We start from the raw sequence: 72,089 nt of genomic DNA on the forward strand, positions 1-72,089 counted from the left end.
ATATCTCAGAGTCCCACTGACATCTGGCCAATATGAGAAAACAAGGGAAGAAAATGTCCCAAACAAACTTAGATACTATATCAATAAAACCCAATGACAACACAGCAGAAGAAATAGTTAAAATCAGAGCCGAAATAATGAAATTGAAACAAAAGAAACAATTGGAAAAATTAACAAAATAAATAGTTGGTTCTTTGAAAAAATAAACAAAATTGATAAACCCTTAGCCACACTAACAAAGAGAAAGAGGGAGAAAACTCAAATTACTAAAATTCGGAATGAACAAGGAAATATCACAACAGACACAAGTGAAATACAAAACATTATTAGAAGCTATTTTGAAAATCTATACTCCAACAAAACAGAAAACCTTGAACACAAAAACAAGTTTCTAGAGACATATGAATTACCTAAACTGAACAAGGAGGACATACACACTTAAATAAACCAATTTCAAGCAATGAAATAGAAGAGGTCATCAAAAGCCTCCCAACAAAGAAAGTCCGGGACCAGATGGGTTCTCAGCCAAGTTCTACAAAACCGTTAAAGAAGAGCTCATTCCAATACTCCTCAAAGTATTCCATGAAATAGAAGAGGAGGGAACCCTCCCAAACTCATTCTATGAATCAAATATCACCCTGATACCTAAACCAGACAGAGACACATCGAGGAAAGAAAATTTCAGACCAATATCCTTAATGAACATCGACGCAAAAATTCTAAACAAAATTTTAGCCAATCTCATACAAAAATATATTAAAAAGATAGTGCACCACGATCAAGTGGGTTTTATCCCAGGGATGCAAGGTTGGTTCAACATCCAGAAACCAATAAATGTCATTCACTATATCAACAGACTTAAAGTTAAGAATCACATAATTATTTCAATAGATGCAGAAAAAGCATTCGATAAAATACAGCATCCCTTCATGCTCAAAACACTAGAAAAAATTCGGGTAGTGGGAACATTCCTTAACATTGTAAAGGCCATCTATGCTAAGCCCATGGCCAATATCATTCTAAATTGTGAAAAACTGAAAGCATTCCCCCTAAAAACTGGATCAAGACAGGGATGCCCTCTTTCACCACTTCTATTCAACATTGTCCTTGAAACTCTAGCCAGAACAATTAGACAAACCAAAGAAATTAAAGGGATACGAATTGGAAAAGAAGAACTGAAACTATCCCTGTTCACTGATGACATGATTATATATTTAGATGAATCTGGAAATTCCACCAGAAAACTTTTAGAACTCATATGTGAATTCAGTAAAGTAGCAGGTTACAAGATCGATGCTCATAAATCCAATGCATTTTTATACATAAGTGATGAATCTTCAGAAAGAGAAATTAGGAAAACTACCCCATTCACAATAGCATCGAAAAAAATAAAATACTTGGGAATCAATCTCACAAAAGTGGTGAAAGAACTCTACAATGAGAACTACAGAACACTAAAGAAAGAAATTAAAGAAAACCTTAGAAGATGGAAAGATCTCCCATGTTCTTGGATAGGCAGAATTAATATTGTTAAAATGGCCATACTACCTAAAGTGCTATACAGATTCAATGCAATTCCAATTAAAATCCCAATGATGTACCTTACAGAAATAGAGCAAGCAATTATGACATTCATCTGGAAGAATAAAAAACCCAGAATAGCTAAAGTAATCCTCAGTAGAAAGAGCAAAACAGGGGGGATTGCATACCAGATCTTCAACTGTATTACAAAGCAATAGTAACAAAAACGGCATGGTATTGGTACCAAAATAGACAGGTAGATCAATGGTACAGAATAGAGGACATGGACACAAACCCAAATAAATACAATTTTCTCATACTAGACAAAGGGACCAAAAATATGCAATGGAGAAAAGATAGCCTCTTCAACAAATGGTGCTGGGAAAACCATATGCAAGAGAATGAAACTAAACCCCTATCTCTCACCCTGCACAAAAATCAACTCACAATGGATCAAGGACCTTGGAATCAGACTGGAGACCCTGCATCTTATAGAAGAAAAAATAGGTCCAAATATTCAACTTGTTGGCTTAGGATCAGACTTCCTTAATAGGACTCCCATAGCACAAGAAATAAAAGCAAGAATCTACAACTAGGATAGATTCAAACTACAAAGCTTTATCTCAGCAAAAGAAACTATCAGTAATATGAAGAGAGAGCCTACAGAGTGGGAGAAAATCTTTGCCATTCATACTTCAGATAGAGCGCTAATTTCCAGAATCTATAAAGAACTCAAAAAACTCTACACGAAGAATACAAATAATTCAATCAACAAATGGGCTAAGGAAATGAACAGACACTTCACAGAAGAAGATGTACAATCAATCAACAGATATATGAAAAAATGTTCAACATCTCTAGTAATAAGAGAAATGCAAATCAAAACTACCCTAAATTTCCATCTCACCCCAATTAGAATGGTGATTATCAAGAACACAAGCAACAATAGGTGTTGGCAAGGATGTGGGGAAAAAGGTACACTCATACATTGCTGGTGGGGCTGCAAATTAGTGCAGCCACTCTGGAAAGCAGTATGGAGATTCCTCAGAACGCTTGGAATGGAACCACCATTTGACCCAGCTATCCCACTCCTTGACCTATACCCAAAGGACTTAAAATCAGCATACTACAGAGATACAGCCACATCAATGTTCATTGCTGCTCAATTCACCATAGCCAGATTGTGGAACCAACCTAGATGTCCTTCAATTGATGAATGGATAAAGAAACTGTGGCATATATATATACAATGTAATATTACTCCGCCATGAAGAATGATAAAATTATGGTATTTGCAGGCAAATGGATGAAATTGGAGAATATCATGTTAAGTGAGACAAGCCAATCTCAAAAAACTAAAGGACGAATGATCTCGCTGATAAGCAGATGAGGATATATAATGAGGGGTGGGAGGGTTTAGTGTTAGGGTTAGGGTTAGGTTTAGGGTTAGGGTTAAGGAGGGTGGTAAGAATGGAGTGAGGAATGACTGTATAGAGGGAAAAGATGGGTGGGAGGGGTGGGGGAAGGGAAAAAATAACAGAATGAATCAAATAACATTAACCTATGTAAATTTATGAATACACAAATGGTATGCTGTTACTCCATGTACAAAGAGAGAAATAACATGTATTCCATTTGTTTACAATAAAAAAATAAAGAAATTGTGGTATATGGGTGAGGCTTTCCCACCAGGGTTGTAGAACCAGAGATCCAGGCTCAGACCAGCCATGCCCTAGCCTGCACTCTAGTTCCCCTTTGGCTGATCATTGATCAACAGTTGGAGGCCCCTCTCCCCACTAGCAGGTCATATACCCCACCTGAAGGCCACCACCCTTAGAGGGACAACTTCCTTGTAGATCACTGCATTATCAAGTTCCTCTAAGATTTCAGGCTTCTGATATCTAGGAGGTGAGTTAATGTAAATCTACAGGGGCAGTATAAGTCAATAGAGGAAATCTGTAATATCTCACAGTTTCACTTCTAGAGGGGTAGATACTTGAGCAATATGAGAAAACAAGGGAAGAAAATGTCCCAAACAAACCTAGATGCTACGTCAATAAAATCCAATGACAACATGGCAGAAGAAATGTCAGAAAGGGAGTTCAGAAAGTACATAATTAAAATGATCAGAGAAGCAAACGATGAGATGAAAGAGCAAATGCAGGTTTTGAATGATTGCACCACTCAACAGTTAAAAGAGCAAATGCAGGAAGCAAAAGATCATTCAATAAAGAGTTAGAGATACTGAAAAAACAAACAGAAAACCTTGAAATGAAGGAAACAATAAACCAAGTTAAAAACTCCATAGAAAGCATAACCAATAGAATAGAACACCTGGAAGACAGAACCTCAGACATTGAACACAAAATATTTAATCTTGAAAACAAAGTGGACCAAACAGAGAAGATGGCAAGAAATCACAAAGAGAATCTACAAGAATTATAGGATATCATGAAAAGGCCAAATTTAAGAATTATTGGGATTGAGGAAGGCACAGAGAAACAAACCAAAGGAAAGAACAATCTATTCAATGAAATAATATCAGAAAGTTTCCCAAATTTGAAGAATGAAATGGAAAACCAAGTACAAAAGGCTTATAGGACTCCAAATATACAAAATTACAACAGACCCACACCTAGGCACATTATAATGAAAATACCTAACATAAAAATAAAGAAAGAATTTTGAAGGCTGCGAGAGAAAAAAATCAAATTACATTCAGGGGGAATCCAATAAGGATATCAGCAGATTATTCAACCTGGACTCTAAAAGCTAGAAGGGCATGGAACGACATTTTTCAAGCTCTGAAAGAAAATGGATGCCAACCAAGAATCTTATACCCAGCAAAACTTACCTTCAGATTTGATGATGAAATAAAATCCTTCCATGATGAACAATAGCTAAAAGAATTTACAAAAAGAAAGCCAGTACTTTCTCAGCAAAATATTCCATGAGAAAGAGATGAAAAACAATGCTGTAAATCAGCAAAGGGAGGAACTAGCCTAAAGGAATAGCCAAATAAAGGAGAAACCAAGCCGTGTCAAAAAACAAAAATGAGCCAAATGACCGGGAATCAAATCATATCTCAATAATAACCCTGAATGTTAATGGCCTGAATTCATCAATCAAAAGACATGGACTGGCAGATTGGACTAAAATGAAAGATCCAACAATATACTGCCTTCAAGAGACTCATCTCATGGAAAAAGTAACCCACAGACTAAAGGTGAAAGGATGGGAAAAACATACCACACACATGGACTCAGTGAAAAAGTGGGGGTTTCAATCCTCATATCTGATAAAGCAAACTTCAAGTCGAAGTTAGTCAGAAAGGATAAAGAAGGACATTTCATACTGCTTAAGTGAAGTATAAATCAGGAAGACATAACAATCATAAATATTTATGCCCCAAACAAGAGTGCATCCATGTACATTAAACAAATCCTTATCAATTCCTGGAACCAAATAGACTACAAAACAATAATAATAGGTGACTTTAGCACACCTCTCTCATAATTGAACAGATATTGCAACAAAAATTGAACAAAGAAACCATAAAACTCAATAACAATCAATAACTTAGACTTAACAGACATACAGAGAACATTCCATCCATCATGAGTGAATACACCTTCTTCTCAGGAGCACTTGAATCCTTCTCTAAAATAGTCCCTATGTTATGCCACAAAGCAACCCTTAGTAAATACAAAAACAAAAAATAGAGATACTACCTTACATTCTATTAGATCATAATGGAACGAAATTAGAGATCAATGATAAAATATAAAACAGAAATTACTCCAATATCTGGAGCCTAAATAATACACTATTGAATGATGCATGGATAACAGAAGGCATCAGGGGAGAGATAAAAAATTCTTAGAGGTAAATGAGAAGAATGATACAACATATCAGAATCTCTGGAATGCAGAAAAACAGCACTAAGAGGAAAATTCATTGCATGGAATGCATTCAGCAAGAGAAGAAAAAGCCAACAAATAAATGACATAACATTACAGCTCAAAGTCCTAGAAAAAGAAGAACAGATTGACAACAAAAGTAATAGAAGACAGGAAATTATTAAAACCAAAGCTGAAATCAAAGAAATTGAAAGAAATGATTCAAAAATTTGACAAAAGAAAAAAGTTGATTCTTTGAAAAACTAAACAAAATTGATAAACCCTTAACCACATTAACAAAGAGGAGAGAGAACTCAAATTGCTAAAATTCCTGATGAGAAAGAAATATCACAACCGACACTATTGAAATACAAAACATAATTAGAAGCTATTTTGAAAATCTATACTTCAACAAAATAGAAAATCTCAAAGACATTGACAGGTTTCTAGAGATTTATGATCCACCCAAGCTAAGTCAGTAGGACATACACAATTTAAATAGATCAATTTCAAGCAATGAAACAGAAGTAGTCATCAAAAGCCTACCAAGGAAGAAAAGTCTGGGACAAAATGCATTCACAGCTGAGTTCTACAAGACCTTCAAAGAAGAACTCATTGTAATACTGCCCAAGATATTCCACTAAATAGAAGAGGAGGGAACCCTTTCAAACTCATTATAAGAAGTGAATATCAAACTGATACCAAAACTAGACAAAGACACATCAAGGAAAGATAACTTCAGACCAATATCCCTGATGAATATCGATGCAAAATTTCTTAATAATTTTTTAGCAAATTGCATACAAACACATATTAAAAAGATAGTGCACCATGATCAAATGGGCTTCAACTCAGGGATGCAAGTTTGGTTTGACATCAAGAAATCAATAAAAGTAATTCACCATTACTACAGGCTTAAAGTTAAGAATCATATGATTATTTCAATAGATGTAGAGAAAGCATTTGATAAAATACAGCACTCCTTCATGCTCAAAACACTAGAGAAAATACGGATAGTAAGAACATACTTCAACAATGTAAAGGCTATCTATGCTAAGCCCATGGCCAACATCATTCTAAATGAAGAAAAACTAAAAGCATTCCCCCTAAAAACTGGACAAGGCAGGAATGTCCTCTTTCACCACTTCTATTCAATGTCATCCTTGAACCTCTAGCCAAATCAATTACAGAGATCAAAGAAAGTAAAGGGATATGAATAGGAAAATGAACTCAAACTATCACTATTTGCTGATGACATGATTCTACATTTAGAGGAGCTGAATAATTCCTCAAGAAATCTTCTAGAATTCAGAGATGAATTCAATAAAGTAGCAGGATATAAAATCAACACTCATATATCTAATGCATTTTTATTCAAAAGTGATGAATCCTCTGAAAGAAAAATTAGGAAAACTACCCCATTCACAAAAACCTCAAAGAAAATATAATACTTGGGAATCAATCTAACAGAAGAGGTGAAAGACCTCTGCTGTTAGAACTATAGAACACTAAAGAGAGAAATTAAGGAAAAACTTAGAAGATGGAAATATCTCCCATATTCTTGGATAGGCAGAATTAATATTGTCAAAATGGCCATACTACCAAAAGTGCTATACAAATTCAATGCAATTCCAGTTAAAATCCCAATGATGTAACTCATAGAAATAGAGAAAGCAATCATGAAATTCATTTAGAAGAATAAGAGTCCCAGAATAGCTAAAGCAATCCTTAGTAGGAAGAGTGAAGCAGGCGGTATCACAATACCAGGCCTTCAACTATACCTAACAGCAATAGTAACAAAAATGGCATGGTACTGGCACTAAAATAGACAGGTAGATCAATGGTATAGAATAGAGGACACAGAGAAAAACTCACATAAATACAGTTATTTCATACTAGATAAAGATGCCAAAAGCATACAATGAAGAAAAGAAAGCCTCTTCCAAAAAATGGAGCTGGGAAAACTGGAAATTCATATCCAGCAAAATGAAGCTAAACCCCTCTCCCTTCTCCTGCACAAAACTCAACTCAAATTGGATCAAGGACTTAGAAAGTAGACCAGAGACCCTGTCCTTAATGGAAGAAAATGTAGGTTCAAATCTTCATCATGTTTGCTTAGGAGGAGACTTCCTTAACATGACTCCAAAAACACAAGAAATGAAAGCAGGAATCAATGATTGGGATAGATTCAATCCAAAAAGCATTTTCTCAGCAAAGGAAACTATCAGCAATGTGAAGAGAGAGCCTAGAGAGTGGGAGAAAACCTTTGCCACACACAATTCAGATAGAGCACCAATCTCCAGAATCTATAAAGAACTCAAAAAACTTTACACCAGGAATACAAATAACCCAATCAATAAATGAACTAAAGAAATGAGCAGACACTTCACAGAAGAAGATCTACAAGCAACCAACAGGTATATGAAAAAATGTTCAACACCTCTAGTAATAAAAGAAATGCAAATCCAAACTACCCTAAGATTTCATCTCACATCAATTAGAATGTCTATTATCAAGAATACAGGCAACAATAGGCGTTAGTGAAGATATGGGGGAAAAGGTACACTCATATATTGCTGGTCGGGTTGCAAACTGGTGTAGCCACTCTAGAAAGCAGTATGGAGATTCCTTAGAAAACTTGGAATGGAACCACCATTTAATCCAGCTATCCCACTCCTTGGCCTATATCCAAAGGACTTAAAATCAGCATACTACAGTGATGCAGCTACATCAATGTTTATAGCAGCTCAATTCACAATAGCTAGATTGTGGAACCAATCTAGATGCCCTTCAATAGATGAATGGATAAAGAAACTGAGATATATATACACAATGGAATGTTATTCAGCTATAAAGAAGAATAAACTTATGGCATTTGCAGGTCAATGGACGGAGTTGAAGAATATCGTGCTAATTGAAATTAGCCAATCCCACGAAACCAAAGGCAGAATGATTTCTCTGCTAAGTGGATGATGATACATAATGGCGTATGGAGGTGGTAAGGGAAGAATGGAGGAAAGATGGATTGTGTAGAGGTCAACGAGGCGTGGGAATAGGGTGAAGGGAAGGAAAGATAGTCAATGAGACACATCATTACCCTATGTACATGTATGAATACGCAAATGGTATGACTCTACTTTGTGTAAAACAGGAGAAAAGATAGTTGTTCCCCATTTGTGTAGAATGAATCTAGATTAAAAAATTTTGGTTTACCCTGTGTGTCTTCATGTAAACACAGTTATGATAGTAATTTATTTACCATCATTTTACTAGAATGTTGATCGCACTGGGTACTGTTGTTTGGAAATGAATCTAGGTGGTTGAAGGAACACATTCTGTTGTAACATGCTAGACCAGTGTATTAGTGAACCAGTTTTGAAAAAATCTAGCCATTACTAAAAACTCAAAAGAGCAAGTAAAAACAAAGCAAAATAAAACAAAAAAACTGCCAAAGGTTTTTCTCAAGCACCACACTTTCATTTTGATAGCAGCCCACTCCTTGTAGTTCCAGTTAATGTTTAGTCACAGTTCCCTAGAGCAGGGGGCTTAAAATGGTGGAATTAGGACTTGAACAATCTAATTGTATTTGTGACACAGTGAGAAAGATTTTTGTCATAAAATACAACTAGTGCATTGCCTAGTGCTCATGTATGTGGAAGGGCATCTGCCTGTTCCTATAACTGCATTTTCCTTCCCTGGTTGGCTGGGCCTCTTGGAATGGGGTCACCTCACAATATAATTTCTTCTACAATGTGCAGCAAGCGGTACTTGCTATGGATGGCCTGGGGCCCAGCTTTGTGCTTTGTCTGGAGAGAAGAGGCTGGAAGCCCCCTGGATCAGAGCAAAATCCTCCTGTTTATTCTGAGAAGCACTCACTGTATGTTTTATTACCATGTCAACCTAGCTAAGCAGGAAATATATCTGAGATTTTCCTTTGTGGAATGTATGGTTCTGGGTTGGCTTCGAGTTGATCACAGGGAGAAGAAATGCATAAAAGTAGTAAGGAAATATAAAATGTCTGCCATTGTTCTGAAATCATCATTCTATGAAGCTGAGAAAAAGAAGCTCAGAGGTGCTGGACTCAGTGTTATGGCCCTTGCCTAGTACATGTGAAGGCCTGGGTTTGATTCCCTGCACTAAAAAAAAAAAAAGAGAGAGAGAGAATAGAGCTTGCCAGTGGTTCATGTGTGTGCTGACCTTTCTCTACTACTTCACATCCTGCTGTCCATGCTGGCCACCAGCCCTGCTGACCAGTGGACACCAGCCACACCAGCATCCCTGAGAACTCATGGAGAAGTGAACACAAGGAACAGCCAATTCACGGGCTCCAGCACAGGCCTCTTTCAGGGTCCATCCAGGGCTTGGGTGAACATCACTTATCCCAAGTTCAGTTTGTCCCCATCACCACAAGAAGTAAGAAGTGGTTTTTTTTTTTTTTTTTTTTAATTATCTTGGACCTTTCCTAATCTAGTTTCTCCCCAAGTGTGTCAGGACTGATTCCTATAATAAATGTTTTATTCCTTCATGCTCATACTGGTTAATTTTTGTGTCACTATTGACACTGCCATACAGAGTATGGATTAACCACAGCCCAAGCCAAATGTGTTCTCAATAGACAGTTTGTTACTCGTCCTCATTTTTAGAGTATTTCAATATCTTTTCATTTCAGAGTACCCTCCATTTTTTATCCATGTGATAAGTTTTCTTGATGTCTGGGGATCTCAGTGTCTCTGAGAACCACTGGGTAAGCAGCCAGATGTTAGAGTCAGAGTTTGGGATCAGAGGGCTGTGGCACAAGAGGAGCCCTGGTTCTGGGGTCTGATGGCACCTAACAGATTCTACATATTTGCCCAGGACATATCTGTTGCCAGGAGCCAAAGGACTTGCAGCCAAGAACAGTGTTCCACAGTGCAGAGGTGAAGGGTCATATATTGTCTTTCTGCTCTAAGCGGGTGCATGCTACACATTTGCTTGAGGATAAAGGCCAGTGCCGATGGTGGCAAACACGGTAGACATGAACATGATGGTAAGCATCCCATGTGGGATGGTGGTGGTTGAGCCACTGTGGTTCTGCTCCTGGTTCTCACTAGGAAGCGCTCCTCATCCTCCATTTTCAAGACCTCAAATACCGTGCAAACCTTTGATGTAATGGGTTATCTTTTTCCTCTTTATGCATAAAACTGAATCAAATTCAACCTGTGAATCATAACATGCAGGCATTGCTTAACAACGCATGTTATTTATCTAAAACTAAACTATGGGCTTTTAAAATAACTCCCCCTCCACAAATAATGATATGCAAGAAAGATGTTATGTGGTTCCCTTGTCCCATCTCTTCACAGGTTACTAGACACATTTTCTTCTCTAATATGAGGATGCTAGTGTATTTTGCTCTTTTTTTCTACTGCATCATGCAGATTTGTTGTCAATGGAGAAATCATCTCTTAGAAATGATTTTTCCAAAGTCCTGCTGTCAGTGTTCCACTTATCTTCTACCTTCTGACAGAACTTTCTAGATTTATCAACCATGTCATCTGAAGACTTCCCTACAGGCTTCCTATGCCTTCTCTCACTCTTGACACCTATGTCATAAACAGTTCAGCAAAATCCTTCTCTAGGTGTGTTTCAGTTACACTCTGTACCTGCACTGAGGGTTTCCTCCTGCATTCTCTGTCTCTTCTGCTCCATCAACAATAAACTGGAAACCTCAGCAGTGGATCCTTCGATAACTCCCGCTGTCTGCTTGCCTCATGATTACTCTTCTTCTTGAGGGTTCAGCATGGTGACAAGACAGTGCTGAATAGTCATAGAGAGTCAGTTACCAAAGGAAACATAGAAATGTACAGTGATGTGTAGATGTCTACAGATGTAACTGTGGGATTACATGTAGATTTATCAAGAATATATGGAAACATGGCAGAGTCAGGCAATGATCCAGTTCTTCAAATATTTGAAGAACTTTCCATGTCAGTTGGTCACTTTATTGACTGAAATTGATCCCTTTTTTCACGATCTGGGAAAAACACCCTAACATTCCACAATTGTCCAAACCCAAATTCTCTGTGTACTCACACACACATGAGTCCTCCCAGAGGTCTCATTCAGAGAAGCTGTGGTTTTCTCTGCCCAAGGCTTCAACCACAAGGCTCCTGGGGTCTGAGGTTGAGTGGGGCAGGCTGCTGCAAGCCTTCTTGCCTAGGTCTCTGACTTCCACCCAGCACTGTGTCACTGGCACCACAGAAGTAGAAGCCACTGTCTTCAGAATGTGCACCAGTAACCATCAGAGATGCAAAAGTGAAGTTTGGGTGACTGACAGAAAATTTGACCTGGGCAAAACCTTTCTCCCAGGTGACATCAGAGCCTTGATTAGAAGTTGCCATGAGCACGAAGCTCTCTTTCGGGAACTGGCGGTACCAATACACATTTATGGCCTGGATGCCCACAGAGCGACACTCGATCTTCACAGAGGTCCCACTCTTACAGATGGCCCTGCTTGGATGTTGAGAGACATGAGCACCAAGCCCAGAGCCTGCTGAAACACAGGGACAGAGGAGGCCAGCAGGACCAGAGTCAGGCAGGACCCAGAACACTCAGCTCTCCCACCACCTTTCTCCCAGCCCCAGGGAAATCCTTTCCTCTTCCCAGGCATCCTCTCAGACTCCCTGGGACCATACTCCCTGCCTCCCCTACCTGCTGCCTCACCCTGTGCACTTCAGACAGCCTGGACACACCCTCTCACTTTCATAGGTACAAACATTCCACAGTGCCTGGCCACCACTTCACTCGCACCAGCACACACACACACTCCCAGGGAGGAGAAGGCTCTTACTGGGCTCCAGAAGCAGCAGAAGCAGCAGCATCTTCAGCATTGGCCTCACACCACCTTCTCTGGAGAGGTCTGACCATGTGTCCCCTCCTTCCTTTCCCCAGCCCTGGAGGATGGGTGCCTGAACACAGGATCCTGGGGTGCTCTCATCTGCCCCCTGCTGGTGGTCCTTGCCAGTGATCCAGGATGCATCCCCATCACATGTATAGAAGGTGCTCTGAGACCTGAACACTGGGGTGATTAATGAGTTTCTTATGTGGAAAAGGACATATATTCGGGTAGCAAGTGCATTTTACTCAGTTCTTAACTTCTTCGTTCTATTTTCAAAGTCATTGTCCCTGGACACCTCAGGGCTGTTAATCACTGGACTGACACTGCCTTGTGAATCCACAGTGCCCAGGGCATCACCTGGGCTGGAGGCCGGCTGCTTCTTTTTAACCAAGGTGAAGGCACTTGTTACCTTCCAAGAGCTCTTTCCCTCATGACCATCTCATGACAATTCCCCTCACATTCAGTGAATTTCATTCTAAAATATTACTGGTTTACCTTTATATCTTCGTGTATGGACAGTTTGATGGTAATTTATTTATCATCATTTTACTGTAATGGAGGTCACACTAGTACTGGTGAATGAAAGTGGATTCTAGGTAGTTTAAGGAACTCTTTCGATTCAAACATGTTTTCCTAGTTGTTTTAATGTTGAGAAAGTTTAGCCATTTTATAAACAAAGCAAAACAAAACAAAACAACAATTGTTAGAGTTGATAGGATTTTCCCACAGCACCAGACTTTCATTTTGAGAACAGCCTACTGGTTGAGCTTCCACTTAATGTTAGTAGCAGTACAGTGGATTGGGCAGTTTAAAAAGGTTGAATTCAGACCTGAACCATCAAATTATATTTGGGACATAAAGAAAAGGATTTTCACTATGGGGATTGAACTCAGGGCACTTGGCCACTGAGCCACATCCCAAGCCCTATTTTGTATTTTATTTAGAGACAGGATCTCACTTCATTACTTAACATCTTGCCTTTGCTGAGTCTGGCATTGAACTCAAGATCCTCCTGCCTCAGCCTCTTGAGCAGCAGGAATTACAGGCATGGGCCACCATGTCTACCTGTGAAAACATTTTTATCATAATAATACAACTATTGCGTTCCATCAGTGTTAATGTACCTGCTAAAGGGCATCTGCATTTTCCTTTCCTCTCCTGGTTGGCTGGGCTTCTTGGAATGGGGCCACCTCACAATGTAACTACTTCTGCAATGAGTTCCTATCAACTACCTGGGAACAAACTTTGTGCTTTGTCTGGGGTGAAGGGGCTGGAAGCCCCCTGGATCAGAGCAAAATCTTCCTGTTCATTTTGAGAAGCACTTGCTGTGGTGATTTGTTACCTTGTCAATCTAGCTAAGCAGGAAATACATTTCTGAGAATTTCCTTCTTGATATGTATGGTTATGGGTTGGCTTAGTGTTGATCACAGGGAGAAAAAATGCATAAAAGTATCAAGGGAAATAAAATGTTTGCCATTTTTCTGAAAACATCATTGATCTGAAACTGTGCAAAAGAAGATCAGAGGTGCTGGACTCGGTGTTATGGCCCTTGCCTAGTACACGTGGAGTCCTGAGTTTGATTTCCAACACTGAGAAAAAGAAAAGCAGAAGAAAACAGAGTGTCAGAGGTTCATGAGTGTGCTGACCTTTCCCTACTCCACATGCTGCTGTCCATGCAGGCCACCAGCATGCTGACAAATGGGACCCTCAACCCCACCAGCCCTCCCTGTAAACTCACAGTCCAGTGGGTACAAAGAGCCAGCCACCTTCCATGGATTCCAGCACTAGCCCCTTTCATGGTCCATGGAATATTTGGGGGTACTTAATTATCCCAAACTTCAGTTGGTATCCCATCGTCAGAACTAGTTAGAATTTTTTTCTAAGTAGTTTTGGACCAATCCTAACCTAGTGTCTCCCCAAGTTGTGTCAGGCCTAATTCCTATCATAAACTTTTTATTCCTTCCTACTCCTACTAATTTTGTGTCATTATTGACACTGTCGTACATGATATGGATTAGCCATGGCCCAAGAAAAACATGGTCAACAATCAGTTCTTATTTTTAGAGTACTTTAATATCACTTTGTTTTGGAATCTTTTGTTCTTATTATCCACGTGATAAATTTTCTTGATGTCTGGGGATCTCAGTGTCCACAAGAACCTCTGGGTAAGCAGTTAGAAGTTAGAGTCAGAGTTTGGGATCAGAGGGCTGTGGCACAAAAGGAGCCTGGGTACTAGGGTCTGATAGCATCCAATTGGTTCTACATCTTTGCCCAGGACATATCTGCTGCCAGGAGACAAAGGACTTGCAGCCAAGAACAGTGTTCCACAGGGCAGGGGTGAAGGGTGGTAGACTGTCTTTCTGCTCTAAGCAGGTCCATGCTACAGATACGCTTGAGGAAAATGGCCAGTGCCGATGGTGGTAAACATGGTAGACATGAACATGATGGTAAGATTCTCCTGTGAGATGGTGGTATCTGAGCCACTGTGTTTCTGCTCCTGGTTCTCACTAGGAAGTGCTCCTCATCCTCCATTTTCAAGACCTCAAATTCCCTGTTACCCTTTCAAGGGATGAGTTTTCTTTCATGTAATGGGTTTTCTTTCTCTCTTTTATGCATAGAACATAATCAGTCTCAACCTGTGAATCATAATATGCAGGCTTTGCTTATCAATGCATGTTATTTACCTAAGACTAAACTATGGAATTTGAAATAACTTCCCCTCCACAAATAATGATATGCAAGAAAGACGTTATGTGGTTCCCTTGTCCCATCTCTTCAGAGATTTACCAGACACATTTTTTCTTGTATTATAAGGATGCTAATGAAATTTGCTCTTTTTCTATTGGTTCATGCAGATTTGTTGTCATCTCTTAGGAAATGATTTTTCCAAAGTCCATCCTTCAGTGTTCCAATTATCTTCTACCTCTGACAGAGCTTTCTAGAACTGTCAACCATGTCATCTGAAGCCTTCCCTATAGGCTTCTTCTGCCTTCTCTCACATATGTCAAAAAAAGCTCATCAAAACTTTCTCTAGGTGTGTTTCAATTACACTCTGTACCTGCAGAGAGGGTTCTCTCCTGTGATGCCTCATGACTTCTCTCAATATTGTGGGTCCAGCATGGAGACAACACAGAGGTGAACAGTCATAGAGAGCCAGCTGCCAAAGGAAACACAGAAATGTACAGCAATGTGTAGATGTCTACAGATGTAGATGTGGGATTACATAAAGATTTATCAAGAATCTATGGGCAACATGTCAGAGTCAGGCAGTGATCCAGGATTCAAATAATGGGAAACTTCTCATGTCAGTTGGAACTTTATTGGTTCCACTTTATTCCCATTTTTCTAGATCTGCAAAAAGTCACACCCCCCATTCCCACAATCGTCCACACCCAAATTCTCTGTCTACTCACACACACATGAATACTTCCAGAGGTCTCATTGAGAGAAGCTGTGGTTTTCTCTCCCCAGGCTCCTCCCACAGGGCTCCTGGGTTGAGGGTGGGTGGAGCAGGCTGCTACAAGCCTTCTTGCCTAGGTCTCTGACTTCCACCCAGCACTGTGTCACTGGCACCACAGAAGTAGAAGCCACTGTCTTCAGAATGTGCACTGGTCACCATCAGAGATGCAAAGGTGCTGTTTGGGTGACTGACAGAAAACTTGTCCTGGGCAATATCTTGTTCCCAGGTGACATCAAAGCCTTGATTAGAAGTTGCCATGAGCACAAAGCTCTCTTTCGGGAACTGGCGGTACCAATACACAGTTCTGGCCTGGATGCCCACAGAGCGACACTCGATCTTCACAGAGGTCCCACTCTTACAGATGGCCTTGCTTGGATGTTGAGAGACATGAGCACCAAGCCCAGAGCCTACTGAAACACAGGGACAGAGGAGGCCAGCAGGACCAGAGTCAGGCAGGACCCAGAACACTCAGCTCTCCCACCACCTTTCTCCCAGCCCTAAGGAAATCCTTTCCTCTCCCCAGGCATCCTCTCAGACTCCCTGGGACTGTACTCCCCTGCCACCCCTACCTGCTGCCTCACCCTTTGCACTTCAGACAGCCTGGACACACCCTCTCACTTTTAAGGGCACAAACATTCCACAATGCCTGGCCACCACCTCACTCACACCAGCACACACACACACACACACACACACACACACACAAGCCCACGCTTCCAGGGAGGAGAAGGCTCTTACTGGGCCCCAGAAGCAGCAGAAGCAGCAGCATCTTCAGCATTGGCCTCACACCACCTTCTCTGGAGAGGTCTGACCATGTGTCCCCCCCTTCCTTTCCCAGCCTTGGAGGATGGGTACCTGAACACAGGATCCCAGGATGCTCTCATCTGCCCCCTGCTGGTGGTCCTTGCCAGTGACCCAGGATGCCTTCCCATCACATGTACAGAAGGTGCTCTGAGACCTGAACACTGGGGTGATTAATGAGTTTCTTATGTGACAAAGGACATATATTTGGGTAGTAAAAGCATTTTGCCCAATCCTTAGCCTCTTTGTCCTATCTTCAAAGTCATTGTCCCTGGACACCTCAGGGCTGTTAATCACTGGACTGACACTGCCTTGTGAATCCACAGTGCCCAGGGCATCACCTGGGCTGGAGGCTGGCTGCTTCTTCATAACCAAGCTGAAGGCACTTCTTTCCTTCCAAGAGCTCCTCCCCTCATGACCATCTCATGACAGTTCCCCTCACGTGGCAGTGGACTTGATTCTAAAATATTACTGGTTTTCCCTGTATGTCTTCATGTATGGACAGTTTTAACATTAATTTATTTATCATCATTTTACTGAAATTGTGGTCACACTAGTTACTGGTGAGCGGACATGGATTCTAGGAGGTTTAAGGAGCTCTTTCTGTGTGAACATGCTGGGCTACTTGTTTAAGGAACTAGTTTTGAAGAAGTCTAGCAATTACTAAAAAAATCAAAAGAGAACAAGCAAAAAAAAAAAAAAAACCAAGTTAAAGGTTTTTCTCAAGCACCACACTTTCATTTTGATAGCAGGCTACTAGTTGTATATCCATTTAACATTTACTCACAGTTCCCTGTAGCAGGGAGCTTAAAAATGTGGAATTAAGATTTTAAACTTCAAGCTATATTTGTGACATAGTAGACATAGTGAAGAAGATATTGTCATAAAAATACAACTATAACATTGCATCACTGTTCATGTATGTGGAAGAGCATCTGCATGATCCTGTAACTGCATTTTCCCTTCCTGGTGACTGGGCCTCTTGGAATGGGGCCACCTCCAATGTAACTGCTTCTGCAATGTGTAGTTAAGGAGTCCTTGCTGTGGATAGCCTGGAACCCAGATTTGTGCTTTGTCTGGACAGAAGAGACTAGAAGGCGCCTGGATCAGAGCAAAAACCTCCTGTTCATTTTGAGAAGCACTCTCTGTGTGGTTATGTTACCGTGTCAACCTAACTAATCAGGAAATACATTTCTGAGAATTTTCTTTGTGGTAGGTGTGGTTCTGGGTTGGCTTAGAGTTGATCACAGAAAGAAGAAATGTATAAAGGTATTAAGGGAAAATAAAATGTCTGCCATTTTCTGAAATCATCATTGATATGAAACTGTGTAAAAGAAGATCAGAGGTGCTAGATTCAGTGTTATAGCCCTTGCCAAGTACACATGAAGCACTGGGTTTGATTCCCAGCACAGAGAAAAAGAAAAAGAGAGAGAGACAGAGAGAGAGAGACAGAGAGAGAGAGAGAGAGAGAGAGAGAGAGAGAGAGAGAGAGAGAGAAAGAGAGAGAGAGACAGAGAGAGAGAGAGAGAGAGAGAGAGAGAGAGAGAGAGAGAGAGAGAGAGAACTGAATACCTGTGGTTTCTGTGTGCTGAGCTTTCCCTGCTCTACATTCTGATCACCAGCTGGGTTGACCAACTGGACCTCAGTCCCACCAGCCTCCTGGAGAACTCACATGGCAGTGGACATAGATATCCAACAGCATTCCATGGATTCCAGCCTCCACATCCTTCAAATCTATAACTTGAGTGAAGCTAATTTTTCCCAAGCTTCAGTTTTCCCCATCACTAGAGCTAGTTTGATTTTTTTATTCTAATTAATTTTTTTGAACTTTAGTTATGTAGTTTCTCCCCAAGTTGTGTCTGGTCTGATTCCTATCATAAATTTTGATTCCTTCGTGCTCATACTGGTTCATTTTTGTGTCATTACTGACACTGCCATGCACAGTACAGATTAGCCACAGTCCAAACCAAACATATTGTCAACAGCTAGTTTGTTATCAGTACTGATTTTTAGAGGACTTCAATGTCAGTTTATTTTGTACTTTTTGTTCTTTCTATCTCTGTGATGTGATATCCTGAAGTCAGGGCATCTTCAGTGTCCACAGGAACTATTGGGTAAGAGTCAGAGCTCTGGGATCACTGAGGGTGGATCCTGATACTGGGGTCTGATAGCCTCTAACAGTTCTATGACTTTGCACAGGACATATCTGCTGCCAGGAACCTAAGGCCATGAAGTCAAGAATCGTGTTCCAAGGGCAGAGGTAAAGGGTCATGCATCATCTTTCTGCTCTGATCTGGTACATGCTACAGATTTGCTTGAGGGAAATAGTAAGAGAAGATGACAGTAAGTCTCCCCTATGGACAGTCCACTCAGTGGTGGCTGAGCCAACTCAATTCTACTCCCCAGTTCTCACTAGGAAAAGCTCTTCATTCTCCATTTTCAAAACCTCAAATCCCCTGTAACACTTTCATATATTTGTTTTTTGCTCTCTTTTTCTATGTAGAACTTAATCAGTCTTAACCAGTAATTAAAACATGCAGGCATTGCCTGACAGTGCATGGTCATTTGTTTAAAACTAAATCATGGGCTTTTAAAACATTTCCCCCTCCAAAAACAATGATATGTGAGACAGATGCTATGTGGTTTCCTTGTAACATAGCTGCACATGTTTATGTACACAATTGTTTCTTGTAATAACTGGCACTAATGTGTTTTGCTCACTTTCTATTGGATCATGTAGATTAGATTTGTTGGTCAATGTCATTTTTTGTTTTCTCTTAGAAAATGATTTCTCCAAGGTTCTACCTTCAGTGCTCCACTTGTGATCTTCTACCTTCTGACAGAACTTTCTAGACCTCTTAGCCATGTGATCTAAAGTCTTACTATAGGTTTCCTCTGACTTCTCTCACTATTAACCCAATTCTCCAGAGGGGATTTTACCAAAGCTGTGGATCCTTCTATAAGTAACTCTCTCTTGCTGATTGCCTCATGACTTCTCTTGATCTTGAGGGTACAGCTAGGTGACAAGACAGTGCCAAACTTTATAGAGAGACAGCTTCCAAACAAAAAATCATAGAAATATACAGCAATTTGTAGTTGTCCACAGATGTAGCTGTGGGATAACATGTAGATTTATTGAGAAGACAGGGACAACATGGCAGAGTCAGGCAATGTCCCAGGTCTTCAAATACGTGGGGAACTTTCCATGTCAGTTGGTCACATTATTGGCTGCACTCTATTCCCCTCTTTCAAAATCTGAGCAAAAATATCCACCACCACAATCCTCTACACCCAGATTCTCTTTCTACATCACTCTGTCCCCCACAAAAATGTTTGCAGAGGTTCCATTCAGAGAAGCTGTGGGTTTCTCCCCACAGGCTCCTCCCACAGGGCTTCTGGGGTCTGAGGGTGGGCGGGGCAGGCTGCTGCAAGCATTCTTGCCTAGATCTCTGACTTCCACCCAGCACTGTGTTACTGGCAACACAGAAATAGAAGCCACTGTCTTCAGAAAGTGCACCCGTCACCATCAGAGATGCAAAGGTGAGGTTTGGGTGAGTGATGGGAAACTTGTCCTGGGAAAAATCTTGTTCCCAGGTGACAATAGAGCCTTGATTAGAAGTTGCCATGAGCACAAAGCTCTCTTTCGGGAACTGACGATACCAAAACACAGGTGTGGCTTGGATGCCCACAGAGCGACACTCGATCTTCACAGAGGTCCCACTTTTACAGATGTCCCTGCTTGGATGTTGAGAGACATGAGCACCAAGCCCAGAGCCTGCTGAAAGACAGGGACAGAGGAGGCCAGCAGGACCAGAGTCAGGCAGGACCCAGAACACTCAGCTCTCCCACCACCTTTTTCTCAGCCCCAGGGAAATCCTTTCCTCTCCCCAGGCATCCTCTCAGACTCCCTGGGACCATACTCCCTGCCTCCCCTACCTGCTGCCTCACCCTGTGCACTTCAGACAGCCTGGACACACCCTCTCACTTTTATCAGCACAAACATTCCACAATGCCTGGCCACCACCTCACTCACACCAGCACACACACACACAAGCCCACACTCCCAGGGAGGAGAAGGCTCTTACTGGGCCCCAGAAGCAGCAGAAGCAGCAGCATCTTCAGCATTGGCCTCACACCACCTTCTCTGAGAGGTCTGACCATGTGTCCCCTCCTTCCTTTCCCCAGCCCTGGAGGATGGGAGCCTGAACACAGGATCCTGGGGTGCTCTCATCTGCCCCCTGCTGGTGGTCCTTGCCAGTGATCAGGATGCCTCCCCATCCCATGTATAGAAGGTGCTCTGAGACCTGAACACTGGGGTGATTAATGAGTTTCTTATGTGGCTAAGGGACATACAATTGGGAATGAAAAGCTTTTTACCCAATTCTGAGCTTCTTTGTCCTATCTTCAAAGTCATTGTCCCTGGACTTCTCAGGGTTGTTAATTACTGGACTGGGGTCTGACACTGCCTTGCAAATACAGTGCCCAGTGCAGCACCTTCATAACTGAGTTGAATGCACTTCATACCTTCCAAGAGCTCTTCCCCTCATGACCATCTCATGACAATTCCCCTCACCTGTCACTTGACTTTATTCTAAAAAATATTGGCTCTCTGAGCCACCAGCCCAGGCCAGTTTTCTCCAGCATACCCTCACCAGAATGGTCTAGTGTCCACGCTGCAGCTGACCATCTATCAACACAGGGGGGCACCTCTACCCACTCACATTGATTATTCTCAACCTGGAGACCACCATCCATAGTGGGACAGCATCGTTTCCGGGATCCCACATAATGAAGATCTTCACAGACTTCGGGCTACTGAAGACTAGGAGGTTTGAACAGTACAGCATAGTTTTATTGTAGAATTTTTAAAAATTAGTAGTATTATTAAAATTATTCCTATTATACCTACTATGAATCATTCTTTTTTCTTTTATTAATATCTTTCTCACTCTGTTCTTCATTTCTATCTGTTACTTTGGAGACTCTCCCTTTTTTCATGCTTACAATCTATTTCTTTTAGTTCTGCATTCACTATTCCTATGACATATTACCTCTATAGACTCATTTCTTATCTCATTAAAGTTATATCCTCCACCCGTCGCTATGCTCTTTGTCCACCATTAGAAATTTTGGTCCTTATTGCAAACCCATTGGTTATGCTGTAGATAATAATTGAACTCATCATTTCTGTTTATTAAGACAGTATGGTTAATATCTTAATAGGGATCATTTGGGTTAAGGATGCATACTCTTTGTATGGTGTGCTGCTAATATTTATCTCTCATTCAATGTGAGTGATTGGAAACCTGCAGGGACATTATAAATCCATAGGTAGAATCTGCAGTACCTCAAATTCCCACTGCTAGAGAGGAAGATACAAAAGCAATATGAGAAAACAAGGAAAGAAAGTGTCCAAATCAAACCTAGATGCTATATCAGTAGAATACAATGACATCAAGGCAGAGGAAATGTCAGAAAGGTAGTTCAGAACACACATAATTAAAATGAACTGAGATGAAAACGATGAGATAAGAGAGCAGATGCAGACAATGATTGATCACACCAATAAACATTTAAAAGAGCAATTCAGGAAACAAAAGATCATTTTGATAGTGAGATAGATTTTCTGAAAAAATAAAGAACAAATCATTGAAATGAAGGGAAGAATAAACCAAAATAAAAACTCAATAGAAAGCATAACCAACAGGCTAGTTCACTTGGAAGACAGAACCTCTGACAATGAAGACAAAATATTTAATCTTGAAACAAAGTTGACTAAACAGAGAAGATGGTACAAAATCAAAAAATGGAAACTCCAAGAATTATGGGATATCATGAAAAGACCAAATTTAAGAATTATTGGGATTGAGGAAGGCACAGAGATACAAACCAAAGGAATGAATATCTATTTAATGAAATAATATCAGAAAATTTCCCAAATTTGAAAATGAAATGGAAAATCAAATACAAGAGGCTTACAGGGCACCAAATGTACAAAATTACAACAGATCCACAAAAATTCACATTATAATGAAAATACTTAACATAAAAAATAAAGATAGAATTTTAAAGGTTGTGAGAGTAAAACATCAGATTACCTGTAGTGGAAAACAAATATAGATATGAGCAGATTTCTCAGCCCAGACCCTAAAAGTAAGAAGGACCTGGAAAAACATATCTCAAGCTCTGAAAGAAAATGAATGCCAACCAAGAATCTTATACCCAGCAAAAAGTACCTTCAGATTTGAGGACAAAATAAAATCCTTCCATGATGAACAAAAGCTAAAAGAATTTACAAATAGAAAGTCTGCACTGAAGAATATTTGCAGCAGAATATTACATTACGAATAAATAATAAACAACAATGTAAGTCAGCAAAGGGAAAAACTACCCTAAAGGAATAGCTAATTAAAGGAGAAAACAAGTCAAATTAAATGCTAAACATAATGAAAATGACCAGGAATACAAGTCATATTTCAAAATTAACCCTGAATGTTAATGGCCTAAAGTCCCTAAAGTCATTAATCAAATGATATACACTGGCAGATTGGATTAAAAAGAAGGACCCACCAATATGCTGCCTTCAAGAGACTCATCTCATAGAAAAAGACATTCACAGACTAAAGGTGAAAGGATGGGCCAAAACATACCACACACAGACTCAGTTAAAAAAGTAGGGGTTTCCATCCTCATATCTGATAAAGTGAACTTCAAGCCAAAGTTAGTCAGAAGGGATAAAGAGGGACATTTCATACTGCTTAAGTGAAGCATAAATCAGGAAGATATAACAATCATAAATATATATTCCCCAAACAAGAGTGCATCCAAGTATGTTAAACAAACACTTCTCAACTCCAGGAACCAAATAGACCACAACACAATAATAATCAGTGACCTAACTCACCTCTCTCACAATTGGAAAGATCTTCCAAACAAAAATTGAAGAAATAACTATAAAACTCAATAATAATCAGTAACTTAGACTTAACAGACATATTTAGAATATTCCATCCATCAATGAGCTAATACACCTTCTTCTCAGCAGCACATGGATCCTTCTCTAAAATAGACCATATGTTGTGCCACAAAGCAGTCCTTAGTAAATACAAAAAAATAGAGATACTACCTTGCATTCTATAAGATCATAATGGAATAAAATTAGAAATCAATGATAAAATAAAAACAGAAATTACTCCAACATTTGGAGCCAAATAATACAATGCTGAATGATGCACAAATAATAGAAGACATAGGAGGGGAGATAAAAAAATTCTTAGAGGTAAAGGAGAACAACGATACAACATATCAAAATCACTGGGACGCTATGAAAGCAGTACTAAGAGGAAAATCCATTGCATGGAGCACATTCAACAAAAGAAGAATAAGTTGACAAATAAATGACCTAACATTACAGCTCAAAGTCTTAGAAAATGAAGAACAGATCGACACCAAAAGTAATAGAAGAGAGGAAATATTTAAAATCAGAGCTGAAATCAATGAAATTGAAAGAAAAGAAACAATTCAAAAATTGACAAAAGAAAAAGTTGGTTCTTTTGAAAATAAACAAAAGTGATAAACCCTTATCCACACAAGGAAAAGGAAAGAGAAAATTTAAGTTACTAAAATTTATCATGAAAAATAAATATCACAACAGAAACTATTGAAATACAAAACATGATTAGAAGCTACTTTGAAAATCTATAGAGTAACAAAATGGAAAAATCTCACAGACATAGACATGTTTCTAGAGATCTATGATCCACCCAAACTAAGTCAGTAGGACATACACAACTTAAATAGTTCAATTTCAAGGAATGAGGTAGATGTTATCTAAAGCCTACCAAGGAAGAGAAGTCTGCGACCTGATGGATTCACAGCTGAGTTCTACAAGACCTTCAAAGAAGAACTCATTCTAATATTCTTCAAAGTCTTCCACTAAATACAAGAAGAGGAAACCCTTCCGAATTCATTATAAGAAGCTAATATTACCCTGATACCAAAACCAGACAAAGACACATCAAGGAAAGAAAACTTCAGATCAATATCCCTGATGAATATAGATGCAAAAATTCTTAACACAATTTTAGCAAATCACATACAAACACATATTATAAAGATAGTGTACCATGATCAAGTGGGTTTTATCCCAGGGATGCAAGGTTGGTTCAACATCTGGAAATCAATAAAAGTTATTCACCACATCAACAGACTTAAAGTTAAGAATCATATGATTATTCCAATAGATTTAGAGAATGCATCTGATAAAATATGGCACTGCTTCATGCTCAAAACACTAGAGAAAAAATAGGGATAGTAGGAACATACCTGAACATTGTAAAGGCTATCTATGCTAAGCCCATGGCCAACATCACTCTAAATGGAGAAAAACTAAAAGCATTCCCCCTAAAAACTGGAAAAAGACAGAGATGCCCTCTTTTCCACTTCTATTCAACATCGTCCTTGAAACTCTAGCCAGAGCAATTACACAGATCAAAGAAATTAAAGGGATATGAATAGGAAAATAAGAACTCAAACTATCACTATTTGCTGATGACATGATTATTAATTTAGAGGATCTGAGTAATTACACCAGAATATTTCTAGAATTCAGAGATGAATTCAATAAAGTAGCAGGATATAAAATCAACACTCATATATCTAATGCATTTTCATTGATGAGTGATGAATCCTCTGAAAGAAAAATGAGGAAAAGTACTCCATTCACAATAGCCTCAAAAAATTGCTTGATATTCCATCTAACAAAAGAGATGAAAGACTTCTACAATGAGAACTATAGAACACTAAAGAGAGAAATTAAGGAAAACCTTAGAAGTTGGAAAAATCTCCCATGTTCTTGGATCGGCTGAATTAATAATGTCAAAATGGCCATGCTACCAAAAGTGCTATACAATTCAATGCAATTCTAGTTAAAATCCCAATGATGTAACTCATAGAAATAGATAAAGTAATCATTAAATTCATTTAGAAGAAAAGAGACCCAGAATAGATAAAGCAATCCTTAGCAGGAAGAGTGAAGTAGGGGGTATCACAGACCTTCAACCATACCCAAGAGCAGTTGTAACAAAAACAGCATGGTATTGACACCATAATAGATAGGTAGACCAATGGTACAAAATAGAGGACACAGAGAAAAACCCACATAAATACAGTTATCACAAATTAGACAAAGGTGCCAGAAACACACAGTGGAGAAAAGACAGCGTCTTCAACAAATGGTGCTGGGAAAACTGGAAATCCATATGTAGCAACATGAAACTAAACCCCTATCTCTCACCCTGAACAATCTCAACTCAAAATGGATCAAGGACCTAGAAATTGAACCAGACAGCGTGCATCAAATTGAAGAAAACGTAAGTCCAGATCTTCATCATGTTGACTTAGGACCAAACTTTCTTAACGTGACTGTAAAAGCACAAGAAATAAAAGCAGGAATCAATAATTGTGATAGATTCAACCTAATACACTTTTACTCAGCAAAGGAAACAATCAAAAATATGAAGAGAGAGCCTATAGAGTGGGAGAAAAACATTGCACAGGGAGAGCTCCAATCTCCAGAATCTATAAAGTACTCAAAAAACTTTACACCAAGAATGCAAATAACCCAGTCAATAAATGGGCTAAGGGAATGAGCAGACATTTCACAGAAGAAGATCAACAAGCAATCAATAGATATATGAAAAAATTTTCAACATATCTAATAATAAGATAAATGAAAATCAAAACAACCCTAAGATTTCATCTCACCCCAATGTCTATCATCAGGAATACAAGCTACAGACCCAAAAATATAGTCCAGTTGGTAGAATGCTTGTCTGGCAAGCACAAGGCCCTGGGTATAATCGCCAGCACTGAAAAAAAAAAAAAAAGAGAGAGAGAGAGAGAGAGAGAGAGAGAGAGAGAGAGAGAGAGAGAGAGAGAAAGAGAGAATATAAGCAACGATAAATGTTGGTGAGGATGTGGGGGAAAATGTACATTCACACACAGCTGGTGGGGTTGCAAATAGTTGCAGTCACTCTAGAAAGCAGTATGGGTATTCCTTAGAAAAGTAGGAATGGAACTACCATTTGACCCAGCTATTTCACTCCTTGGCCTGTACCCAAAGGACTTAAAATCAGCATGCTATAGTGATGCAGCTACATCAATGTTTATAGCAGCTCAATTCACAATTGCTATATATTGGAACAAATATAGATACTCTTCAATAGGTGAATCCCTAAAGAAATTGTGGTATATATACACAATGGAATTTTATTCAGCTATAAAGAAGAATAAACTTATGGCATTTGCAGGTAAATGGAAGGAGTTGGAGAATATAATGCTACCTGAAATAAACCAATCCCAAAAAACTAAAGGCCAAATGATTTCTCTGATAAGTGAATGATGCTACATAATGGGGTGCGGGGAGGAGGTAAGGAAGAATGGAGGAAGGATGGATTGTGTAGAGGGAAATGAGGGGTTGGGAGGGCATGGGGGGAAGGAATGATAATAGAATGAGACACACATATACATGTATGATTATACAAATGGTATGAATCTACTTCAAGTAAAACCAGAGAAATGATAGTTGTACCCAATTTGTGTAAAATGAATCTAAATTTTAAAAATATTGGTTTTCCCTGTATGTGTTCATGTAAAGACAGTTATGACAGTAATTTATTTATCATCATTTTACTGTAATGACAGTCACACTAAGTTTTGGTGATTGGAAATGAATTCTAGGTGATTTAAGGCACTCATTCTGGTGTAACATGCTATGCATGTGTATCAATGGACCAGTATGGAAAAAATCTAGCCATTTCTAGAAAATTAAAATGAAGTAAAAAAGAAAAGAAAACAAAACACAGTAACAGCTGAAAGGTTTTTCCCAAGCACCACACTTTCATTTTGATAGCAGCCTACTCGTTACAGTTCCATTTGATGTTTAGTCACAGTTCCCTGGAGCAGGGAGCTTAAAACGGTGGAATTAGGACTTGAACCATCTAATTGTATTTGAGATACAGTGAGAAAGATTTTTGTCATAAAATACAACTAGTGCATTCATCAGTGCTTATGTATGTGGAAGGGCATCTGCATGATCCTGTAACTCCATTTTCCATTCCTGGTTGGCTGGGCCTCTTGGAATGGGGCCACCTCACAATACAATTTCTTCTGCAATGTGCAGTGACGGGTACTAGCTATGGATGGCCTGGGGCCCAGCTTTGTGTTTTGTCTGGACAGAAGAGGCTGGAAGCCCCCTGGATCAGAGCAAAATCCTACTGTTCATTCTGAGAAGCACTCACTGTATGTTTTATTACCATGTTAACCTAGCTAAGCAGAAAATATATCTGAGAATTTCCTTTGTGGAATGTATGGTTCTGGGTTGGCTTCGAGTTGATCACAGGGAGAAGAAATGCATAAAAGTAGTAAGGAAAAATAAAAAGTCTGCCATTGTTCTGAAATCATCATCCTATGAAGCTGAGAAAAAGAAGCTCAGAGGTGCTGGACTCAGTGTTAAGTCCTTGCCTGTTAAACATGAAGCCCTGGGTTTGATTCCCAGCACTGAAAAAAAAAAAAAAAAAAAAAAAAAAAAAAAAAAAAAGAGGGAGTATAGAGCTTGTCAGTGGTTCATGTGAGTGCTGACCATTCTCTACTACTTCACATCCTGCTGTCCATGCTGGCCACCAGCCCCACTGACCAGTGGACACTCAACCACAACCAGACTCCCTGAGAACTCATGGAGCAATAAACAAAGAGCAGCCACTTCCTGGGCTCCAGCACAGGCCTCTTTCAGGGTCCATCCAGGGCTTGGGTGAACATCACTTATCCCAAGCTCCAGTTTGTCCCATCATGAGAGCCAGTAGAGATTTTTACTGTAACTATCTTGGACCTTTCCTAATGAAGTTTCTCCCCAAGTTGTGTCAGGACTGATTCCTATCATAAATGTTTTATTCCCTTCATGCTCATACTGGTTACTTTTTGTGTCACTATGGACACTGCCATACAGAGTATGGATTCACCACAGCCAAAGCCAAATGTGTTCTCAAAAGACAGTTTGTTACTAGTTCATACTTTTAGAGTATTTCAATGTCAGGACATTTCATAATTCTTTCCTCTTCTTAACCTTGAGATAAGATTTCTTGATCTCCACGGTCTTCAGTGTCCATGAGAACCACTGGGTAAGCAGTTAGAAGTTAGAGTCAAAGCTTGGATCACAGGGCTGTGGCACAAGAGGAGCCCTGGTTCTGGGGTCTGATGGCACCCAGAAGGTGCTGCATCTTTGCCCAGGACATATCTGCTGCCAGGAACCAAAGGGCATTCAGCCAAGAACCGTGTTCCACAGGGCAGAGGTGAAGGTCATATATTGTCTTTCTCCTGTCAGCTGGTGCATGCTAGAGATGTGCTTGAGGAAAATGGCCAGTGCCGATGGTTGTAAACATGGTAGACATGACCATGATGGTAAGCATCCGCTGTGGAGAACCACTGTGTAGTGGCTGAGCTCCTGGTTCTCACTAGGAAGTGCTCCTCATCCTCTGTTTTCAAGACCTCGAATCCCCTGTAATGGGTTTTCTTTCATATAATGGGTTTTTTCTCCTCTTTATGCATACAACTGAATCCATTTCAACCTGTGAATCATAACAGGTGGACATTGCATATCAATGGATGTTATTTATCTAAAACTAAACCAGTGGCTTTTGGAACAACTCCCCCTCCACAAATAATGATATGCAAGAAAGATGTTATGTGGTTCCCTTGTCCCATCTCTTCACAGGTTACCAGACACATTTTCTTCTCTAATATGAGGATGCTAGTGTATTTTGCTCTTTTTGTATTGGATCATGCAGATTTGTTGTCAATGGAGAAATCATCTCTTAGAAATGATTTTTCCAAGGTCCTGCCTTCAGTGTTCCACTTATCTTCTACATTCTAACAGAACTTTCTAGGTCTGTCAACCATGTCATCTGAAGACTTCCCTACAGGCGTCCTCTGCCTTCTCTCACTCTTGACACTTATGTCATAAATAGCTCAGCAAAACCTTCTCTAGGTGTGTTTCAGTTACACTCTGTATCTGCAGAGAGGGTTTCCTCCTGTGATCTCTGTCTCTTCTCCTGCATCATCAACAAAAAACCAGATAACTCAGCAGTGGATCCTTCTACGAGTAACTCTCCCTGCCTGCTTGCCTCATGACTTCTGTCAATCTTGAGGGTCCACCACAGTGACAAGACAGTACTGTACAGTCATAGAGAGCCAGCTACCAAAGGAAACACAGAAATGTGCAGTAATGTGTAGATGTCTACAGATGTAGATGTAGGATTACTTGTAGATTTATCAAGAACATGTGGAAACATGGAAGAGTTAGGCAATGATCCAGGTCTTCAAATATTTGGAGAACTTTCCATGTCAGTTGGCTCTTTTATAGACTGAACATTATTCCCATTTATCAAGGTCTGGAAAAAATTACCCTCCCACACACAATCCTCTGTGGGAAGCCATCCTTATATAGCAGAACCAGAATAGGTTGAGTCATATGACACAGAGGCCTGGCTTCTAGGTACTGTCAGGAAGTATGTGGTGATGTGTGGGAGTGTTTCCCTGCCTCCTTCTGGAAATTCTCCCCTACGACCATGGCTCCCCTAACTACACCCTATCCTGTCCATCACAAAAGGTCCTCATGGTTCTTGCCCCTTTCTACCTGCATATTATATATAAAGGAGAGTCGGACGACTCGGTTGTTATAGAGGTCAGAGCTCATATGGCCAGACCCGTCCCACACACTCTTTCATAGATACAGTATTGGCTCTCTGTGCTTATTGAGTAGATAAGTTTTTTGTGTCAAACATCGTCCTCCAGCAGTCAACCCTGCCCCTTCCACATGTGACTCATCAGAGAGGATCCCACATTCTCTACACCAAGATTCTCCATACACAACACTATGTCTCTCACAGACATGAACCCAGAAGACTCATTGAGAGAAGCTGTGGTTTTCTCTCCCCAGGCTCCTCCCACAGGGCTCCTGGGTCTGAGGGTGGGCGGGAGCAGGCTGCTGCAAGCCTTCTTGCCTAGGTCTCTGACTTTCACCTAGCACTGTGTCGCTGGCACCACAGAAGTAGAAGCCGCTGTCTTTAGAAAGTGCACCCGTCACCATCAGAGATGCAAAGGTGTAGTTTGGGTGAGTGATGGGAAACTTTTCCTGGGCAAAACCTTTCTCCCAGGTGACATCAGAGCCTGTATTAGAAGTGGCCATGAGCACGAAGCTCTCTTTCGGGAACTGACGATACCAAAACACAGGTGTGGCCTGGATGCCCACAGAGTGACACTCGATCTTCACAGAGGTCCCACTCTTACAGATGGCCCTGCTTGGATGTTGAGAGACATGAGCACCAAGCCCAGAACCTGCTGAAACACAGGGACAGAGGAGCCCAGCAGGACCTGAGTCAGGCAGGACCCAGAACACTCAGCTCTCCCACCACCTTTCTCCCAGCCCCAGGGAAATCCTTTCCTCTCCCAGGCATCCTCTCAGACTCCCTGGGACCATACTCCCTGCCTCCCCTACCTGCTGCCTCACCCTGTGCACTTCAGACAGCCTGGACACACCCTCTCACTTTCATAGGCACAAACATTCCACAATGCCTGGCCACCACCTCACTCACACCAGCACACACACACACAAGCACACACTCCCAGGGAGGAGAAGGTTCTTACTGGGCCCTAGAAGCAGCAGAAGCAGCAGCATCTTCAGCATTGGCCTCACACCACCTTCTCTGGAGAGGTCTGACCATGTGTCCCCTCCTTCCTTTCCCCAGCCCTGGAGGATGGGTGCCTGAACACAGGATCCTGGGGTGCTCTCATCTGCCCCCTGCTGGTGGTCCTTGCCAGTGATCCAAGATGCCTCCCCATCACATGTATAGAAGGTGCTCTGAGACCTGAACACTGGGGTGATTAATGAGTTTCTTATGTGGCCTAGGACATGCATTCAGGAAGTAAATGATTTTTACCCAATCCTTAGTTTCTTTGTCGTATCTTCAAAGTCATTGTCCCTGGACACCTCAGGGCTGTTAATCACTGGACTGACACTGCCTTGAGAATCCACAGTGCCCAGGGCATCACCTGGTCTGGAGGCTGACTGCTTCTTCATAACCAAGCTGAAGGCACTTCTTACCTTCAAGAGCTCTTCCCCTCATGACCATCTTATGACAATTCCCTTCATATGGTTGTGGACTTGATTCTAAAATAATACTGGACAGAAGAGACTAGAAGGTTCCTGGATCAGAGCAAAAACCTCCTGTTCATTATGAGCAGCACTCTCTGTGGGATTATGTTACCATGTTAACCTAACCTAACTAATCAGAAAATACATTTCTGAGAATTTCCTTTGTGGCCTGTATGGTTCTTGGTTGGCTTAGAGTTATTCACAGGGAGAAGAAATGCATAAAAGTATCAAGGGAAAATAAAATGTCTGTCATTTTTCTAAAATTATCATTGATATGGATCTGTGCAAAAGAAAGTCAGAGGTGCTGCACTAGGAGTTACAGCCCTTGTACACACGAAGACCTGGGTTTGATTCCCAGCAGTGAGAAAAAGAAAAAGAGACAGAGAGAGAGAGAGAGAGAGAGAGAGAGAGAGAGAGAGAGAGAGCGCTGAATACCTGTGGATCCTGTGTGTGCTGATCTTTCCCTACTCCACATTGTGATCACCAACTGGGTTGACCAACTGGACCTCAGTCCCACCAGTCTCCTGGAGAACTCACATGGCAGTAGACATAGATATCCAACCACCTTCCATGGATTCCAGCCTCCACATCCTTCAAATCTATAACTTGAGTGAAGCTAATTTATCCCAAGCTTCAGTTTTCCCCATCACTAGAGCTAGTTTGATTTTTTTATTCTAATTAATTTTTTTGAACTTTAGTTATGTAGTTTCTCCCCAAGTTGTCTGGTCTGATTCCTATCATAAATTTTGATTCCTTTGTGCTCATACTGGTTCATTTTTGTGTCATTACTGACACTGCCATGCACAGTACAGATTAGCCACAGTCCAAACCAAACATATTGTCAATAGCTAGTTTGTTATCAGGACTGATTTTTAGAGGATTTCAATGTCAGTTTGTTTTGTACTTTTTGTTCTTTCTATCCATGTGATGAGATTTCTTGAAGTCAGGGCATCTTTAGTGTCCACAGGAACTATTGGGTAAGAGTCAGAGCTCTGGGATCACTGAGGGTGGATCCTGATACTGGGGTCTGATAGCTCCTAACAGGTTCTACATCTTTGCACAGGACATATCTGCTGCCAGGAACCTAAGGCCATGAAGTCAAGAATCGTGTTCCAAGGGCAGAGGTAAAGGGTCATGCATCATCTTTCTGCTCTGATCTGGTACATGCTACAGATTTGCTTGAGGGAAATAGTAATGGTGGATGAGAGTAAGTCTCCCCTATGGACAGTCCACTCAGTGGTGGCTGAGCCAACTCAATTCTACTCCCCAGTTCTCACTAGGAAATACTCTTCAGTCTCCATTTTCAAGACCTCAAATCCCCTGTAACACATTCATATATTTGTGTTTTACTCTCTTTTTCTATATAGAACTTAATCAGTCTTAACCTGTAATTAAAACATGCAGGCATTGCCTGACAGTGCATGGTCTTTTATTTAAAACTAAATCATGGGCTTTTAAAACATCTCGCCTACCAAAAACAACAATGTGTGAGACAGATGCAATGTGGTTTCCTTGTAACATATCTTCATATGTTTATGTACATAATTCTTTCTTATAATAACTGGCACTAATGTGTTTTGCTTATTTTCTATGGGATCATGTAGATTTATTGGTCAATGTCATTTTTTGTTTTCTCTTAGAAAATGATTTCTCCAAGGTTCTACCTTCAGTGCTCCAATTGTGATCTTCTACCTTCTGACAGAACTTTCTAGATCTCTCAGCCATGTAATCTGAAGTCCTCCTTACAGGATTTCTCTGACTTATCTTATTATTGACCCAAATCTCCAGAACGGCTCAGTAAAAACCTCTCAAGGTAAGTTTCAGATATGCTCGGTACCTGCAGCGGGGGTTTTACCACAGCAGTGGATCCTTTTATGAGTAAATCTCTTCCTGATTGCCTGATCGTGATCTTGAGAGTCCAGCAGGTGACAGGACTTTGCTGAACTTCATAGAGAGTCAACTACCAAACAAAACATCATAATAATATAAGGTGATGTGTAGATGTCTGCAGATGTAACTTTGGGATAACATGTAGATCTATCAAGAACATATGAAAAATGTGGTAGTCAGGCAATGACCAAGATCTTCAAATACTTGGGGAACGTTCCATGTCAGTTGGTCACATTATTGGCTGCACTTTATTCCCATATTTCAAGATCTGGGCAAAAATATCCACCACCACAATCCTCTAAACCCAGATTCTCTTTCTACATCACTCTGACCCCCACAACACTGTTTGCAGAGGTCTCATTGACAGAAGCTGTGGTTTTCTCTCTCCAGGCTCCTCCCACAGGGCTCCTGGGTCTGAGGGTGGGCGGAGCAGGCTGCTGCAAGCCTTCTTGCCTAGGTCTCTGACTTCCACCCAGCACTGTGTCTCTGCACCACAGAAGTAGAAGCCGCTGTCTTCAGAAAGTGCACCCGTCACCATCAGAGATGCAAAGGTGAAGTTTGGGTGAGTGATGGGAAACTTGTCCTGGGCAAAACCTTTCTCCCAGGTGACATCAGAGCCTTGATTAGAAGTTGCCATGAGCACAAAGCTCTCTTTCGGGAACTGGCGGTACCAATACACAATTGTGGCCTGGATGCCCACAGAGTGACACTCGATCTTCACAGAGGTCCCACTCTTGCAGATGGCCCTGCTTGGATGTTGAGAGACATGAGCACCAACCCAGAGCCTGCTGAAACACAGGGACAGAGGAGGCCAGCAGGACCTGAGTCAGGCAGGACCCAGAACACTCAGCTCTCCCACCACCTTTCTCCCAGCCCCAAGGAAATCCTTTCCTCTCCCAGGCATCCTCTCGGACTCCCTGGGACCATACTCCCTGCCTCCCCTACGTGCTGCCTCACCTGGACACACCCTCTCACTGTTATAGGCACAAACATTCCACAATGCCTGGCCACCACTTCACTCGCACCAGCACACACACACACACAAGCCCACACTCCCAGGGAGGAGAAGGCTCTTACTGGGCCCCAGCAGCAGCAGAAGCAGCAGAAGCAGCAGCATCTTCAGCATTGGCCTCACACCACCTTCTCTGGAGAGGTCTGACCATGTGTCCCCTCCTTCTTTCCCCAGCCTTGGAGGATGGGTGCCTGAACACAGGATCCTGGGGTCCTCTCATCTGCCCCCTGCTGGTGGTCCTTGCCAGTGATCCAGGATGCCTCCCCATCCCATGTATAGAAGGTGCTCTGAGACCTGAACACTGGGGTGATTAATGAGTTTCTTATGTGGCAAAGGAAGTAAATGATTTTTACCCAATCTTGAGCTTCTTTGTTGTATCTTCAAAGTCATTGTCCTTGGACACCTCAGGGCTGTTAATCAATGTACAATATACATTGTTAATGTAATTTTGTAATGCACAAAATTACAACAGATCCACAAAAAGTCACATTATAATGAAAATACCTAACCTAAAAAATAAAGATAGAATTTTAAAGACTGTGAGAGAAAATCTTCAGATTACATGTAGGGGAAAACAAATATGGATATGAGCAGATTTCTCAGCTCAGACCCTAAAAGCAAGAAGAATCTGGAAAAACATATCTCAAGCACTGAAAGAAAATGGATGCCAACCAAGAATCTTATACCCAGCAAAAAGTACCTTCAGATTTGAGGACAAAATAAAATCCTTCCATGATGAACAAAAGCTAAAAGAATTTACAAATAGAAAGTCTGCCCTACAGAACATTCTCAGCAAAATATTCCATTAGGAATAAATGATAAACAACAATGTAAGTCAGCAAAGGGAAGAACTACCCTAAGGGAACAGCTAATTTGACAGAAATCAAGTCAAATTAAATGCTAAAAATAATGAAAATGACCAGGACACAAGTCATATTACAAAAATAACCCTGAATGTTAATGTTCTAAAGTCATTTATCAAAAGATATACACTGGCAGATTGGATTAAAAAGAAAGACCCACCAATATGCTGCCTTCAAGAGACTCATGTCATAGAAAAAGACATTCACAGACTAAAGGTGAAAGGATGGGCCAAAACATACCACACAAAGACTCAGTTAAAAAAGTAGGGGTTTCCATCCACATATCTGATAAAGTGAACTTCAAGCCAAAGTTAGTCAGAAGGGATAAAGAAGGACATTTCATACTGCTTAAGTGAAGCATAAATCAGGAAGATATAACAATCATAAATATATATTCCCCAAACAAGAATGCATCCATGTATGTTAAACAAACACTCTCAACACCAGGAACCAAATAGACCATAACACAATAATAATCCATGACTTTAACACAACTCTCTCACAATTGGAAAGATCTTCCAAACAAAAATTGAACAAAGAACCATGAAACTCAATAACAATCATTAACATAGACTTAACCCACATATGTAGAATATTTCATCCATCAATGAGCTAATATACCTTCTTCTCAGCAGCACATGAATCCTTCTCTAAAATAGACCATATGTTATGCTAATACGCAGCCCTTAGTAAATACAAAAAAATAGAGATACTATCTTGCATTCTATCAGATCATAATGGACTGAAATTGGAAATCAATGATAAAATAAAAACAAATTACTCCAACATTTGGAGCCTAAATAACACACAACTGAATGATGCACAGATAACAGAAGACATGGGGGGAGATAAAAAAATTCTTAGAGGTAAAGGAGAATAATGATACAACATATCAAAATCTCTGGGATGCTATGAACTGAGGAAAATTCATTGCATTGGAGCATATTCAATAAAAGAAGAAAAGTCAACAAATAAATGACCTAATATTACAACTCGAAGTCCTAGAAAAAGAAGAACAGATCAACACCAAAAATAATAGAAGACAGGAAATAATTAAAATCAGAGCTAAAATCAATGAAATTGAAAGAAAAGAAACAATTCAAAAAATTGACAAAAGAAAAAAATGGTTTTTTGAAAATATAAACAAAATTGATAAACCCTTATCCACACTAACAAGGAGAAGGAAAGTTAAAACTCAAGTTTCTAAAGTTCATCTTGAAAAAGAAATATCACGACAGACACTATTGAAATACAAAACATAATTAGATGCTATTTTGGAAATCTATAGTGTAACAAAGTGGAAAAATCTCAAAGACATCAACAGGTTTCTAGAGGTCTATGATCTACCCTAACTGAGTCAGTAGGACATACACAAGTTAAATAGATCAATTTCTAGGAATGAAATAGAAGAAGTTATCAAAAGTCTACCAATGAAGAGAAGTCTGGGACCAAATGGATTCACAGCTGAGTTCTACAAGACCTTCACTGAAGAACTCATTCTAATACTCCTCAAAGTTTTCCACAAAATACAAGAGGAGGAAACCCTTCCAAACTCATTATAAGAAGCTAATATTACCCTGATACCAAAACCAGACAAAGACACATCGAGGAAAGATAACTTCAGACCAATATCCATGATGAATATAGATGCAAATTTTCTTTTTTTTATTTTAATTTATTTTTATTGTAAACAAATGGGATACATGTTGTTTCTGTTTGTACATCGAGTAATAGCATACCATTTTCGTAATCATACACTTTTTTTAATTTTTATTATTTTTTTTAATTTTTTTACATTTCCATAGGGTAATGATGTTTATTTTATTTTTCCCCTCCCCCCACCCCTCCCACCCCTCTTTTCCCTCTACACAGTCCTTCTTTCCTTCATTCTTGCCGCTGTCCTTAGCCTAACTCTAAACCTAACCCTAAACCTAATGCTAGCCCCTCCCACCCCCCATTATATGTCCTCATCCGCTTATCAGCGAGATCATTCGACCTTTAGTTTTTTGAGATTGGCTTATCTCACTTAGCATGATATTCTCCAATTTCGACCATTTGCCTACAAATGCCATAATTTTATCATTCTTCATTGCGGAGTAATATTCCATTGTATAAATATGCCACAGTTTCTTTATCCATTTATCAACTGAAGGGCATCTAGGTTGGTTCCACAATCTGGCTATGGTGAATTGAGCAGCAATGAACATTGATGTGGCTGTATCTCTGTAGTATGCTGATTTTAAGTCCTTTGGGTATAGGCCAAGGAGTGGGATAGCTGGGTCAAATGGTGTTTCCATTCCAAGCTTTCTGAGGAATCTCCACACTGCTTTCCAGAGTGGCTGCACTAATTTGCAACCCCACCAGCAATGTATGAGTGTTCCTTTTTCACCACATCCTCGCCAACACCTATTGTTGCTTGTATTCTTGATAATCGCCATTCTAATTGGGGTGAGATGAAATCTTAGGGTAGTTTTGATTTGCATTTCCCTTATTACTAGGGATGTTGAACATTTTTTCATATATCTGTTGATTACTTGTACATCTTCTTCTGTGAAGTGTCTGTTCATTTCCTTAGCCCATTTGTTGATTGGATTATTTGTATTCTTCGTGTAGAGTTTTTTGAGTTCTTTATAGATTCTGGAAATTAGCGCTCTATCTGAGGTATGGTTGGCAAAGATATTCTCCCACTCTGTAGGCTCTCTCTTCACATTGTTGATAGTTTCCTTTGCTGAGAGAAAGCTTTTAAGTTTGAATCTATCCCAGTTGTTGATTCTTGCTTTTATTTCTTGTGCTATGGGTGTACTGTTAAGGAAATCTGATCCTGAGCCAACAAGTTGAAGATTTGAACCTACTTTTTCTTCTATAAGATGGAGGGTCTCTGGTCTGATTCCAAGGTCCTTGATCCATTTTGAGTTGAGTTTTGTGTAGGGTGAGAGATAGGGGTTTAATTTCATTCTATTGCATATGGTTTTCCAGTTTTCCCAGCACCATTTGTTGAAGAGGCTATCTTTTCTCCATTGCATATTGTTGGAACTTTTTGTCTAGTATGAGAAAATTGTATTTATTTGGGTTTGTGTCCATGTCCTCTATTCTGTACCATTGATCTACCTGTCTATTTTGGTACCAATACCATGCCGTTTTTGTTACTATTGCTTTGTAGTAGAGTTGAAGATCTGGTATTGCAATACCCCCTGCTTCGCTCTTGCTACTGAGGATTGCTTTAGCTATTCTGGGTTTTTTATTCTTCTAGATGAATTTCATAATTGCTTGCTCTATTTCTGCAAGGTACATCATTGGGATTTTAATTGGAATTGCATTGAATCTGTATAGCACTTTAGGTAGTATAGCCATTTTGACGATATTAATTCTGCCTATTCAGGAACATGGGAGATCTTTCCATCTTCTAAGGTTTTCTTGAATTTCTTTCTTTAGTGTTCTGTAGTTCTCATTGTAGAGGTCTTTCACCTCTTTTGTGAGATTGATTCCCAAGTATTTTATTTTTTTCGATGCTATTGTGAATGGGGTAGTTTTCCTAATTTCTCTTTCTGAAGATTCATCACTTATGTATAAAAATGCATTGGATTTCTGAGCATTGATCTTGTAACCTGCTACTTTACTGAATTCACTTATGAGTTCTAAAAGTTTTCTGGTGGAATTTCCAGGTTCCTCTAAATATATAATCATGTCATCAGCGAACAGGGATAGTTTGAGTTCTTCTTTTCCTATTCGTATCCCTTTAATTTCTTTGGCTTGTCTGATTGCTCTGGCTAGAGTCTCAAGGACGATGTTGAATAGAAGCGGTGAAAGAGGGCATCCCTGCCTTGTTCCAGTTTTTAGGGGGAACGCTTTTAGTTTTTCACCATTTAGAATGATATTAGCCATGGGCTTAGCGTAGATTGCCTTTATAATGTTTAGGAATGTTCCCACTACCCCAATTTTTTCTAGTGTTTTGAGCATGAAGGGATGCTGTATTTTATCGAATGCTTTTTCTGCATCTATTGAAATAATCATGTGATTCTTAACTTTAAGTCTGTTGATATGGTGAATGACATTTATTGATTTCCAAATGTTGTACCAACCTTGCATCCCTGGGATAAAACCCACTTGATCGTGGTGCACTATCTTTTTAATATATATTTGTATGCGATTTGCTAAAATTTTGTTGAGAATTTTTGCATCGATATTCATTAAGGATATTGGTGTGAAATTTTCTTTCCTCGATGTGTCTCTGTCTGGTTTAGGTATCAGGGTGATATTGGCTTCATAGAACGAGTTTGGTAGGGTTCCCTCCTCTTCTATTTGATGGAATAGTTTGAGAAGTATTGGAATGAGCTCTTCTTTAAAGGTTTTGTAGAACTCGGCTGAGAACCCATCTGGTCCTGGACTTTTCTTTGTTGGTAGGCTTTTGATGACCTCTTCTATTTCATTGCTTGAAATTGGTTTATTTAAGTTGTGTATGTCCTCCTCATTCAGTTTAGGTAGTTCATATGTCTCTAGAAATTTGTTGATGTCTTCGAGGTTTTCTGTTTTGTTGGAGTATAGATTTTCGAAATAGCTTCTTATTATGTTTTGTATTTCACTCGTGTCTGTTGTGATGTTTCCTTGTTCATTCCGAATTTTAGTAATTTGAGTTTTCTCCCTCTTTCTCTTTGTTAGTGTGGCTAAGGGTTTATCAATTTTATTTATTTTTTCAAAGAACCAACTATTTATTTTGTTAATTTTTCCAATTGTTTCTTTTGTTTCGATTTCGTTGATTTCGGCTCTGATTTTAACTATTTCCTGTCTTCTACTACTTTTGGTATTGGTCTGCTCTTCTTTTTCTAGCGCTTTGAGCTGTAGTGTTAAGTTCGTTTATTTGTTGATTTCTACTTCTTTTTTTGAATGCACCCCATGAAATAAATCTTCCTCTAAGTACTGCTTTCATAGTGTCCCAGAGATTTTGATATGATGTGTCTTTGTTCTCGTTTACTTCTAAGAATTTTTTTATTTCCCTCCTGATGTCTTCTGTTATCCATTCATCATATAATAGTGTATTATTTAGTCTCCAGGTATTGGAGAAGTTTCTGTTTTTTATTCTGTCATTTATTTCTAATTTCAATCCATTATGATCTGATAGAGTACAAGGTAGTATCTCTATCTTCTTGTATTTGCTAACAGTAGCTTTGTGACATAAAATATGGTCTATTTTAGAGAAGGATCCATGTGCTGCTGAGAAGAAAGTGTATTCGTTCTTTGTTGGATGGTATATTCTATATATGTCCGTTAAGTCTAAATTGCTGATTGTGTTGTTGAGATCTATAGTTTCTTTATTCAATTTTTGTTTGGACGATCTATCCAGTGGTGAGAGAGGTGTGTTAAAATCGCCTAGTATTATTGTGTTGTGGTCTATTTGAATTCTGTAATTGAGAAGGATTTGTTTGACGTAGGTGGATGAGCCAATGTTCGGGGCATAGATATTTATGATTGTTATGTCTTGCTGATTTATGCTTCCCTTAAGCAGCATGTAATGTCCTTCTTTATCCCTTCTGACTAGTTTTGGTTTGAAGTCCACATTATCTGAGATGAGGATGGATACTCCAGCTTTTTTGCTGTGTCCGTGTGCATGGTATGTTTTTCCCCATCCTTTCACCTTTAGTCTATGGGTGTCTCTTTCTATGAGATGAGTCTCTTGCAGGCAGCATATTGTTGGATTTTTCTTTTTAATCCAATCTGCCAGTCTGTGTCTTTTGATTGATGAATTCAGTCCATTAACATTCAGGGTTATTATTGTGATATGATTTGTATTCCCAGTCAATTGACTCATATTTGTTTTTGACATGATTTGGTTTCTCCTTTATTTGGCTATTCCTTTAGGCTAGTGCCTCCTGTTGCTGATTTGCATCGTTGTTTTTCATCTCTTCCTCATGGAATATTTTGCTGAGAATGTTCTGTAATGCTGGCTTTCTTTTTGTAAATTCCTTTAGCTTTTGTTTATCATGGAAGGATCTTATTTCATCGTCAAATTTGAAGGTAAGTTTTGCTGGGTATAAGATTCTTGGTTGGCATCCGTTTTCTTTCAGGGCTTGGTATATGTTGTTCCAGGCCCTTCTAGCTTTTAGGGTCTGGATTGAAAAATCTGCTGATATTCTTATTGGCTTCCCTCTGAATGTAATTTGATTCTTTTCTCTCGCGGCCTTTAAAATTCTGTCTTTATTTTGTATGTTAGGTATTTTCATAATAATGTGCCTTGGTGTGGGTCTGTTGTAATTTTGTATGTTTGGAGTTCTATAAGCCTCTTGTACTTGGTTTTCCATTTCATTCTTCAGATTTGGGAAATTTTCTGTTATTATTTATTGAATAGATTGTTCATTCCTTTGGTTTGTTTCTCTAAGCCTTCCTCAATCCCAATAATTCTTAAATTTGGCCTTTTCATGATATCCCATAATTCTTGTAGATTCTGTTCATGATTTCTTACCATCTTTTCTGTTTGACCAACTTTGCTTTCAAGATTAAATAATTTGTCTTCAATGTCTGAGGTTCTGTCTTCCAGGTGTTCTATCCTATTAGTTATGCTTTCTATGGAGATTTTAACTTGGTTTATTGTTTCCTTCATTTCAAGTATTTCAGTTTGTTTTTTTTTCAGTATCTCTAACTCTTTATTGAAATGATCTCTTGCTTCCCGTATTTGGTCTTTTAACTGTTGATTGGTGCGATCATTTAATGCCTGCATTTGCTCTTTCATCTCCTCCTTCAATGCCTGCATTTGCTCTTTCATCTCCTCATTAGCTTCCCTGATCGTTTTAATTACGTACATTCTGAACTCCCTTTCTGACATTTCTTCTGCTGTGCTGTCATTGGGTTTTATTGATGTAGTATCTAGGTTTGTTTGGGACGTTTTCTTCCCTTGTTTTCTCATATTGGTCAGTTGTCAGTGGGACCCTGAGATATTGCAGTTTTCCGCTACTGGCTTATAGTGTTCCGGTAGATTTCCAGTGTATCACCTCCCAGCCTTCAGTAGCCTGATGTCTTGGAGGAATCTGATAAAGCAGCTCATCCGAAGAAAACTGCCCCTAGCCCCCTACTGGTTCCACGGTTTGGAACTGGCTCTGTGCGGAAATGCTCTCACTGTGGGCCTGCGCCGTGCAGCTGGCCGTGTGGGAGGAGCCCACTGCCGGAGTGTGGAAGGCTACCTTGGGAAGACTCTAGCTGCCCTGCCCGGCTCCAATAAGCCACCTCTATCTGGGCCTGCCACCCGGGCCGAGCTTTACCCAGTGGGCAGACTCACCCGTGGCTCTATTTCAGTCCGAGTCTCTCAATGCCTCCCCTTCTTAACTCCAGGGTTCTGGAGCGACTGGGGGTGCAGTCTCCCTCTAGGCCGCCATCTTGGATCGCCCCGTGATGAGAGCCTGCAGCCGGAGTGGGCAGAGCCGCCTGAAGAGGTCTCCGGCTGCCCTGCCCTAATCCCAGAGGCTGTTTGCGGATTGCGGCTCTCCGCTGGTTCGTTGCTGGAGTACGCTGCGCTGCAGGAGCTCCGGGACTCGGAGCTTGTTCTGGTCAGAAAGGCTCTCACTAGTGGGCCAGTTCCGTTCCGAGAACCTGGAGAAACTGGCTGTGTGGGCGGGGCCCAACGCCGGAGTGCGCAGGGCTGCCTGTGGATGACTCTAGCTGCCCTGCCCGGCTCCGATAAGCCACCTCTATCTGGGCCTGCCACCCGGACCGAGCTTTACCCAGTGGGCAGACTCACCCGTGGCTCTATTTCAGTCCGAGTCTCTCAATGCCTCCCCTTCTTAACTCCAGGGTTCTGGAGCAACTGGGGGTGCAGTCTCCCTCTAGGCCGCCATCTTGGATCGCCTCATACACTTACATAGGGTAATGATGTTTGATTCATTCTGTTATTTTTTCCTCCCCCTCACCCCTCCCACCCCTCTTTTCCCTCTACACAGTCCCTCCTTTCTCCATTCTTGCCCCCCTCCCATCCCCCATTATGTGTCATCATCCGCTTATCAGTGAGATCATTCATCCTTTGGTCTTTTGAGATTGGCTGATCTCCCTTAGCATGATATTCCCAAATTTCATCCATTTGCCTGCAAATGCCATAATTCTGTTATTCTTTATAGCTGAGTAATATTCCATTATATATATATCACAGTTTCTTTATCCATTCATCAATTGAAGGACATCTAGGTTGGTTCCACAATCTGGCTATGGTGAATTGAGCAGCTCTGAACATTGATGTGGCTGTATCTCTGTAGTATGCTGATTTTAAGTCCTTTGGGTATTGGCCGATGAGTGGGATAGCTGGGTCAAATGGTAGGTCCATTCCAAGTTTTCTAAGGTATCTCCACACTGCTTTCCAGAGTGGCTGCATTAATTTGAAGCCCCACTAGCAATGTATGAGTGTACCTTTTTTCCCACTTCCTCGCCAAAACCTATTGTTGCTTGTATTCATGATAATCGCCATTCTAGTTGGGGTGAGATGGAATCTTAGGGTAGTTTTGAATTGCATCTCTTTTATTACTAAAGATGTTGCACATTTTTTCATATGTTTGTCGATTGCTTGTAGATCTTCTGTGAAGTGTCTGTTCATATCCTTAGCCCATTTGTTGGTTGGGTTATTTGTATTCTTTGTGTAGAGTTTTTTGAGTTCTTTATATATTCTGGAAGTTAGTGCTCTATCTGAAGTATGAGTGGCAAAGATTTTCTCCCACTCTGTAGGCTCTCTCTTTGCATTGCTGATAGTTTCCTTTGCTGATAGAAATTATTTAGTTTGAATCTATCCCAGTTATTGATTCTTGCTTTTATTTCTTGTGCTATGGGAGTCCTGTTAAGGAAGTCTGATCCTAAGCCAACAAGTTGAAGATTTGGACCTACTTCTTCTTCTATTAGATGCAGGGTCTCTGGTCTGATTTCAAGGCCCTTGATCCGTTGTGAGTTGATTTTTGTGCAGGGTGAGAGATAGGGCTTTAGTTTCATTCTGTTGCATAAGGATTTCCAGTTTTCCCACCACCATTTGTTGAACAGACTATCTTTTCTCCATTCCATATTTTTGGCCTCTTTGTCTAGTATGAGAAAATTGTATTTATTTGGGTTTGTGTCCGTGTCCTCTATTCTGTAACATTGATCTACCTGTCTCTTTTGGTGCCAAAACCATGCCGTTTTTGTTACTATTGCTTTGTAGTATAGTTGAAGGTCTGGTATTGCAGTACCCTGTTTCATTCTTCCTGCTAAGGATTGCTTTAACTTTTCTGGGTTTCTTATTCTTCCAGATGAATTTCATGATTGATTGCTCTATTTCTGTAACATACAACATTGGGATTTTAATTGGAATAGCATTGAATCTGTATAGCACTTTTGGTAGTATGGCCATTTTGTCAATATTAATTCTTCCTATCCAAGAACATGAGAGATTTCCATCTTCTAACGTCTTCCTCAATTTCTTTCTTCAATGTTTTGTAGTTTTCAATGTAGAGATCTTTTATCTCTTTGGTTAGATTGATTCCCAAGTGTTTTATTTATTTATTTATTTTCGAGGCTATTGCAAATGGAGTTGTTTTCCTCATTTCCCTTTCAGATGTTTCCTCGTTTGCATATAAAAATGCTTTAGATTTATGCATGTTGATTTTATAGCCTGCTATTTTGCTGAATTCATTGATGGGGTCTAGAAGTTTTCTGGAGGAGTTTTTTGGATCCTCTAAATATATAATAATGTCATCAGCAAATAGTGACAGCTTAATTTTCTCTTTTCCTATTCGTATCCCTTGAATTTCTTTAGTCTAATTACTCTGGCTAGAGTTTCGAGGACAATGTTGAATAGAAGTGGTGAAAGAGGACATCCCTGTCTTGTTCCCATTTTTAAAGGAAATGGTTTCAGTTTTTCTCCATTAAGAATGATGTTGGCCTTAGGCTTAGCATAAATAGCCTTTACAATGTTCAGGTATGTTCCTACTATCCCTATTTTTTCTAGTGTTTTGAGCATGAAGGGGTGTTGTATTTTGTCGAATGCTTTTTCTGCGTCAATTGAAATAACCAAATGATTCTTATTCTTAAGTCTAGTGACATGATGGATTATGCTTATTGATTTATGGATGTTAAACCATCCTTGCATTCCAGGGATGAACCCCACTTGATCATGGTGCACGATTTTCTTAATATGTTTTTGGATATGGTTTGCCAATATTTTGTTAAGAATCTTTGCATCTATATTCATCAAGGATATTGGTCTAAAATTTTCTTTCCTTGCTGTGTCTTTGCCTGCTTTGGGTATGAGGGTGATATTAGCTTCATGGAATGAGTTCGGTAGGGTACCCTCCTTTTCTATTTTCTGGATTACTTTGAGAAGTATTGGAATGAGTTCTTCTTTGAAGGTCTTGTAGAACTCGGCTGAGAATCCGTCTGGTCCTGGGCTTTTCTGGTAGGTTTTTAATGGCTTCTTCTATTTCATTGCTTGATATTAATCTGTTTAAATTGTGTATGTCCTCTTGGTTCAGTTTGGGAGGAGCATATGTCTCTAGAAATTTGTCAATGTCTTCAGTAGTTTCCATTTTGTTGGAATACCAATTTTCAAAGTAGTTTCTCTTTATGTTCTGTATCTCAGTTGTGTCTGTCATGATACTTCCTTTTTCATCATGAATTTTAGTAATTTGATTTTTCTCTCACCTTCTCTTTGTTAGTGTAGCTAAGGTTTTGTCTAATTTGTTTACTTTTTCAAAGAACTAACTTTTTGTTTTGTCAATTTTTTCAATTGTTTCTTTTGTTCCAATTTCAATGATTTTAGCTCTGATTTTAATTATTTCCTGTCTTCTACTACTTTTGCTGTTATTCTGTTCTTCTTTTCTAGGGCTTTGAGCTGTAATGTTAGGTCATTTAGTTGTTGACTTTTCATTCTTTTCTGGAATGAGCTCCATGCAATGAATTTTCCTCTTAGTACTGCTTTCATAGTGTCCCAGAGATTTTGATATGTTGTATTATCATTCTCATTGACCTCTAAGAATTTTGTTATCTCCTCCCTGATGCTTTCTGTTATCCATGTTTCATTCAATAGCATATTATTTAGTCTCCAGGTGTTGGCGTAATTTCTGTTTTTTATTTTGTCACTGATTTCTACTCTCAGTCCATTATGATCTGATACAACACAAGGCAGTATCTCTATTTTTTTGCATTTCCTAAGGGCTGCTTTGTGGCATAACATATGGTCTATTTTTGAGAAGGTTCCATGTGCTGCTGAGAAGAAAGTGAATCTGCTTGTTGATGGGTGGAGTATTCTATATATGTCTATTAAGTCTAGGTTATTGATTGTGTTATTGAGTTCTATTCTTTCTTTGGTTGGTTTTTGTTTGGAAGATCTATCTAGTGGTGACAGCAGTGTGTTAAAGTCACTCAGAATTATTGTGTTGTGGTCTATTTGATTCCTGAAATTGAGAGGGATTTGTTTGATGTACAGGGATGCACCATTGTTTGGGGCATAAATATTTACTATCGCTATGTCTTCCTGATTTATGGTTCCCCTAAGCAGTATGAAATGTCCTTCTTTATCCCTTCTGACTAACTTTGGCTTGAAGTCCACTTTATCTGATATAAGGATGGAAACCCCCACTTTTTTACTGAGTCCATGTGCATGGTAGGTTTTTTCCTGTCCTTTCACCTTTAGTCTGTGGATGTCTTTATCTATGAGATGAGTCTCTTGCAGGCAGCATATTGTTGGGTCTTTCTTTTTAATCCATTCTGCCAGTCTATGTCTTTTGATTGATGAGTTTAGGCCATTAACGTTCAGGGTTATTATTGAGATATGATTTGTATTCCCAGTCATTTGTGCTTATTTTCGGTTTTTTATTTGGCTTGGTTTCTCCTTTGAGTGGTTTTTCTCTAAGGTAGTACCTCCCTTTGCTGACCTACATTGTTGTTTTTCATTTCCTCCTCATGGAATATTTTGTTGAGAACATTCTGTAGTGCAGGCTTTCTATTTGTAAATTCTTTTAACTTTTGTTTACCATGGAAGGATTTTATTTCATCTTCAAATCTGAAGGTTAGTTTTGCTGGGTATAGGAATATTGGTTGGCAACCATGTTCTTTCAGAGCTTGGAATATGTTGTTCCAGGCCCTTCTAGTTTTTAGAGTTTGGGTTGAGAAGTTGGCTGCTATCCATATTGGTTTCCCCCTATCTGTAATCTGATGCTTTTCTCTCGCAGTCTTCAAAATCCTATCTTTATTTTGAATGTTAGGCATTTTCATTATAGTGTGCCTTGGTGTGGATCTGTTGTGATTTTGTGCATTTGGTGTTCTGTAAGCCTCTTGTATTTGATTTTCCATTTCATTCTTCAGGTTTGGGAAATTTTCTGATATTATTTCATTGAATAGGTTGTTCATTCCTTTGGTTTGTATCTCTGTGCCTTCCTCAATCCCAATAATTCTTAAATTTGGTCTTTTCATGATGTCCCATAGTTCTTGGAGATTCTGTTCATGATTTCTTACCATCTTCTCTGTTTGGGCAACTTTCTTTTCAAGATTAAATATTTTGTCTTCATTGTCTGAGGTTCTGTCTTCCAAGTGCTCGAGTCTTTTGGTGATGTTTTCCATTGAGTTTTTTATTTTGTTTATTGTTTCCCTTATTTCAAGGATTTCCATTTGGTTTTTTATTAGAATCTCTATCTCTTTGTTGAAATGATCTTTTGCTTCCTGCAGTTGCTCTTTCAGCTTATTGGTATTATCATTCATTGCCTGCATTTGCTCTCTTATCTCATCCTTTGCTACATGAATCATTTTAATCATGTATAATCTGAAGTCCTTTTGTGACATTTCTTCTAACATACTGTCAGTGGATTTTATTAATATAGAATCTAGATTTGTTTGGATCATTTTCTTCCCTTGTTTTTTCATGTTGTTCATGTATCTTCCCCTCTAGAAGTGCAGATCTGGGGTATTGCAGATTTCCCCCTATAGACTTATAGTGGCCCTATAGGTTTCCAAAACCTTTTCTTTAAGGAGAGATCAATATTAGCAGTGGCAAATTCAGACACTATGCAATCCTAGACCAAATAGCCCCTATGAGGACGTTAACAATACTGTCATAATAAACAGAATGACTTCAAATATTATCTTCAGTAAAACAAACAGATTTGCAATAAGCTCTGCAGTTTCTAATGGAGGACTAAGAGGATGCAGAGGGATGTAGAATGTAGCTGTTAATGGGATAAGAAAAGAATATACAGAAGTTCTAGATAATAGAAAGGGTGAGAGTGTAATCAAAAGAAAGTTGGATGTTAGCATGCAAAAAAGGGAGAAAGAGACTCTGAGGGAACAGGTAAACAAAAGGAAAAGAGAGCAAGAAAATTAAAGAAATAAAAACTTAAAATTCTTCAACAAGGAGAAAAAAGAAAATCTGCAGTATAACAGTCATATAGTATTCAAACCTCCCAGTGTTCAGTAGCCTGATTCATGAGAGGTACCTGACAATGAGCTTCAAGTCTCCAGTAGGCTTCTCAGGATGGGATTTGCCCCACCTAAAGATCACAGCTACGGCTTCAAGGATTATCCAAGATGGCCACTCTGGCTTCCAAATATGTTGGCAAATGGGGAGCTGCAGCTTCGGGGACGTGGTCAGCTGGAGGTCCTAGAGGTGGTGCAGTTGATCAGGCAGGGTTCCTGGAGGTGGGGTGTGTTTGGTGTGGTTGTGGGATCCTGGAGGCCGGGTGCAATCAGTTGGTGTGGGGTCCCTGTGATAGGGCACAGTCAGTTGGTCTGGGGATCCTGGCTGCAGGGAGCAGTCAGTCGATGTGAGGGCCCCAGAGGCAGGGAGTGATCAGGTGGGCTGAGGGATCCTGGAGACAGGGCTCAGTCAGTCCTGCCAGGGGTCCTACAGGGCCTGGCTGTTGTCTCAATATGGCAGCAGCCACATGTAATCAAACCTGCAGGTACTGAAACTGAACTTCCAGGCAATAGCAGGCAGCTGGTGCTCCACTGGCGGTCGGCCATCAGTTTGCTGACTGTTGTCGGACGATCGGGAGGTGAACCTCATTCGTTGAGTGATGGATAGGTGTAAGGCAGGCGATGGACAGGCGAGAGACAGGCAAATGGCAGATGATAGGTGCCTGACAGTGATGCAAAATTTCTTAACAAAATTTTAGCAAATCACATGCAAACACATATTATAAAGATAGTGCACCATGATCAAGTGGGATTAATCCCAGGGATGCAAGATTGGTTCAACATCTGGAAATCTATAAATGTAATTCACCACATCAACAGACTTAAAGTTAAGAATCATATGATTATTTCAATGGATGCCGGGAAAGCATTTGATAAAATACAGCACCGCTTCATGCTCAAACACTAGAGAAAAAATAGGGATAGTAGGAACATACCTGAACATTGTAAAGGCTATCTATGCTAAGCCCATGGCCAACATCATTCTAAATGAAGAAAAACTAAAAGCATTCCCCCTAAAAACTGGAACAAGGCATGGATGCCCTCTTTCACCACTTCTATTCAACATCATCCTTAAAACTCTAGCCAAATCAATTACACAGATCAAAGAAATTAAAGGGATATGAATAGGAAAATAAGAACTCAAACTATCACTATTTGCTGATGACATGATTCTACATTTAGAGGATCTGAATAATTCAACCAGAAAACTTCTAGAATTCAGAATTATCATCATTTTACTGGAATGCCAGTCACACTAGGTACTGGTGATTGCAAATGAATTCTAGGTGATTTAAGGCACTCATTCTGGTGTAACATTGTAGGCCAGGTGTATCAGTGGACCAGTATGGAAAAAATCTAGCCATTACTAGAAAATAAAAATGAAGTAAGTAAAAAACAAAACAAACAAAACAAAATAACAGCTGAAAGGTTTTTCCCAAGCACCAGATTTCATTTTGATAGCAGCCTACTCGTTGTAGTCCCACTTAATGTTTAGTCACAGTTCCCTGGAGCAGGGAGCATAAAATGGTGGAATTAGAACTTGAACCATCTAATTGTATTTGAGATACAGTGAGAAAGATTTTTGTCATAAAATACAACTAGTGCATTGCATATTGCTCATGTATGTGGAAGGGCATCTGCATGATCCTGTAACTCCATTTTCTGTTCCTGGTTGGCTGGGCCTCTTGGAATGGGGTCACCTCATAATGTAACTTCTTCTTCAATGTGCAGTGAGGGGTACTTGCTATGGATGGCCTGGGGCCCAGCTTTGTGCTTGTCTGGACAGAAGAGGATGGAAGGCCCCTGGATCAGAGCAAAATCCTCCTGTTCATTCTGAGAAGCACTTGCTGTATGTTTTATTACCGTGTCAACCTAGCTAAGCAGGAAATATATCTGAGAATTTCCTTTGTGATATGTGTGGTTCTGGGTTGGCCTAGGATTGATCACAGGGAGAAGGAATGCATAAAAGTAGTAAGGAAATACAAAACATCTTCCATTGTTCCGAAATCATCATTCTATGAAGCTGAGAAAAAGAAGCTCAGAGGTGCTGGACTCGGCTTTATAGCCCTTGCATATTACACATGAAGCCCTGGGTTTGATTCCCAGCAATGAAAAGAAAAAAAAAAAAAAAAAAAAAAGCGAGAGAGAGAGAGAGAGAGAGAGAGAGAGAGAGAGAAAGACTAAAGCGTACCAGTGGTCTATGTGTATGCTGACCTTTCTCTACTACTTCTCATCCTGCTGTCCATGTTGGCTACCTGTCCTGCTGACCAGTGGATACCCAGCCACATCAGGCTTCCCTGAGAACTCATGGAGCAGTGCAAACAAAGAGCAGCCACTTCATGGGCTCCAGCACAGGCCTCTTTCAGGGTCCATCTAGAGTTTGTGTGAAAATCACTTACCCCAAGCTCCAGTTTGTCCCATCACCAGAGTTAGTAGAGATTTTTACTGTAACTATTTTGGATTTTTCCTACTCTAGTTTCTCCCCAAACTGTGTCAGGACTGATTCCTATCATAAATGTTTTATGCCTTCATTCCCATACTGGTTAATTTTTATTATATGATTGACACTGCCATGCATAGTATGGATTAACCACAGCCCAAGCCAAACATGTTCTCAACATACACTATATTACTAGTCCATAATTAAAGTATTTCAATGTCACTGTGTTTCATAATTCTTTCCTCTTTTAAACTTGTGATAATATTTCTTGATCTTCGGGGTCCTCAGTGTTCCTGAGAACCACTGGGCAAGCAGCCAGAAGTTAGAGTCAGAGCTTGGGATCACAGGGCTATGGCACAAGAGGAGCCCTCATTCTGGGGTCTGATAGCACCCAACAAGTTCTGCATCTTTGCTCAGGACATATCTGCTGCCAGGAAGCAAAGGGCATGCAGCCAAGAACAGTGTTCCACAGGGCAGAGGTGAAGGGTCATATACTGTCTTTCTGCTCTAAGCTGGTGCATGCAAAAGATTGCTTGAGGAAAATGGCCAATGCCGATGGTGGTAAACATGGGAGACATGAACATGATGGTAAGCATCCCCTGTGGGATGGTGGTATCTGAGCCACTGAGGTTCTGCTCCTGGTTCTCACTAGGAAGTACTCTTCATCCTCCATTTTCAAGACCTCAAATACCCTATAACCCTTTCATGTAATGGGTTATCATTCTCCTCTTTATACATAGAACTGAATCAATCTCAACCTGTGAATCATAACATGCAGGCATTGCTTATCAATGCATGCTATTTATCTAAAACCAAACTAGGGGCTTTTGAAATAACTCCCCCTACACAAATAATGATATGCAAGAAAGATGTTATGTGGTTCCCTTGTCCCATCTCTTCACAGGTGACCAGACACATTTCCTTCTTCCAATATAAGGATGCTAGTGTATTTTGCTCTTTTTTCTACTGCATCATGCAGATTTGTTGTCAATGGAGAAATCATCTCTTAGGAAATGTTTTTTCCAAGGTCCTGCCTTCAGTGTTCCACTCATCTTCTACCTTCTGACAGAACTTTCTAGATTTATCAACCATGTCCTCTGAAGACTTCCCTACAGACTTCCTCTGCCTTCTCTGACTCTTGACTCCTATGTCATAAACAGCTCAGCAAAACCATCTCTATGTGTGTTTCAGTTACACTCTGAACCTGCACTGAGGGTTTCCTCCTGCATTCTCTGTCTCTTCTGCTCCATCATCAACAATAAACTGGATACCTCAGCAGTGGATCCTTCGATAACTCTCCCTGCCTTCTTGACTCATTATTACTCTTCATCTTGAGGGTTCAGCAAGGTGAAAAGACTGTGTCGAACAGACATAGAGAAGGAAACACAGAAATGTACAGCAATGTGTAGACGGTCTACAGATGTAGCTGTGAAATTATATGTAGATTTACCAAGAACATATGGAAGCATGGCAGAGGTAGGCAATAATTCAGGTCTTCAAAGATTTGGGGAAATTCATTCCCATTTTTCTGGGTCTCGAAAAAATTACCGTCCATCATCCCACGAACTTCCACACCCAAATTCTCTGTCTACACACACACATGAATATTTCCAATGTCTCATTGAGAGAAGCTGTGGTTTTCTCTGCCCAGGCTCCTCCCACAGGGCTCCTGGGTCTGAGGGTGGGCAGGGCAGGCTGCTGCAAGCCTTCTTGCCTAGGTCTCTGACTTCCACCCAGCACTGTGTCTTTGTAACCACAGAAGTAGAAGCTGCTGTCTGCAGAGTCTCTACTGGTCACCATCAGAGATGCAAAGGTTTAGTTTGGGTGAGTGATGGGAAACCTTTCTCCCAGGTGACATCAGAGCCTGTATTAGAAGTTGTCATGAGCACGAAGCTCTCTTTCGGGAACTGGCGGTACCAAAACACAGTTGAGGCCTGGATGCCCACAGAGTGAGACTCGATCTTCACAGAGGTCCCACTCTTGCAGATGGCCCTGCTTGGATGTTGAGAGACATGAGCACCAAGCCCAGAGCCTGCTGACACACAAGGACAGAGGAGCCCAGCAAGACCAGAGTCAGGCAGAACCCAGAACATTCAGCTCTCCCACCACCTTTCTCCCAGCCCCAGGGAAATCCTTTCCTCTCCCCAGGCATCCTCTCAGACTCCCTGGGACCATACTCCCTGCCTCCCCTACCTGCTGCCTCACCCTGTGCACTTCAGACAGCCTCTACACACCCTCTCACTTTTATCAGCACAAACATTCCACAATGCCCTGTCACCACTTCACTCACACCAGCACACACACACACACACACACAAGCCCACACTCCTAGGGAGGAGAAGGTTCTTACTGGGCCCCAGAAGCAGCAGAAGCAGCAGCATCTTCAGCATTGGCCTCACACCACCTTCTCTGGAGAGGTCTGACCATGTGTCCCCTCCTTCCTTTCCCAGCCATGGAGGATGGGTGCCTTATCACAGGATCCTGGGGTGCTCTCATCTGCCCCCTGCTGGTGGTCCTTGCCAGTGATCAGGATGCCTCCCCATCACATGTATAGAAGGTGCTCTGAGACCTGAACACTGGGGTGATTAATGAGTTTCTTATGTGGCAAAGGACATGCATTCGGGCAGTAAATGCATTTTACTTGGTCCTCAACTTCTTTGTCCCATGTTCAAAGTCATTGTCCCTGGATCCTCAGGGCTGTTAATAACTGGACTGCAGGCTGACACTGCCTTGTGAATCCAAAGTGTCCAGGGCAATACTAGGGCTGGTGGCTTGCTACTTCATAACCCTGTCAAAGGCACTTCTTACCTTCCCAGAGCTCTTCTCCTCATGACCACCTCATGACAATTCTCTTCACATTGTTAGTGGACCTGATTCTAAAGAAATAGACAGCCATCTGTCACCAGCAGCCCTGGCTGTCTGTCTGCAGTGCATGCTTGCCATGGGCAGTCCAGCACCTATTCTGCAGCTGACTCTCTATGAACTCGTGGGGCACCTCTACCCGCCAGGATGGATTGTTCCCAACCTGGATGCCACCATCCCTAGTCAGGAAGCTCCCTTATTGGAAAACCACCTTATCAAGTTCTTCTCAGGCATCAGGTTACTGAAGATTCGAAGAGAATAGTACAGTTTATTTTAGAATTTTTAAATTAGTAGTATTATTACCATTATTCCTATTATATCTACTATTTTTTTTACAGTTTTCTTTTATTAATAGTTTTCTCACTCTCTCAATTTTCCTTTTATCTATTGGTTGTCTTGGAGACTCTTGCTCTCTTTTCTTATATGAACAACCTATTTCTTTTAATCCTGCTTTCACTATTCCTATGACATAGTACCTCTATATACACACTTCTTATCTCATTAACATTATATCCTACACCCTTCCCCATCCTCTTTGTCCACCATTAGAAATTTTGGTCCTTCTTGTAAACCCATTGGTTATACTGTAGATAATAATTGAACTCCTAATCTCTGTTTATTAAGACAATAGGGTTAATATGCTAATAGGGAACATTTGGGTTAAGGAAGCATACTGTTTGTATGCTTTGCTGGTAATATTGATATCTCACTTCAATGTGAGGTATTGGAAACCCACAGGGACTTTATACGTCTACAGGGGGAAACATCAATATGACAGAGTCTCATTGGTAGAGGTAAAGTTAAAAAAAACAACATGAGACAACAAGGGAAGAATGTGTCCCAAACAAACCTAGAATCTATATTAGGAGAATACAATGACAGCATGGCAGAAGAAATGTAAGAAAGGGAGTTCAGAACGTACATAATTTAAATGATCCTAGAAGGAAACGTTGAGATAAGAGAGCAAATGCCACCAATGAACGATTGCACCAATAAACAGTTAAAAGAGCAAATGCAGCAAGCAAAAGATTATTTCAATAAAGAAATAGAGATTCTGAAAAAAATCAAACAGAAATCTTTGAAATGAAGGAAAGAATAAACCAAATTAAAAACTTAATAGAAAACATCACCAATAGGCTAGATCACTTGGAAGAGAGAACCTCAGGCAATGAAGACAAATTATTTAATCTTGAAAATAAAGTTGACCAAACAGAGAGAATGGTGGGAAATCAAAAATGGAACCTCCAAGAATTGTGGGATGTCATGAAAACATCAAATTTAAAAGGATTGGGATTGAGGAAGGTACAGAGATACAAACCAAGGGAATGAATAATTTATTCAATGAAATAATATCAGGAAATTTTACAAATCTGAAAATGAAAGGGAAAACCAAATACAAGAGACTTACAGGACACCAAATGTACAAAATTACCACAGATCCACTACAAGGCACATTATAATGAAAATTCCTTACATACAAAATAAAGATAGAATTTTAAAGGGTGGGATAGACAAGTATCAGATTACATATAGTGGGAAACCAATACTGATATGAGCAGATTTCTCAGCCCAGACCCTAAAAGCAAGAAGGGCCTGAACAACATATTTTAAGCTCTGAAAGAAAATGAATTTCAACCAAGAATCTTATATCCAGGAAAACTCACAGATTTGATGATGATATGAAGTCCTTCCATGATAAACAAAAGCTAAAATAATGTACAAGTAGAAAATCTGCCCTATGGAAAATTCTCAGCAAAATATTCCATGAGGAAGAAATAAAAACAACAATGTAGATCAGCAAAGGGAGGAATTACCATAAAGGAACAGTCAAGTAAAGGAGAAACCAAATCAAGTTAAAAGCCAAAAATAAGCAAAAATGGCCAGGAATACAATCATATCTCAACAATAATCCTGAATGTTAACGACCTAAACTCATTAATCAAAAGATGCAAAAGGAAGATTGGATTAAAAAGAAAGACCCAACAATATGCTGCCATCAAGAGACTCATCTCATGGAAAAAGGAACCCAAAGACTAAAGGTGAAAGGATGGGAAAAAACATACCCCCACACACAGACTTGGTAAAAAAGTGGGGGTTTCAATCCTCATATCTGAAAAAGTGAACTTCAAGCCAAATTTTGTCAGAAGGGATAAAGAAGGACATTTCATACTGATTAAGTGAAGTATAAATTAGGAAGACATAACAATTGTAAATATTTATGCCCCAAACAAGAGTGTATCCATGTACGTTAAACAAATCCTTATCAATTCCTGGAACCAAATAGACCACAACGCAATAATAATAGGTGACTTTAGCACATCTCTCTCACAATGGACAGATATTCCAACAAAAATTGAACAAAGAAAACATAAAACTCAATAACAATCAATAACTTAGACTTAACAAACATACAGAGAACATTCCATCCATCATTAGTAAATACACCTTCTTCTCAGCAGCACGTGAATCCTTCTCTAAAATAGACCATATGTTATGCCACAAAGCAACTCTTAGTAAATACAAAAAAAAAAAATAGAAATAATACCTTATTTTCCATTAGATTACAATGGAATGAAATTAGAAATCAATGATAAAATATAAACAGAAATTACTCCAACATCTGGAGACTAAATAATACACTATTGAATGATGCATGGATAACAGAAGGCATCAGGTGGGAGATTAAAAATTCTTAGAGGTAAATGAGAACAATGATACAACATATCAGAATCTCTGGGATGCTACAAAAGCAGTACTAAGAGGGAAATTCATTGCATGGAACACATTCAGTAATGGAAGAAAAAGTCAACAAATAAATGACATGACATTACAGCTCAAAGTCTTAGAAAAAGAAGAACAGATCAACACCAAAAGTAATAGAAGATAGGAAATTATTAAAATCAGAGCTGAAATCAATGAAATTGAAAGAAAAGAAACAATTCAAAAAACTGACAAAACAAAAAGCTGATTCTGTGAAAAAATAAACAAAATTGGTAAACCCTTAACTACACTAACAAAGAGGAGAGAGAGAATTCAAATTTGTAAAATTTGTGATGAGAAAAAAGTATCATGACAGACCCTATTGAAATACAAAACATAATTAGAAGCTATTTTGAAAATCTGTACTCCAACAAAAGAAAATCTCGAAGACATTGACAGGTTTCTAGAGATTTATGATCCACCCAGGCTAAGTCAGTAGGACATACACAATTTAAACAGATCAATTTGAAGCAATGGTGTAGAAGTTATCAAAAGCCTACCAATGAAGAGAAGTCTGCGACCAGATGGATTTACAGCTGAGTTCTACAAGACCTTCAAAGAAGAACTCGTTCTAATACTCCTCAAAGTTTTCCACTGAATACAAGAAGAGGAAACCCTTCTAAACTCATTATAAGAAGCTAATATTACTCTGATACCAAAACCAGAAAAAGACACATTGAGGAAAGAAAACTTCAGACCAATATCCCTGATGAATATAGATGCAAAAATTCTTAACACAGTTTTAGCAAATCACATGCAAACACATATTATAAAGATTGTGCACCATGATCAAGTGGATTTTATCCCAGGGATGCAAGGTTGGTTCAACATCTGGAAATCAATGAATGTAATTCACCACATCAACAGACTTAAAGTTAAGAATCATATGATTATTCCAATAGATTTAGAGAATGCATTTGATAAAATATGGCACCGCTTCATGCTCAAACACTAGAGAAAAAATAGGGATAGTAGGAACATACCTAAACATTGTAAAGACTATCTTTGCTAAGCCCATGGCCAACATCACTCTAAATGGAGAAAAAAACTAAAAGCATTCCCCCTAAAAACTGGATGACCTCTTTCACCACTTCTATTCAACATCATCCTTGAAACTCTAGCCAGAGCAATTAGACAGACCAAAGAAATTAAAGGGATATGAATAGGAAAAGAAGAACTCAAACTATCCCTATTTGCTGATGACATGATTCTACATTTAGAGGAACCAGAAAATATCACCACAAAACGTTTAGAACTCATAAGTGAATTCAGTAAAGTAGCAGGATATAAGAACAATGCTCATAAATCCAATGCATTTTTATACATAAGTGATGAATCTTCAGAAAGAAAAATTAGGAAAACTACCCCATTCACAATAGCATCAAAAAAAATACTTGGGAATCAAACTAACAAAAGAGGTGAAAGACCTCTACAATGAGAACTACAGAACACTAAAGAAAGAAATTAAAGAAAACCTTAGAAGACGGAAAGATCTCCCATGTTCTTGGATAGGCAGAATTAATATTGTCAAAATGGCCATACTACCAAAAGTGCTATACAGATTCAATGCAATTCCAATTAAAAGATCAAGCAACCATGGAATTCATCTGGAAGAATAAGAAACCCAGAATAGCTATAGCAATCCTTAGCAGGAAGAGTGAAAGAGGGGGTATCGCAATACCAGACCTTTAACTCTTCATACAAAGCAATAGTAACAAAAATGGCATGGTATTGGTACCAAAATAAACAGGTAGACCAATGGTACAGAATAGAGGACATGGACACAAACCCAAATAAATACAATTTTCTCATACTAGACAAAGGGGCCAAAAATATGCAAATGTGAAAAGATAGCCACTTCAACAAATAGTGCTGGGAAAACTGGAAATCCATATGCAACAGAATGAAACTAAATCCCTATCTCTCACCCTGCACAAAAATCAACTCAAAATGGATCAAGGACCTTGAAATCAGATGAGAGACCCTGCATCTTATAAGAAAAAGTAGGTCCAAATCTTCAACTTGTTGACTTAGGATCAGACTTCCTTAATAGGACTCCCATAGCTCAAGAAATAAAAGCAAGAATCAATAACTGGGATAGATTCAAACTAAATAGCTTTCTATCAGCAAAGGAAACTATCAGCAATGGGAAGAGAGAGCCACTCATACTTCAGATAGAGTACTAACTTCCAGAATATATAAAGAACTCAAAAAACTCTACACAAAGAATACAAATAACCCAACCAACAAATGGGCTAAGGATATGAACAGACACTTCATAGAAGAAGATCTACAAGCAATCAACAAACATATGAAAAAAATGTTCAACATCTTTAGTAATAAGAGAGATGCAAATCAAAACTACACTAAGATTCCATCTCACCCCAATTAGAATGGCGATTGTCAAGAATACAAGCAACAATAGGTGCTGGCGAGGATGTGGGGAGAAAGGTACACTTAGACATTGCTGGTGGGGCTGCAAATTAGTGCAGCCACTCTGGAAAGCAGTGTGGAGATTCCTTAGAAAACTTGGAATGGACCTACCATTTGACGCAGCTATCCCACTCCTTGGCCTATACCCAAAGGACTTAAAATCAGCATACTACAGAGATACGGTCACAACAATGTTCATAGCTGCTCAATTCACAATAGCCAGATTGTGGAACCAACCTAGATGCCCCTCAATTTATGAATGGATAAAGAAACTGTGGTATATATATATACAATGGAATATTACTCAGCCATAAAGAATACTAAAATTATGGCATTTGCAGGCAAATGGATGCAGTTGTAGAATATCATGTTAAGGGAGATAAACCAACCTCAAAAAACCAAAGGATGAATGATCTCACTGATAAGCTGATGATACACATATAGGGGGTTGGAGGGGGGCAAGAATGGAGGAAGGAGGGACAATGTAGAGGGATAAGAGGGGTGGGAAGGATGGGGAGGGAGAAAAAAATAACAGAATGAATCAAAAACTATTACCCTAGGTAAATGTATGATTACACAAATGGTATGCCTCTACTTCATGTACAAACAAAGAAACAAGATGTATCCCATTTGTTTACAATAAAAATGAATTAAAAATAAAAGAAATTAAAGGGATGTGAATAGGAAAAGAGGAATTCAAACTATCACTATTTGCTGATGACATGATTCTACATTTAGAGGATCTGAATAATTCCACCAGAAAATTTCTAGAATTCAGAGATGAATTCAATAAAGTAGCAGGGTATAAAATCAAAACTCATATATCTAATGCATTTTTATTCATAAATGATGAATCCTCTGAAAGAAAAATTAGGAAAACTACCCCATTCACAATAGTCTCAAAAATAAATAATCAATCTAACAAAAGAGATGAAAGACATCTACAATGAGAACTGTAGAAAAGTAAAGAGAGAAATTAAGGAAAACCTTAGAAGATGGAAAAATCTCCCATGTTCTTGGATAGGCTGAATTAATATTGTCAAAATGTTCATACTACCAAAAGTGCTATAAAAATTCAATGAAAGTCCAGTTAAAATCCCAATGATGTAACTCATGGAAATAGAGAAAACAATCATGAAATTCATTTAGAAGAATAAGAGACCTGGAATAGCTAAAACAATCCGTAGTAGGAAGAGAAAAGCAGGTGATATCACAATACCAGGTCTTCAACTATACATAACAGCAATATAAAAAAAAATGGCATAGTACTGAACACCAAAATAGACAGGTAGACCAATGGTACAGAATAGAGGACACAGAGAAAACCTCACATAAATACAGTTATTTCATACTAGACAAAGATGCCAAAAGCATACAATGAAGAAAAGAAAGCCTCTTCCAAAAAATGGAGCTGGGAAAACTGGAAATCCATATCCAGCAAAATGAAGCTAAACCCCTCTCCCTTCTCCTGCACAAAACTCAACTCAAAATGGATCAAGGACTTAGAAAGTAGACAAGAGACCCTGCCCTAAATGGAAGAAAATGTAGGTCCAAATCTTCATCATTTCTGCTTAGGACAAGATTTCCTTAACATGACTCCAAAAGCACAAGAAACATGGCAAACACGGTAGACATGAACATGATGGTAAGCATTCCCTGTGGGATGGTGGTGGTTGAGTCACTGAGGTTCTGCTCCTGGTTCTCACTAGGAAGTGCTCTTTATCCTCCATTTTCAAGACCTCGAATACCCTGCACACCTTTCATATAATGGGTTATCTTTCTCCTCTTTATGCATAAAACTGAATCAATCTCAACCTGTGAATCATAACATGCAGGCATTGCTTATCAATGCATGCTATTTATCTAAAACTAAACCATGGGATTTTGAAATAACTCCCCTTCCAGCAAGAAAGATGTTATGTGGTTCCCTTGTCCCATCTCTTCACAGGTTACCAGACACATTTTCTTCTCTAATATGAGGAGGCTAATGTATTTTGCTCTTTTTTCTACTGCATCATGCAGATTTGTTGTCAATGGAGAAATCAACTCTTAGGAAATGATTTTTCCAAGGTCCTGCCGTCAGTGTTCCACTTATCTTCTACCTTCTGACAGAACTTTCTAGAGAACTTTCATGGTTTCGGTCAACCATGTCATCTGAAGACTTCCCTACAGGTGTCCTCTGCCTTCTCTCACTCTTGACACCTATGTCATAAACAGCTCAGCAAAACCTTCTCTAGATGTGTTTCAGTTACACTCTGTACCTGCAGAGAGGGCTTCCTTCTGTGTGCTCTGTCTATTCTGCTCCATCATCAATAATAAACTGGATACCTCAGCATTGGATACTTTTATGAGTAACTCTTTCTGCCTCGTTGCCTCATGACTTCTCTCAATCTTGAGGGTCCAGCATGGTGATAAGACAGTGCTGAATAGTCATAGAGAGCCAGCGACCAAAGGAAACATAGAAACGTACAGTGATGTGTAGATCTCTACAGATGTAGCTGTGGGATTACATGTAGATTTATCAAGGATATATGAACAACATAGCAGAGTCAGGCAATGATCCAGTTCTTCAATTATCTGGAGAACTTCCCATGTCAGTTGATCACTTTATTGACTGAAATTGATCCCCTATTTTCAAGGTCTGGGAAAACACCCGAATATCCCGCAATCGTCCACACCCAAATTCTCTGTGTACTCACACACACATGAGTACTCCCAGAAGTCTCTTTCAGAGAAGCTGTGGTTTTCTCTGCCCAGGCTCCTCCCACAGGGCTCCTGGGTCTGAGAGTGGGCAGGGCAGGCTGCTGCAAGCCTTCTTGCTTAGGTCTCTGACTTCCACCCAGCACTGTGCCTCTGCAACACAGAAGTAGAAGCCGCTGTCTTCAGAAAGTGCACCCGTCACCATCAGAGATGCAAAGGTGAGGTTTGGGTGACTGATGGGAAACTTGTCCCGGGCAAAACCTTTCTCCCAAGTGACATCAGAGCCTGCATTAGAAGTTGCCATCAGCACGAAGCTTGCTTTCGGGAACTGACGGTACCAATACACAATTGTGGCCTGGATGCCCACAGAGCGACACTCGATCTTCACAGAGGTCCCACTCTTGCAGATGGCCCTGCTTGGATGTTGAGATACATGAGCACCAAGCCCAGAGTCTGCTGAAACACAGGGACAGAGGAGCCCAGCAGGACCAGAGTCAGGCAGGACCCAGAACACTCAGCTCTCCCATCACCTTTCTCCCAGCCCCAGGAAAATCCTGTCCTCTCCCCAGGCATCCTCTCAGACTCCCTGGGACCATACTCCCTGCCTCCCCTACCTGCTGCCTCACCCTGTGCACTTCAGACAGCCTCTACATACCCTCTCACTTTTATCAGCACAAACATTCCACAATGCCTGGCCACCACCTCACTCACACCAGCACACACACACACAAGCCCACACTCCCAGGGAGGAGAAGGCTCTTACTGGGTCCCAGAAGCAGCAGAAGCAGCAGCATCTTCAGCATTGGCCTCACACCCCGTTCTCTGGAGAGGTCTGACCATGTGTCCCCTCCTTCCTTTCCCAGCCCTGGAGGATGGGTGCCTGAACACAGGATCCTGGGGTGCTCTCATCTGCCCCCTGCTGGTGGTCCTTGCCAGTGATCCAGGATGCCTCCCCATCACATGTATAGGAGGTGCTCTGAGACCTGAACACTGGGGTGATTTAATGAGATTGTATGTGGCAAAGGACATGCATTCAGGAAGTAAATGCATTTTACCCAATCCTCAACTTTTTTGTGCTATCTTCAAAGTCATTTTTCCTGAATAACTCGGGGCTCTTAATCAATGTACTGCAGGCTGACACTGCCTTGTGAATCCACAGTGCCCAGTGCAGCACCTCTCCTGGAGGCTGGTTTTTTCTTCATAATCCAGTTGAATGCACTTCGTACCTTCCAAGAGCTCTTCCCTTCATGACCACCTCATGACAATTCCCCTCACATGTCATTTGACTTTATTCTAAAAAAAATACTGACTGGTCAAGCCACCAACCCTGGCATCTGTCTTTAGTGTGCCCTCATCCTGCATAGTCCAGTGTCCATGCTGCAGCTGAGTATCTATCAACACATGGGGGCACCTCTACCCACTTACATTGATTATTCCCGACCTGGAGACCACCATCCATAATGGGACAGCACCCTTCCTGGAACCCCACATTATCAAGTTCTTCACAGACTTTGGGCTACTGAAGACGAGGAGGTTTGATCAGTACAGCATAGTTTTATTGTAGAATTGTTTTAAATTCGTAGTATTATTACAATTCCTCCTATTAGACCTACTATTAATCACTTTTTTCTTTTATTAATATCTTTTGCACTGTATTTTCATCATTTCTATCTGTCGCTTTGGAGACTGTCCTTTTTCTCATGTTTACAATCTATATATTTTAGTTCTGCATTCACTATTCCTATGACATTGTACCTCTATAGACTCATTTCTTATCTCATTAAAGTTCTATCCTCCAGTCCTCCCCATGCTTTTTGTCCACCATTAGAAAATTTTGTCCTCATTGCAAACCCATTGGTTATGCTGTAGATAATAATTGAACTCATCATTTCTGTTTATTAAGACAGTATGGTTAATATCTTAATAGGGATCATTTGGGTTAAGGATGCATACTCCTTTTATGGTGTGTTGCTAATATTGATCTCTCGTTCAATGTGAGGTATTGGAAACCTGCAGGGACATTATAATTCTATAGGTGGGATTCGGTAGTACTTTAAATTTCCAATGCTAGAGGGGAAGATACAAAAACAATATGAGAAAACAAGGGAAGAAAGTGTAGTAAACAAACCTAGATGCTATATCAGTAGAATACAATGAGAGCATGACAGAGGAAATGTCAGAAAGGTAGTTTAGACACATAATTAAAATGATCCAAGAAGAAAACGATGAGATAATATAGCAAAGGCTGGCAACAAATGATTGTACTGATAAACAGTTAAAAGAGCAAATGCAGCAAGGGAAGATCATTTCAATAAAGAAATAGAGATTCTGAAAAAAAAACAAACAAACAAACAGAAATACTTGAAATGAAGGAAAGAATAATCCAAAGTAAAAACTCAATAGAAAGCATAACCAACAGGTTAATTCAATTGGAAGACAGAACCTCACACAATGAAGACAAAATATTTAATCTTGAAAAAGAGTTGACCAAACAGAGAAGATGGTAAGAAATTAAAAAATGGAACCTTCAAGAATTATGGGATATCATGAAAGACCAAATTTAAGAATTATTGCGATTGAGGAAGGCACAGAGATACAAACCAAATGAATGAATATTTAATGAAATAATATTAGAAAATATCCCAAATCTGAAGAATGAAATGGAAAATCAAATACAAGAGGCTTACAGGGCACCAAATGTACAAAATTACAACAAATTCACAACAAGGCATATTATAATGAAAATACCTATCATGTAAAATAAAGATAGGATTTTAAAGATTGCGAGAGAAAAGTCTCATATTACATAAAGGGGAATCCAATACAATATCAGCAGATTTCTCAGTCCAGACCTTAAAACAAGAAGGGCCTGGGAGAATATATTTCAGCTCTGAAAGAAAATGGATGCCAACCAAGAATCTTATACCCAGCAAAACTTACCTTCAGATATGAATACCAAATAAAATCCTTCCACAATGAAAAAAGCTAACAGAGTTTACAAATAGAAAGTCTGCACTGCAGAACAGTCTCAGCAAAATATTCCATTAGCAAGAAATGAAAAACAACAATGTAAGTCAGCAAAGGGAAGAACTACCCTAAAGGAATAGCTGATTAAAGGAGAAACCAAGTCAAGTTAAATGCTAAAAATAAGTGAAAATGACCAGGAATACAAGACATATCTCAAAAGTAACCATGAATGTTAATGGCCTAAACTCATTTATCAAAAGATATAGACTGGCAGATTGGATTAAAAAGAAAGATCCAACAATATGCTGCCTTCAAGAGACTCATCTCATAGAAAAAGATACCCACAGACTAAAGGTGAAAAGATGAGGTAAAACAAACCACACGGACTCAGTTAAAAAAGCAGGGGTTTCCATCCTCACATCCAATAAAGCGAACTTCAGCCAAAGTTAGTCAGAAGAAATAAAGAAGGACATTTCATATTGCTTAAGTGAAGCATAAATCAGGAAGATATAACAATCATAAATATATATTCCCCAAACAATAGCGCATTCATATATGTTAAACAAATCCTTCTCAATTCCAGGAACCAAACAGACCACAACACAATAATAATCAGTGACTTTAACTCAACTCTCTCACAATTGGACACATCTTCCAAACAAAAATTGAACAAAGAAAACATAAAAATCAATAACAATCAATAACTTAGACTTAACAGACATATATAGAATATTCCATCCATCAATGAGCTAATACACCTTCTTCTCAGCAGCACATGGATCCTTCTCTAAAATAGACCATATGTTATGCCACAAAGCAGCCCTTAGTAAACACAAAGAAATAGAGATACTATCTTTCATTCTATCAGATCATAATGGAATGAAATTAGAAATCAATGATAAAATATGAAACAGAAATTACTCCAACATCTGGAGCCTGAATAATATACTACTGAATGATGCACAGAAAACAGAAGACATGGAGAGGGGAGGGGAGATAAAAAAATTCTTAGAGGTAAAGGAGAACAATGATACAACATATCAGAATCTCTGGGATGCTATGAAAGCAGTACTAAGAGGAAAATTCATTGCATGGAGCACATTCAATAAAAGAAGAAAAGTCAACAAATAAATGACTTAACATTACAGCTCAAAGTCCTAGAAAAAGAAGAACAGATCAACACCAAAAGTAATAGAAGACAGGAAATAATTAAAATCAAAGGTAAAATCAATGAAATTGAAAGAAAAGAAAGAATTCAAAAAATTGACAAAAGAAAAAAATGGTTCTTTGTAAAAATAAACAAAATTGATAAACCCTAATCCACACTAACAAGGAGAAGGAAAGAGAAAACTCAAGTTACTAAAATTCATCATAGAAAAGAAATATCACAAGACACTATTGAAATACAAATTACAATTAGAAGCTACTTTGAATATCTATAGTGTAACAAAATGGAAAAATCTCGAGGATATCGACAGGTATCTCAAGGCCTATGATTCACCCAAACTGAGTCAGTAGGACATACACAATTTAAATAGATCAATTTCAAGGAATGAAATAGAAGAATTTAACAAAATTTTCTTCATTCACCAATGAAGAAAAGTCTGGGATCAGATGGATTCACAGCTGAGTTCTATAAGACTTTCAAAGAAAAACTCATTCTAAACTCCTGAACGTTTTCCACAAAATACAAGAAGAGGAAACCCTTCCAAACCCATTATACAAATCTAATATTACCCTGATACCAAAACCAGACAAAGACACATCAAGGAAAGAAAACTTCGGATCAATATCCCTGAAGAATATAGGTGCAAAAATTCTTAACAAAATTTTAGCAAATCACACACAAACAAATATAAAGATAGTGTACCATGATCAAGTGGGTTTCATCCCAGGGATGCAAGGTTTGTTCAACATCCAAAAATCAATAATGGTAATTGACCATATCTATGGGCTTAAAGTTAAGAATCATATGATTAGTCCAATAGATATAGAGAAAGCATTTGATAAAATACAGCACCCCTTCATGCTCAAAACACTAGAGAAAATAGGGATAGTAAGAACATACCTGGACGTTGTAAAGGCTATCTATGCTAAGCCCATGGCCAACATCACTCTAAATGGAGAAAAAACTAAAAGCATTCCCCCTAAAAACTGGAACAAGACAGGGATGCCCTCTTTCACCACTTCTATTTAACATCATCCTTGAAACTCTAGCCAGAGCAATTACACAGACCAAAGAAATTAAAGGGATATGAATAGGAAAAGAGGAATTCAAACTATCACTATTGAAAGAAAAATGAGGAAAACTACCCCATTCATAATAGCCTCAAAAAAATACTTGGGAATCAATCTAACAAAAGAGATGAAAGACTTCTACAATGAGAAATATAGAACACTAAAGAGGGAAATTAAGGAAAACTGTAGAAGATGGAAAAATCTCCTATGTCCTTGGATAGGCAGAATTAATATTGTCAAAATGGTCATACTACCAAAAGTGCTATACAAATTCAATACAATTTCAATTAATATCCCAATGCTGTAACTCATAGAAATAGAGAAAGCAATCATGAAATTCATTTAGAAGAATAAGAGATCCAGAATAGATCAAGCAATCCTTAGCAAGAGTGAAGTAGGGGGTATCACAATACCAGACTTTCAACTATATCCAAGAGCAGTAGTAACAGAAACAACATGGTATTGACACCAAAATAGATAGGTAGACCAATGGTACAGAATAGAGGACACAGAGAAAACCCACAAAAATAGAGTTATCTCAAATTAGACAAAGGTGACAAAAATATACAGTGGAGAATTGAAATCCTCTTCAAACAAACGTGCTGGGAAAACTGGAATTCCTTATGCAGCAACATGAAACTAAACCCCTATCTGTTACCCTGGACAATCTCAACTCAAAATGGATCAAGGACCTAGAAATTAGACCAGAGATCCTGCATCTAGTAGAAGAAAATGTAGGTCCAGATCTTCATCATGTTGACCTAGGAACACACTTCCTTAATTTGAGTGTAAAAGCACAAGAAATAAAAGCAGGAATCAATAATTGGGATAGATTTAACCTAAAACACTTTTTCTCAGCAAAGAAACAATCACAATATGAAGAGAGAGCCTACAGAGTGGAAGAAAAACTTTGCCACACACACTTCAGATAGAGCACCAATCTCCAGAATCTATAAAGTACTCAAAAAACTTTACACAAAGAATACAAATAACCCAATCAATAAATGGACTGAGAGAATGAGCAAACAATTCACAGAAGATGATCAACAAGCAATCAACAGATATATGAAAAAATATTCAACATATCTAGTAATAATATAAATGCAAATCAAAACTACCCTGAGATTTCATCTCACCCCAATTAGAATGACTATTATCAAGAATACAAGCTACAAACCTGAGGATATATTTCAGTTGGCAGAGTGCTTGCCTTGCAAGCACAAGGTCCTGGGTTCAATCCCTAGCACTGCAAAAAATTGAAAAAAAAAAAAAAAGAATACAAGCAACAATAAGTGTTGGTGAGGATTTTGGGGAAAATGTACATTCATACACTGCTGGTGGAGTTGCAAATTGTTGCAATCAGTCTGGAAAGCAGTATGGATATTCCTTAGAAAAGTAGGAATGGAACTACCATTTGACCCAGCTATCCCACTCCTTGGCCTATACCCAAAGAACTTAAAATCAGCATACTACAGTGATGCACCTACATCAATGTTTAGAGCAGCTTAATTCACAATAGCTATATTGTGGAACCAATCTAGATGCCCTTCATAGGTGAATCGATAAAGAAATTGTGATATATAAACACAACTGAATATTTTTCAGCTATAAAGAAGAATAAATGTGGCATTTGCAGGTAAATGGATGGAGTTGGAGAATATCATGCTTCCTGAAATAACCCAATCCAAAAAAATCAAAGGTCAAATGATTTCTCTGATAAGTAGATGATGCTACATAATGGGGTGCAGGGAGGAGGTAAGGAAGAATGGAGGAAGGATGGATAGTGTAGAGGGAAATGTGGGGTGGGGGATGTGGAGGGAAGGAATGATAGTAGAATGAGACAGACATCATTACCCTATGTACATGTATGATTACGCAAATGGCATGACTCTACTTCATGTACAACCAGAGAAATCATAGTTGTACCCAATTTGTGTGCAATGAATCTAAGTTTAAAAAATACTGGTTTACCCTGTATGTTTTCATGAAAAGACAGTTATGACGGTAATTTATTTATCATCATTTTACTGTAATGGTAGTCACACTAAGTACTGGTGATTGCAAGTGAATTCTAGGTGATTTAAGGAAATCATTCTGGTGTAACATAATAGGCTAGGTCTATCAGTGGACCAGTATTGAAAAAATCTAGCCATTACTAGAAAATCAAAATGAAGTAAGTAAAAAACAAAGCAAACAAAATAAAATAAGAACTGAAAGGTTTTTCCCCAAGCACCACACTTTCATTTTGATAGCAGCCTACTCATTATAGTTCCACTTGATGTTTCCCTGGAACAGGGAGCTTAAAACAGTGGGGTGGAATTAGGACTTGAACCATCTAATTGTTTTGGTGACACAGTGAGAAAGATTTTTTCATAAAATACAACTAGTGCATTGCATAGTGCTCAAGTATGTGAAAGGGCATCTGCCTGTTCCTATAACTCCATTTTCCCTTCCTCGTTTAGAATGGGGCCACCTCACAATGTAACTTCTTCTACAATGTGTGCGGGGTAATTGCAGTGGAAAGCCTGGGGCCCAGCTTTGTGCTTTGTCTGGACAGAAGAGGCTGGAAGCCCCCTGAATCTGAGCAAAATCCTCCTCTTCATTCTGATAACACTTGCTGTATATTTTGTTACCGTGTCAGCCTAGCTAAGCAGGAAATATTTTTGAGAATTTGTTTTGTGACACATGTGGTTCTGGGTTGGCTTAGAGTTGATCACAGGGAGAAGAAATGCATAAAAGTAGTAAGAAAATATAAAAAGTCTGCCATTGTTCTGAAATCATCATTCTATGAAACTGAGAAAAAAGCTCAGAGGAGCTGGACTCGGTGTTAAGTCCTTGCCTAGTACACATGAAGCCCTGGGTTTGATTCCCAGCACTGAAAATAAAGAGAGACTAAAGCATTCCAGTGGTTCATGTGTGTTCTGACCTTTCTCTACTACTTCGCATGCTGCAGTCCATGTTGGCTACTTGTCCTGCTGACCAGTGTATGCCCAGCCACACGGGCCTCCCTGAGAACTCATGGAGCAGTGAACACAAAGAGCAGCCACTTCCTGGGCTCCAGCACAGGCCTCTTTCAGGGTCCATCCACGGCTTGGGTGAATATCACTTATCCCAAGCTCCAGTTTGTCCCACCACCAGAGCTAGTAGAGATTTTTATTATAACTATTTTGGACATTTCCTACTCTAGTTTCTCCCCAAGTTGTGTCAGGACTGATTCCTATCATAAATATTTTATTCCTTCATGCTCACACTGGTTAATTTTTGTGTCACGATTGACACTGCCATACAGAGTATGGATTAACCACAGCCCAAGCCAAACGTGTTCTTAACAGACAGTATATTCTAGTTCATATTTTGAGAGTATTTCAATGTCACTGTGTTTCATAATTCTTTCCTCTTTTTATCCTTGTGATGAGTTTTCCTGATGTCTGGGGACTTCAGAGTCCACTGGGTAAGCAGTTAGAAGTTAGAGTCAGAGCTTGGATCACAGGGCTGTGGTACAAGAGGAGCCCTGGTTCTGGGGTCTGATGGCACCCAGCAGGTTCTGCATCTTTGCCCAGGATATATCTACTGCCAGGAACCAAAGGACATGCAGCCAAAAACAGTGTTTCACAGGGCAGAGGTGAAGGGTCATATATTGCCTTTCTGCTCTAAGCTGGTGTGTGGTAGAGGTCTGCCTGAGGAAAATGGCCAGTGCCGATGGTGGTAAACATGGTAGACATGACCATGATGGTAAGCACTCCCTGTGGAATGGTGGTGGCTGAGCCACTGAGGTTCTGGTCCTGGTTCTTACTAGGAATTGCTCTTCATCCTCCATTTTCAAGACCTCAGATACCCTGTACTGGGTTTTCTTTCATATAAGGGGTTTCCTTGCCCCATCTCTTCACAGGTTTACCAGACACATTTTCTTCTCTAGTATGAGGAGGGTAATGTATTTTGCTCTTTTTGTATTGGATCATGCAGATTTGCTGTCAATGGAGAAATCATCTCTTCGGAAATGATTTTTCCAAGGTCATGACTTCAGTGTTCCACTTATTTTCAACCTTCTGACAGAGCTTTCTAGATCTGTCAACCATGTCATCTGAAGACTTTCCTACAGGCTTCCTCTGCCTTCTCTCACTCTTGACACCTATGTCATAAACAGCTCAGCACAACCTTCTCTACGTGTGTTTCAGTTACACTCTGTACCTGCAGAGAGGGTTCCTTCCTGTGTTCTCTGTCTCTTCTCCTGCATCATCAACAATAAACTGGGTATCTCAGCAGTGGATTCTTCTCTGAGTAACTCTCTTTGCCTGGTTGCTTCATGACTTCTCTCAATCTTGAGGGTCCAACATGGTAAGAAGACAGTGCTGAACAGTCATAGAGAGCCAGCTACCAAAGGAAACATAGAAATGTACAACACTGTGTCGATGTCTACAGATGTAGTCGTGTGATTACATGTAGATTTATCAAGAATATATGGGCAACATGTCAGAGTCAGGCAATGATCTAGGTCTTCAAATATTGGAGAAATTTCCATGAGAGTTGGTTCTTTATCAGCTGAACATTTTTTCTATTTTTCAAGGTCTGGAAAAAATTACCCTCCCACACACAATTCTCTGTGGTAAGCCATCCTTATATAGCAGAATAGGACTAGGTTGCGCCATGTGACAGAGGCCTGGCTTCTAAGAACTGTCCCGAAGTATGTGGTGTTGTGTGGGAGTATTTTCCTGTCTCCTCTGGAATTTTCCCCCTAGGTGAATGGCTCCCCTCACTGT

At 39.6% G+C, this 72,089-nt stretch overlaps 7 gene segments (V, D, J or C); all 7 read right to left on the bottom strand.

The window, feature by feature from the left end:
* Window positions 1-11,554: 11,554 nt before the first annotated feature.
* On the bottom strand, window positions 11,555-12,342 carry LOC124991223 (T cell receptor beta variable 20-1-like). The segment is given in 2 exon segments: window positions 11,555-11,949; window positions 12,250-12,342. Coding segments are annotated over 2 exon segments (435 nt in total).
* A 3,472-nt stretch (window positions 12,343-15,814) lies between these two features.
* LOC124991224 (T cell receptor beta variable 20-1-like) lies at window positions 15,815-16,565 on the bottom strand. The segment is given in 2 exon segments: window positions 15,815-16,164; window positions 16,496-16,565. Coding segments are annotated over 2 exon segments (390 nt in total).
* Window positions 16,566-19,806: 3,241 nt separating this feature from the next.
* LOC124991225 (T cell receptor beta variable 20-1-like) lies at window positions 19,807-20,686 on the bottom strand. The segment is given in 2 exon segments: window positions 19,807-20,336; window positions 20,644-20,686. Coding segments are annotated over 2 exon segments (570 nt in total).
* A 9,832-nt stretch (window positions 20,687-30,518) lies between these two features.
* Window positions 30,519-31,336, bottom strand: LOC124991226 (T cell receptor beta variable 20-1-like). The segment is given in 2 exon segments: window positions 30,519-30,952; window positions 31,259-31,336. Coding segments are annotated over 2 exon segments (474 nt in total).
* Window positions 31,337-33,978: 2,642 nt separating this feature from the next.
* LOC124991227 (T cell receptor beta variable 20-1-like) lies at window positions 33,979-34,819 on the bottom strand. The segment is given in 2 exon segments: window positions 33,979-34,444; window positions 34,734-34,819. Coding segments are annotated over 2 exon segments (552 nt in total).
* Window positions 34,820-62,155: 27,336 nt separating this feature from the next.
* Window positions 62,156-62,933, bottom strand: LOC124991228 (T cell receptor beta variable 20-1-like). The segment is given in 2 exon segments: window positions 62,156-62,583; window positions 62,891-62,933. Coding segments are annotated over 2 exon segments (468 nt in total).
* A 4,633-nt stretch (window positions 62,934-67,566) lies between these two features.
* Window positions 67,567-72,089, bottom strand: part of LOC124990399 (T cell receptor beta variable 20-1-like) — a gene marked incomplete at its 3' end in the record, with an annotated part of 5,626 nt that continues 1,103 nt past the window's right edge. Inside the window, 2 exon segments of the V gene segment in view lie at window positions 67,567-67,594; window positions 68,803-68,836. Coding sequence covers window positions 67,567-67,594; window positions 68,803-68,836 — 62 coding nt within the window.

Source organism: Sciurus carolinensis, chromosome 8, assembly GCF_902686445.1.
Source record: "Sciurus carolinensis chromosome 8, mSciCar1.2, whole genome shotgun sequence".
Lineage (NCBI taxonomy): Eukaryota > Metazoa > Chordata > Mammalia > Rodentia > Sciuridae > Sciurus > Sciurus carolinensis.